Source organism: Vicia villosa, linkage group LG3 (genome assembly GCF_029867415.1).
Source record: "Vicia villosa cultivar HV-30 ecotype Madison, WI linkage group LG3, Vvil1.0, whole genome shotgun sequence".
Taxonomy (NCBI): domain Eukaryota; kingdom Viridiplantae; phylum Streptophyta; class Magnoliopsida; order Fabales; family Fabaceae; genus Vicia; species Vicia villosa.
This window is the reverse complement of record NC_081182.1, coordinates 66,867,470-66,932,524: the sequence shown is the minus strand read 5'-3', so window position 1 is coordinate 66,932,524 and position 65,055 is coordinate 66,867,470. Positions and strand designations below refer to the sequence as shown.

At 32.9% G+C, this 65,055-nt stretch overlaps 2 protein-coding genes and 2 long non-coding RNA genes across 4 annotated transcripts; 2 read left to right on the top strand and 2 right to left on the bottom strand.

The window, feature by feature from the left end:
• Positions 1–19,374: 19,374 nt before the first annotated feature.
• Positions 19,375–21,397, bottom strand: LOC131656018 (uncharacterized). Its single transcript, XR_009299946.1, has 3 exons — positions 21,225–21,397; positions 20,759–20,821; positions 19,375–19,658 (listed from the first exon to the last, which is right to left on the bottom strand). It is a non-coding gene; the product is annotated as an uncharacterized LOC131656018 (long non-coding RNA).
• Positions 21,398–24,724: 3,327 nt separating this feature from the next.
• On the top strand, positions 24,725–25,435 carry LOC131656017 (uncharacterized). Its single transcript, XR_009299945.1, has 4 exons — positions 24,725–24,750; positions 24,913–24,968; positions 25,036–25,105; positions 25,332–25,435. It is a non-coding gene; the product is annotated as an uncharacterized LOC131656017 (long non-coding RNA).
• Positions 25,436–31,792: 6,357 nt separating this feature from the next.
• On the bottom strand, positions 31,793–34,588 carry LOC131656016 (spermidine synthase 1-like). The gene is made up of 9 exons (XM_058925800.1): positions 34,429–34,588; positions 33,670–33,746; positions 33,257–33,379; positions 33,068–33,172; positions 32,899–32,971; positions 32,724–32,795; positions 32,436–32,631; positions 32,236–32,362; positions 31,793–32,143 (listed from the first exon to the last, which is right to left on the bottom strand). Exons 1-9 carry the CDS (start codon positions 34,568–34,570, stop codon positions 32,078–32,080), a joined length of 981 nt encoding a protein of 326 aa, XP_058781783.1. The 5' UTR covers positions 34,571–34,588; the 3' UTR covers positions 31,793–32,077.
• A 16,722-nt stretch (positions 34,589–51,310) lies between these two features.
• Positions 51,311–51,865, top strand: LOC131658248 (secreted RxLR effector protein 161-like). The gene has a single exon (XM_058927562.1). It carries the CDS (start codon positions 51,311–51,313, stop codon positions 51,863–51,865), a length of 555 nt encoding a protein of 184 aa, XP_058783545.1.
• The last annotated feature ends 13,190 nt before the right edge of the window (positions 51,866–65,055 follow it).

Genomic DNA, 65,055 nt, shown 5'->3' with positions numbered 1-65,055 from the left:
TCATAGGCATGTTTTCATAAGCAAAATCTCTGAGTTTGTAAACCTCCAGCATAATAACTTTCCCAATATCAGGCCTATCTTTTCTTATCATTTCAGCACACTGAAGAGCAAGCTTGGCAAAATGAATAACATGTTCAATTGGCTAATATTTAACAACAGGGTCAAGCAAAATGCATAGCATGTTCAATGGGCTAATCTTGCCCACATAGTTCCGATCGAGCACAATATTTCTGAGCTTCCATTACTCATGTGCTCAAATAGTAAACAACCGAACTCCGGACACGCTCCAAGGAGAAGAACCAGGTTTGGATGCCTTATGCTACTCAGAACTTCAATCTGCATGAACCAAATGTCAAATAATAATTAATTGAAGGGAAGCTTTCTGAGTGCCAGGTTCTATTTTTACTTTGTTTAGATATTTCAAATGGAACTTTTAACACTTTCACCTGATCCTTCTTCTTGATTGATGATGCTTGACATCTACATATTTCTTGTTCAGTGTCATCATCAAAAAATTTATAAGACATTAACCTGCGGAACACATAGAACCCCAAACTTGAAGCAAGATGCAAACTCATGAAATAAATTTTAACCAAAAATAAAAGGTATAATGAGGAAGAACCAATTCAACTTGAAGCCACTTGCAGTTATATCATTCAAAGAACTCTTCCCCCAAAAGCTAAATATCCAGAGTAATTTAATTTACTTGTTATCTTTGGAAGCACATATGTAGGGAGAACACTCATACCTCTATCAATAATTAAAAGGGTTGGTGATATATAGATAAAGAAGACAATAATGTTACTCTAATCAGTTAACAAGTCCATAATACATCCATCTATAAGAGTTAGAGTTGTATTGGTAAGATTTGACAAATTTATATTTCCAATAGACTTTATTTTCATGGATATAGAAAAAGATGATGAATTTCCTCTAATCTTAGGAAACCTCCTTATATAAACTGCAAGAATGATGATAAACATTGATAAAGTAATGTGAGATATTGGATCGAACTCTAGTATTGTCGAAGGGTAGCTTCTTGGTTCGACAGTTCGACAGAGTTAAGCATGAAGTCGAAGGATTGTTCACATGCTGGTGTCGAAGTGTGCATGCTGTAGTCGAAGATGGGTCTAGCATGCAGATGTCGAAGATGCTAGGGTTGTTAGCATGTTAAATTAGGTTTTAGTGTTTAAACCCTAATTTGTTAAGTTAGCTTGTTTATTAAGTTGGCTTGTGTAATGGGCCTTGCTGAAAAAGCCCATTAGTTAGTATGTTAAGTTTTATTATAAATAGCATACTAGTCTCTCATCATTGCTAAGCTGCAAATCCTAATTTAGGGTGAGAGAGGTTATTTGTTATTCTTGTAAACTTGTAATCTTGTTTTAAGAGAAAGTGAAAGAATAGCAGTTATAACCAATTCTTGTGTTCTTCTTCTCCTCCCTAATTCCCTATTATACTTTGTTCTTGGTATTCAATTCACAACAAATTGGTGCGGTGAGCGTGGAGAAGATGCCTTCAACAAAGTATGAGATTGAAAAGTTCACCGGAGTGAATGATTTCGGTCTGTGGCGCTTGAAGATGAAAGCCCTACTGGTTCAGCAGGGTTGTTTGGAAGCGTTGAAGGGAGAGGCAGCCATGAATGCTGCATTAACGGCAGCGGAGAAGACAACTATGATCGAGAAAGCACACAGCGCAATTCTGTTGAGCCTTGGTGATAAGGTTCTCCGGCAGGTATCAAAGGAGACGACGGCATCAGGGTTATGGGTGAAACTTGAAAGTTTGTATATGACCAAATCGCTGGTAAATCGACTCTACCTGAAGCAAGCTTTGTATTCATTCAAGATGATTGAAGACAAAGTATTGGCTGAGCAGTTGGATATGTTCAACAAGCTGATTCTTGATCTTGAAAATATTGATGTGAAGATCGATGATGAAGATCAAGCGCTGTTACTATTGTGTTCTTTGCCTCGATCACATGCTCACTTCAAAGAAACTCTCTTGTATGGAAGGGAGTCCCTGACGTTTGAAGAAGTTCAATCAGCCTTGTACTCTAAGGACTTGAATGAACGAAAGGAGCATAAACCTTCGACTGTTGGCGAAGGTTTGGCCATTAAAGGAAAACTCTTACGAAAGGATGGTAAGTTCGACAAGAAGAAAGGCAAAAGCCAGTCGAAGTCTTATAGTGGCGAAGCATCTGGCATTCGATGCTACCATTGTAAGAAGGAGGGTCACACAAGAAAGGTGTGCCCTGAACGCCTGAAATATCATGGAGGTAAGGATAATGGCAACGCTGCCATTGTTCAAGATGATTTCGAATCATCTGATGTTCTTGTGGTTTCAAGCAGTGACTCTAAGAAGGAGTGGATTATGGATTCAGGTTGCACTTGGCACATGACTCCAAACAAAGACTTGTTCGAGGAATTATGTGATCAAGATGGTGGATCAGTATTGCTGGGAAACAACAAGGCTTGCAAGATTGCAGGTGTTGGATCTGTGAGATTCAAGCTCCATGATGAGTCAATAAGGTTGTTGACTGAAGTCAGGTATGTTCCTGATTTGAAGAGAAATCTGCTTTCTCTTGGTGAATTCGACAAGAAAGGATATGTTTTCCAAGGAGAGAAAAGTATCCTAAGAGTCATGAAGGGTTCGAAGGAAGTCTTGAGAGGCGTGAAGAAACAAGGCTTATATACCCTTGAGGCTGAAGTTGTAAGTGGTTCGACAAATGTTGTATCCACGAAACCTTTGTCAAAGACAGAAATCTGGCACATGAGATTGGGCCATGTCAGTGAAAGGGGTCTGGTCGAATTAGGGAAACAAAATCTGCTTGGTGGAGACAAAGTCGAAAAGCTGAAGTTTTGTGAACCATGTGTACTTGGAAAATCTTGCAGAGTGAAGTTCAACAAAGGCAAACAAAGAACACATGGATCCCTTGATTACATCCATGCTGATCTTTGGGGGCCTGCAAGGTGTGCATCACATTCAGGAGCAAGGTATTTTCTATCCATAGTAGATGATTATTCCAGAAAATTATGGGTATTCATCCAGAAGACTAAGGATGAAACTTTTGAGAATTTCAAAAGTTGGAAGACTCTGGCTGAAAATCAGACTGGCAGGAAGGTCAAGAGGTTGAGAACCGACAATGGCCTTGAATTTTGCAATGAGGCATTCGACAGTTTTTGTGCTGCCTTTGGTATTGCAAGGCACAGAACTACTGCAGGTACTCCACAACAAAATGGTTTGGCTGAAAGATTTAATCGAACTATTTTGGAGAGAGTCAGATGCATGTTGACTAGTGCGGGGTTAAAGAAGGTGTTCTGGGCTGAGGCTGTTTCGACAGCAACATATCTGATAAATAGATGTCCTTCGACAGCGTTAGATATGAAGACACCTGAAGAAGTTTGGTCGGGACATCCACCAGATCTCGACAAACTGAGAGTATTTGGCTGCGTAGCCTATGCTCACATTAGGCAAGACAAGGTCGAACCTAGAGCTCTGAAATGCATGTTCATGGGATACCCAGAAGGAGTCAAAGCTTATAGGCTATGGTGCCTAGAGCCAGGTCACAGGAGGTGTATCACCAGTCGAGATGTTGTTTTCAATGAAGCTGAAATGGCTTTTAAGAAAACTGATGATGTTGGTCGAAGTACAGAAACATCTGACGAAGAGCTGGAACAGGTAGAGATTCCTGTTGAGGTGGAGCATGTTGATGCTGAATTGCATATCCCAGATGAAGTCGAAGAAGAAGCAGAAGATGCTGAAGTTGAGGAAACTGACGATGACTACCTATTGTCGAGAGATAGGTCGAGAAGAGTCATCAAGCCACCTCAAAGACTTGGATATGCAGATCTTATAGCTTATGCCTTAATCTCTGCAAGTGAGGTTCTAGACGAAGAACCTAGAGATTATAAGGGAGTTATGAGGAGTCAAAATAAGACTGAATGGCTGAAGGCCATGGATGATGCGATGAAATCTCTTCATGATAATCACACTTGGGAACTGATCAAGAAACCTGCTGGGGCAAGGTTAGTCAACTGTAAATGGATTTTCAAAGTTAAGGAAGGAATCGAAGGAGTGACGTCGAAAAGATACAAGGCAAGGCTGGTCGCAAGGGGTTTCACTCAGAAAGAAGGTATCGACTTCAATGATGTGTTCTCTCCTGTTGTGAAGCATAGGTCCATTCGAATGTTGCTTGCCATGGTGGCACAGTTCAATCTTGAACTGGAACAGATGGATGTGAAGACTGCGTTCTTGTATGGTGATCTAGATGAAACGATCCTGATGAGGCAACCTGAAGGGTATGTCGAAAAGGGGAAGGAAGATTATGTGTGCAAGTTAAAGAGATCTTTGTATGGGCTGAAACAATCTCCTCGACAGTGGAATAGGAGATTCGATAAGTTCATGGCACGCATAAGTTTCATTAGAAGTCAGTTCGACCACTGCGTTTACTTCAGATTTCGACCTGGTAATTCATTTGTTATTTTGTTGCTTTATGTGGATGATATTCTCATAGCAAGCAACAGTGTCGAAGATGTGATGAGGGTGAAGGCTGAACTCAATAAGGAGTTCGATATGAAGGATCTGGGAGCTGCTTCCAGGATTCTTGGAATTGACATTCGAAGAGATAGAAAGAAGTCGAAGTTATGCCTATCTCAAGAGGCATATCTACGGAAGATTCTTGAAAAGTTTGGTATGTCGAATTCGAAGCCAGTTGTGACTCCAACAAACCCTCAATTCAAGCTGAGTATTGATCAGTGTCCCAGTACTGATGTCGAAAGAGCCTATATGAATAGCATCCCATATGCTAATATAGTTGGTTCTTTGATGTATGCTATGGTCTGTACTAGACCCGACATAGCTTACGCAGTCAGTCTTGTAAGCAGGTACATGGCGAATCCTGGAAAGGCTCACTGGCAAGCATTGAAGTGGATTTTAAGGTACATAAATGGGTCTCTGAATAGAGTCCTAATTTATGGTGGAGCCTTGGGTGAAGATAGTAAAGCAGTAATAGAAGGATATGTCGACTCTGATTATGCAGGTTGTATGGATTCCAGAAAATCTATTTCTGGATATGTTTTCACTATGTTTGGCACTGCAATTAGTTGGAAAGCAACACTTCAGAAGGTTGTTGCTCTATCAACCACTGAAGCGGAGTATATTGCCCTAACTGAAGCTGTGAAAGAAGCATTGTGGCTTGAAGGTTTTGCAAAGGAGCTAAAACTTCAAGGTCGAGGTATCACTGTTAAATGTGATAGTCAAAGTGCAATACACCTGTCGAAGAATTCAGCCTATCATGAGCGAACTAAGCACATTGATGTGAGGCTACATTTCGTCAGAGGAGTAATCGAGCGTGGAGAAGTCCAAGTGCTGAAGGTTTCGACTGAAGACAATGCTGCTGATATGATCACCAAGACATTGCCGAGTTGCAAGTTTTTCCACTGTATGCAGTTGATAAAGCTGCATGAAGAAAGCTAGTTTGTTCCTTGACGTTGTAGAGTTAGGTCCAAGGTGGAGATTTGTGAGATATTGGATCGAACTCTAGTATTGTCGAAGGGTAGCTTCTTGGTTCGACAGTTCGACAGAGTTAAGCATGAAGTCGAAGGATTGTTCACATGCTGGTGTCGAAGTGTGCATGCTGTAGTCGAAGATGGGTCTAGCATGCAGATGTCGAAGATGCTAGGGTTGTTAGCATGTTAAATTAGGTTTTAGTGTTTAAACCCTAATTTGTTAAGTTAGCTTGTTTATTAAGTTGGCTTGTGTAATGGGCCTTGCTGAAAAAGCCCATTAGTTAGTATGTTAAGTTTTATTATAAATAGCATACTAGTCTCTCATCATTGCTAAGCTGCAAATCCTAATTTAGGGTGAGAGAGGTTATTTGTTATTCTTGTAAACTTGTAATCTTGTTTTAAGAGAAAGTGAAAGAATAGCAGTTATAACCAATTCTTGTGTTCTTCTTCTCCTCCCTAATTCCCTATTATACTTTGTTCTTGGTATTCAATTCACAACAAGTAAAAAAGAAGGTTAGAGTGATGGATAAGGAAGTGGTACTATAGGTGTGTCACTACTTTATGATTCTTGAGTTTCCATCTAGTGATTCATTTGGAAATAAAGTAATTTTCCAATAGTACTCTAGTTTGAGCGAAACATTTTTCCCTAGGAAGAATTGTAGAAGTAATACCCTATTATTTGTTTAGGATACCCCACAAAAAAGTATTAACATATTTGGGCTCAAGCTTAGTTGAAATTTTTTGTTTCACATAAACTTTGCAACCCCAAATATCCATGTAAGACATATGTGGTATCTTACCACTCCATATCTCATATGGTGTCTTCTCAACCTTTTTGGATGGAACATAATTAAATGTGTAAGCTATTGTCATTAGAGCATGTTCCTAAAAGGAGTCTGGAAGATCGACATGACTCATCATGGATCAAACCATGTCTAATAAGGTCCATTTTCTTCTTTCAGATACACCATTCCATTATGGTGTTCCAGGAGGAGTACTTTGAGATATAATATCACACTTTTTAATATGGTCATCAAATTCTAGGCTTAAACATTCACCACCTCTATTTGATTGAAGGATTTATTATTCTTGCCTAGTTGGTTTCGTACTTCATTTTTTAATTTCTTGAACTTTTCAAAGAATTTAAATTTGTGTTTCATTGAATACACATAGCCATATCTACCATAATCATCAGTCAATATGATGAAATTTAGAAAACCTCCTTTGGATGGTGCGTTTAGTGTTCCACATACATCAATATGTAGGAGGGGTCAAAAGATCAATAACCCTTTCACATTTCTTGTGAATGGGGACTTTGTTATCTTTCCAAATAAATAAGATCTACATGTCTCATATGATTCTTAATCAAAATAGTCCAAAAGTCCATGTTTATGGAGTTTGGAAATGCATTTCTCATTTATGTGGCCTAAGCGACAACACCAAAGGTAAGTCAGATTTAACCTGTTAGCTTTCATCTGGAATTTCAAGATCAAGGACATACAATCTATTAATCATTTTTGTTGTAGCATAGAATATATCATTTAAAAAAATATAGCAACATTTCTCTTTATCAAAAATGAAAAATCAAACTTGTCTAAAAAAGAAACAAAAATAACATTCCTGCTAATTGCAGCTACATAATAGCAATTTTTTCTAACTGAATTAATATACCACTAGGTAACTTCAATACATAAATTTCTATGGCCAAATCAATAATATTATCTCCATTGGCAACTCGTAGATTGTAACACCCCACTTTCCCATATCGAAAATAAACGAATTATAAATACATAAATAATCAGAGTAATACGAGTAGAATGTCACATCTTCTAAACAATTCACAATAACATCACTTTATTTAATATTCATTAAAATAGAATATCATATACTGCAGCGGAATTCAAAAACAACTTATTAATTCTCATGGCACCACGGCCCCAACAAATAAATCATATCCACTAAACAGGTGGTCCAACAATAATGTCAAAATCAAGATACGTAACAATTTAACATTTAACTGAAAGGAAAACAAAACACAGCGTATCCCAACATCCCCGTGTTACGTATCAGAGCGGCTCCTAAGACTCGATCAGGTAACACTCGAGAAATCCAAGCACTACTTTGGTACCTGGTTATCTGTACTCCCGAAGAAGCACAGACACAACAACAAAAAAGGGGTGAGAATTACATTCAATAAATATACGGTGAAATATCACATGGTTAAGGAGTAGTATCTACACCACACACAAACACAATCATAAACAGATTCTCACACCATCAATCACACCACAACATCATTACATGACATTTACAAACAGTCAGATGAATGAAAATGTAACTATCGACTCTACATGCATGTGGTACCAACAGAGCATAAGCCCTCAACAGATGCCATTATATTAGAGGCAATAACAAGGCATAAGCCTTCAACAATGCCAATACAGGCCAACAACAGAGCATAAGCCCTCAACGACATATGTATGCAATATGGATGTCTCATCAACACAATTAAACAACACAAGGCTTCAGCCTTCAACTCATCGCCATTTAGGCTATCAACCAGCTCAACAACATGCAACTATAATTTTATTATTTTGTAGTTACATTCACAACAGTCAACACAAACTTATCACAATATTTATGTCCAAAGCATAACTCTTACAGCCTCTCTATGTTTACCTAAGTCCTACAGTTTAAGTAACTCAGAAAGGTATTTATGTCACTCAAGGATCAGGAGAAAATCACAAAAATGGAAAATTCTGCACACTAGCGTAACCATACGCGTACAGCTACCCCATATGCGTACGCCTCTTCGCCCATACGCGTCCCATACGCGTATAACTAGGACCAGTTTTACACTACAAATTCTCCCATACGCGTATCACTTTTCCATACGCGTATGGCCTCCCTTCCATACGCGTACCATACGCGTTCCACCAGAAGTTGCATTATGTTGGGACAGGACTGCGTATCATACGCGTATAGCCCCCTGGGTTTGTCCCTCATACGCGTATGGCCTCAACCCATACGCGTATCATACGCAAACTGACAGGAAAAATTGTCTTTCCAAGTCTGCATTCGCACCAGTCCGTTCTCACTCGTTTTCATCACTTCCCGTCTGCGATTTCAGGTCTAAAACATCATAACTTCACCTATTAACTCACACCTTTCATCTAGATTTATTAACCTATTATGCTACATCAATTTTAACATGATAACAACCCAATTCCTACTCATCAAATTGGACAGTTTTACACACAGATTCAGTTCTTTTATGAACACAGCAACAACTCAACCAACATCCAAAACCACACCAAAATTTATCAATCCAAAACAGAATTTCGTCCACAATCATACAATGCTCATTAATCATGAAGAACAACATACAATTCAAATCAATTCACACATCAAAGAAGGAATCAACATGTCAATTATGAAACCTAAAGAGGGAAAGGAACCCTCACTACCCTCTCATGTTGTAATCACCATTTAGAGAACCCATTCTCCCCCCTTACCTTAGAATTGAGCTTTAATCCTTCAACAATGGTGGAATTCTTCTACCTCTTGCCCTAGCCTTTTTCTCTGTTTTCACGTTCCTCTCAATTTTGCCAAAAGAAACTATTCCTTCTAATTTTTCTTTATTTTTATTAATCTCTCATTAATCCTTAATTTGCTAATGGGCTTACTACACACCCTCCCAATTACTAATCACTACTTGGCCCAAATAACTAATTAATCATTTTACTACTTACTAAATAATTATTAAATTAATATAATAAAAATTAAATATCAGTTTAAGACACCAAATACACCCAACAATTATCGAAAATTGGGGCGTTACATAGATCAACTTCACAATTTTCTAATTCTCTACTGCTTTTTAGTCTCTGCACATTAGTACAAATATGAGAACCACATTCAATATCAAATACCCATGATGCAGAAGTAGATAAATTTATTTCTATAACAAAAATACTTGAACTTGAAGTCTCCACTCCATTATTTTTATCTTTAAGGTGTTTTGGGTGGTTTCTCTTTCAATGTCCGATCTTACCGTAGTAGAAGCAAATGTCCTTCTTAGTTATACCTTCATTAGGCTTCAAAGCACGAGCAATAGGTTTGGGTCTGGCAGTCTGGCACCTTCATTGCCTTCCCCTTTACCATCATGCTTTTTAGGCTTTTTGTTCTACTTCTTTCTATTATTAACCATGATAATATCTTCCCTTTTGATTTCAAATTCTTCTCAGTAGTTCTTAATATCCCTAGCACCATGGTAATATCTCTCATGCATAGCCTACTATTGATAGAGCATATTTAGGTGTTTGATCATATCGAATGCTGCCATGCTCTCATGTTATTTATGTAATTTAAAGTTCATGGTAGTTATCACGAGGTAGGTAGTTTCTAAAGCATCTTTAACATGCTTCTTATAAGCATTTATTTCAGCCTTAGGAGTAGAACTTGGAGGATCCCTTTTCTCATGTTTCAAGACAATCATCAAGTTTTTGTAGAAAATCTGTCCCATATAATTTTTCCTTGTCACGAATTGATTGCAAAATTTTGTTTGATGTTTTTGTCAATATGGTAATCTACATTTCAAAAATAATGAAGATATAAGCATAATTAAAAACATATTGAATTAAGCCTTTAATTAAATATGATTTCACAGTTTTACTTAAACCAAATGACCTTTAATATTTGATTAAAAAAATCTCGTTGGAAGATTTCTAGTGGATCAAGATCCATATTTTACTTTGTTTTAAGTTAGTGGTGAGCTAATTACACAAAGCTCAGTTATTCACGTAGGAACTCATTTCAATTGTATTTAATATAATTCTCAAATATTGTCAGTTGGACGAATAACTCCTTATTCTAATCCATCATATAGATAGTTCCCAACTGTTGCTTCTAAACACATAATATTATTATAATTAGTTTAGTTAAGTTAAACTCAAAGTTTTATAAATTGGATATTACATTTATCTCATTGCATCTTACTAATATAGAACATGCACCTTGCGGTGTGCGAAGCCTACAATATTTGACAATAGTCTTGAAGAATGTTATATTAGTATAATTATATTGGGCCCTATACGAGGGTATGTTTACAAAACCTAGAAGAATAAGCCCCAGAGGAAACAATACAAAACTCACTGAGGGTGGGTGAATATCACTAGCCATCCAAAGTTTAGGTTCTAGTCGCCCATTGATCACAACATGCGCCCATGGGCTGTAACACTCACCCATTGGTTGCATTACTCGCACTTTGTTGGGCTTGGGATTAAATTACCATCACCCATTTATGAAGTATGGGGATTGACGTGTTCTTATACACTAATGGTATGGATGATTAATCAAAGGGCCAACAGTGTTTCCCATAAGAATAGGGGTAGTTATAGTTTCCATGCTCATATTAGAAGGGAATAACAACTCCATGGTCCAAGAATCTAGACCAAATAAACCTTTTTAAATACCTAAACAAATGGGTTGGGAGGTAGATTGAAATCACCCAAGGTTCAAAGATACAAAGCTTCTCACCGCTCAATGTGAGTTTTCTCTAACACCATTTTCAACCCCAAAATACCATATACAGTCCTCCAAATACATGTTTTTCCTTATTGTACGTTTTTAAGTATAATTAGTGCCATATAACCCTCTAACTGTCAGGATTTTTTTTTCCGATTTTAATAATTGTTGTAGTGTGGCGTGAACAATGCTTTCCTAGATAGGACACTTAAAGTTGCCCAACCACTTTTGGTACCAATCTTGGTTCTGTAAAAGGAAAAGAACATATCCCTATGATGGGACTGAATTCCAGCCGTTAACATATAATTTCAAATGCCCTAGTTAACTCCAATCGTTGGGAAAAATCTAGGAGGGATCAATGTTGGTAGTCGCTATAACCTCTGCTTCAAACAGGTGAAGGGGATTACCCCTAAATCTTGAATAACGGGAAGATGCATGTAGAATTAAGGACATGTCGAGTTAGATAGGGAGACCATGTTAACCCTTTTTCCCTCAGCACGTGCCTCTAGAATAATATCTTCCTCGTGGCTAGTGCTGGAAATATCGATTTTTCGCCGAAAGGTAACAAACCTCTCCTCATTGGTGTATAGGGTCCCAAAATCTTCAATGCTTGTATATTTAATATATGTAGCCACCACCATTTGCCGAAAGATTCCTAGTAAATAACAGGAAGAAAGATAGTCATTATCACTCTTAGAACTACCAATGTTATTGTAACTCCCAAATACATCTACTTCTAAGAGCCTATAGTCAATTGAAACATCTGTCTGTTCGTCATTCCTCGTGCAAAGCAAATACATTTCAAACCATTTTTTAATATTCGAAGGTTCTATCACCCTACCACTCTTGTCTAAATCCATAATGATCACCATTGAGGAAGAGTAAAGATATGTACTAGAAAATAAGGGATTTAGAGTTCGACTTGGTGAAACTGGAAGGAAAGTACACTTTAAGCTTGATGAAGTTTAGATGAAATTCTTGAAGGAAGTAGTGTCAAAAAAGGTGAATAGTGCAGGCTAAACCCCCTTTTTTAGGGATTTGAGAGTTAGTCCTAAAGATAATCAATTACCTCTCACTAGGTACATCAACGGTTGCAAAAATATTCCCCATGTCTCAAACACGTGTAAGGAACCTAGGCCGATTCAGTGTATGTAACAACGTCATAAGTTCACTGGCTATTTATGTCATTTTACAATCCAAATTAGAGTTCAGTTTTGATTTTTTATCTTTCATTTTCCGTTGCTTTAATCTCAATCAGACTTACAAAACTTCATGTATAGTCAAAATACTGCTCAATGATAAAAAAAATTGAATTGCACGAATGCGCTACATCTTGTTCTCAATGTGTCATGTTTGCTTGTTTTTGATTTGTGGTCTCCTTATGGTTTATGTAATACAATATGTTTTTTCCAGTAAATTTCCATGCAGGGTTTTAAAAACCACTCAGCGACCGCGAAAAACGGCCGCGACAAAACGGTTTTGGCAGATGTCGATACTGATATCATCGTTTTTTATATTAAAGAAAAAATTATGGATAATTCACACCGCGACGACCACAATCAGCGTCACAACACCTGTACCGACCGAAATTGCAAAAACCTATACGCGACCGCGACGCGGCTGTTACCTTTTTTAAAACCTTGTTCACATGTTTATTTCTTCATAAAATGTATTGCACTTTGTAACCTACACCCTACCAAAAGCTTTTCCATTTATTTTGATCTTTTCTCCAATTTTGTAGTGTACCAGAGTCACTCCACTTATCATCATAACCTCCAACGTTTAAACATAGTAAAATTTAGGCTTAAATAGTCTTTAGGTCCCTGTAAGTTGGCGTGTTTTTGATTTTCGTCCCTGTATCTTATTTTTCTTGGAAATAGTCCCTGAATGTTAAAATCCTTTTAATTTTCGTCCTTAAAATTGAAATCCGCAAGAAAATTCGAAAGAAAATCCGCAGGAAACCTGCAGATTTTTCTGCGAATTTTCACTTTAGGGACTAAAATCAAATAAAATTTAACATTTGAGGACTTTATCCCCAAAAATAAAAATACAGGGATGGAAAACAAAAACACGCCAATTTACAGGGATTAAAAGACTATTTAAACCTAAAATTTATTTGTGATTGAAGTAATTTTGACTCGAATCGATTTTTTTTCTTCAATACTTTAAATCATGGTATATTTTTGTTTTGTGTCATGCAATATTAACTAAATATATAATTAAAATACTAATAAAAATACCAAGAAAAACATAGTACATGCAAGAGAGTTTCATTATATCAATTGTTTTGTATTAGATTAACTTTCATTTGACAACAAGAAACTAAATTAAATTAAAATTTTAATTCGACTTTTTTTGTCATTTTTAACTAGTAATATAATTATTTTTAAATATACACCATTACTTTTGACTAAATTTAGTTTCTGTCATCCCAAAATCAAACACATTTAAAGATTGTTTAATGAAAGTGGAGAAAAAATAGGTTTATTGAACAAATGACTAGTAGTAAGCAAGCAACACAATATATGTCTTCCAACATGACCCGTATCTTATGCATGAATCATCATCTCATCCTAGTTTATTAACATTATCTTCTGTCTATTGAAGTAGACATTACATATTTACATATACATGTCACACCCCTTTATTCATTTTCAGTCACATCAAACCCTATATTTGATTTGCTTATGTTACAATCATGCGGGACACTCTAGAGGCATAACCACAGCCTTAACCTGCAAGTAACTATGAAAACTACAAATACCTTTCTCCCTTCCTACACCACTTCTTCTGTTACTTGTACCTACCAAACATAATTGTAGCATAAAACACTTCAAAACAATTAGTCCACATTATGTCAAAATTAGATTAGATTAGTCTCAATGATTTAATTTGTCTTTTTGGGATCAAACTAACTTGTTAATTAATACTCTTACACAATGTGAAAAGGGGAGATGTATTATGATAATTCTTGGAAATATACTTCAATTTGAATATGATTTGAACAAGGCGGAAGATCTCATCCATATCATTAGAAATATAAGATTAGAGTCTCATATGCTATCAATTTTTTTGTTCAAATTATAAAATTCGATCAATTTAATGAATGAAATTTTCAAATAACAATTTATTTCCTTAAAACTTAAACGAAGAAAGAGTCTTTAGAATTATGAACAAAGCTAAAAATTTGGTTGGCTATATTTTGGAGCATTTGGTTAGTTAGAAATTGTATTATTTTTCGGAAAGATTCTTGGAGCGTTCTTAATATGGTTTGGAACATTAAGGAATTTGTTTGGAGATGATCTTTCATGGGGGAGCTTACTCATGTCAATTGCAACTTCTACGATTTTAATTTGTAAAAAACTGGAGTTTTTTTCCTCGTAGAATCAATTGGTTTGTAATTTCTTTTTGTCAAGTTTATCTCGTTTTCTAGTGTAACAGATTTTGAGAACCCTTAGTTCTCCATATAATATATCTTACTTACACAAAAAAAATCCTTATCATTCTTGCAAGGAGAAGTATACACTTATACACGACACTAAATTGTTAATATCTAATACATATTTATTACAAATAAATACAATATTAATATTATTCATAAAAAAAGATATAAGATAAAAATTAAAATATGTTGACATAATCTATCTCATTATTCTTTTATTATAATAATATTGTAAATTTAAAAAGATTTCATCACACCAAAATATTATTGTTGTAAAAACATCTAACAAAAATATTAGTCACACGAAGAATAAAAATATGTGGGACAAATAATAATGTCAACTAAAATAAATGGGTTCAAGTAAATATTAATTTTCTAAACAATGTAAGTAAATTTAGAATAAGCAAGAGAGAGATAAAAGACGAGTATATAAAAAATTTGTTTATCCAATTCGATCAAACTGATCTCCTATAATGGAGAGAACAACTCTCTAATTTACTATACTACCAAAGATTATTCCAAGAGATAACAAATGAATTAAAGAAAAATAGTTTCTCAAGTTCACACAAATAAATTATATTTTCTACCCAAATATATTTCAATCTGTATATATGAATCGCACATATCCAAGGTGTTTGAAAGGTTTCCTAATCCCCCTATATACAAACAAAGATCTGTCAAATTCTAAGAACTCTAAAGAATTTCTACACTTGCCTCTTAACTAGGATACCAGTCTTTCTCTTTGTCTACTTCTCTCGTCTTACTAATAAAATTGATATAGAACCATATTTATAATATTCTGAAACCCTATTGGACCATATATCAAAGCCCCATATGCAAACCAACTCAAGTTACCCATGGGTCAACCGAACCGTTGACTAGCCAAATCAATAACGATTGACCTAGTTAACCATTGATCACTGACTAAATCAATTTGTTGACTATTGAACAATCACTTCGTTGACCATTGACCATTCAAAGTCGTTGACCGTTGATCGAACATTGACTTTTTGACCAAAGTTAATCGCATGGAAAAAAGTTCTCCTCCTCATCCCTTGATTTTTTAAGCTATACTTTCACAAATCTCCACCTTGACTGAAAATCAACGGGGGTACTCATCAAATGTCATGGAACTTGTATCAATGAAAAATATTAAATTAATTGGCTTAAAATCTCATGATTGTCATGTCTTGATGCAACAACTTCTACTAGTGGCTATTCGTGTTATCTTGCCAAAAAATGTAAGAGAAACTATAAGTAGATTGTGCTTATTCTTCAAGACTATATGTAATAAATCCATTGATCCAGAAAATTTAGACGAGTTGGAACATGAGACTACAATTATCGTGTGTCAATTCAAGATATATTTTCCTCCATCATTTTTTGGCAATATGGTTCACTTAATTGTTCATATAGTTAGGGATATTAGATTTTGTAGCCAAATTTATTTAAGGTGGATGTATGTAGTAGAGCAATATATGAACATCTTTAAAGGGTATTCAAAGAATCATCACTACGAGAAGTTTCAATAGTTGAAAGGTACATCACATAAGAAGCTATTGAGTTTTGTACAAACTATTTGTAAGAAGTCGACTCTATAGGAATTTCTAAGTCTCGTCATGATGATAGATATGAAGGTAGAGGTGCTCAAAATTTAAATGTTAATTCAATGACATGAGATGTAGTTCTGCAAGCACATCTGTATATATTGAACAATGTTGATGAAGTTCAACCTTACTTATCCGCTCAAAAAAATACTTATCAAGGAAAATTTTTCTCGGATGAATGAAAAATGATTGTTGATAGAGCATAACAAGAACTTCATAGATTATTTTAATGAAAGGATTTATAATGATGGGAGGACATCTGAGAAAATTAAATGGATGTATATGCCTAAATTTAATGTAATAACTTGGAGTGATACAACATTAGTAAATTTTTCTTCTATGCAAAATTAAAGGATAATCATAGTACCATGCAAAATAGTGAGATTATGATTAAGGCTGAATCCACATATTCATCTAGTTCCAAGGATAAGAATCTTGTAATGGAATCTAGATCATAATTTGAGGTTTTAATGTGTGTCATTTTAGTTTTGATGTAAATATGTATAGTTTTCGTTTGGACCTTGTAGTTATTAAATATATGGTACAAATTATGTCATTTAGATTCTATTTTCCAAAAATACAAATTATAACCAAATACAAGTAAAATATGTAAAATTCTATTTTAAAAATACAAAGGATTTCACATCGGTTAACAATTCTAACCGATGTAAAAATTGGTCATCTAACCTCTGTTCTCATGGTTAACAGTCCTATCTGAAGGAAAAGTGAGAAATTTCATCTCAGTTCACAGTCCTCTTGATGTAAAAAAGAAGGGACTACCCCTCGATTAACTTCCCAACTGAGCGGGAAAATGACAGACTTTCCATTTTTCACACTGGTCATTGATGGGGGGCCAAAAAGTGACACACTTTTCATAATATCTTTTGTTACCTTGAACCCCCAATCGAGGTAACGACCCTTTCTCGAACGAGATACAATTTCATTTTCGTAGTAATGTATTTACGAAACTCCTACCTTTTTTAAAAAAATATTTATAAATATCAATAGCCTGTTTACATTAATATATAACTATAAAAAATATTGTTGGTCGATGTAAAATCATATATCAACACTTTACAACAATTTAACTTAACTAACGCATATTAGTTGAATTACTCCCCCCACTCATTTTCCATTTGGTCTTTATTATAAGAAAAAATTTTGTTTCGTTATATGCATTGAATAATCAATGTATACAGCCAAAATATAGTCCAAATACATTGATTATTTAATTTTTTAAGAATAATTTTTCCTTATATATAATTAAATATCAAAGTATATATATATATATATATGGAGTTTGCTAACGTAGACCCACTTGATTTTATGAAGGTCTATTTTAGCAACATGCACCTTATGGTGCATTTAACTATTTTTTAGTTAAAGCTTGCTAAAACACACCTTCATAAAATTAAGTGGGTGTATTTTAGCGAACCTCCGTGGGGTTTGCTAAAATACACCCACTTATTTTTATGAAGGTGTGTTTTAGCAACATGCATCTTAAGGTGCATTTAACTATTTTGTAGTTAATGCTTGCTAAAATAGACCTTCATAAAAATAAGTGGGTCTAAGTTAGCAAATCCATATATATATATATATATATATATATATATATATATATATATATATATATATATATATATATATATATATATATATATATATATATATAATTGTGAAAAACGATACCGTAAACAAAGTATAAGCAGTTTCTTCTTGACGACAAGAAACTCACAAGGGTTAGAAAATATGGTAAAATAAGAAGAACACAACAATTGGTTATAACTGATATTCTTTCTTTTCTCTTTAAAACAAGATTACAAGTTACAAGAATAACAAGTAAACCTCTCGCCCTAAATTAGGGTTTGCAGTTTGCAATGATGAGAGATTAGTATGCTATTTATAATAAAACCTAACATACTAACTAATGGGCTTTTTCAAAAATACCCATTACAAGCCAACTTAGGGTACAAGTTAACTTAAACAATTGGACATAACAAACAGACCCAATTCAAAATACTAACAACTCTAGCATTTCACCACCCACATAATAGAACACACTTCGACTACAGTATGTAGGTCTTCGACACAATCTCTGTCGAACCAGAAGCTACCCTTCGACATACTCGAGTTCGATCCAATTCTCACAAATCTCCACCTTGGAACAAACTCTATAATATCAAAGAACAAACTAGCTTTCTTCATGCAGCTTTACCAACTGCATACAGTGGAAAAACTTGCAACTCGGAAATATCTTGCTGATCATATCAGCAGCATTGTCATTAGTCGAAATCTTCAGCACTTGGACTTCTCCATGCTCGATTACTCCTCTGACAAAATGCAACCTCACATCGATGTGCTTAGTTCGCTCATGATATGCTGAGTTCTTCGACAAGTGTATTGTACTTTGACTATCACATTTAACAGTGATACCTCGACCTTGTAGTTTCAGCTCCTTCACAAAATCTTCAAGCCACAATGCTTCTTTCACAGCTTCAGTTAGGGCAATGTACTTCGCTTAAGTGGTTGATAGAGAAACAACCTTCTAAAGTGTTGCTTTCCAACTAGTGAAAACATATCCAGAAATACACTTTCTAGAATCCATACAACCTGCATAGTCAGAGTTGACATATCCTTCAATTACTGCTTTACTATCTTCACCCAAGGCTCCGCCATAAATTAGGACCATATTCAGAGACCCATTGATGTACCTTAAAATCCACTTCAATACTTGCCAGTGAGCCTTTCTAGGATTCGCCTTACAAGACTTACTGCATATGCTATGTCGGGTCTAGTACAGACCATAGCATACATCAAATAACCAACTATATTAGCATATGGGATGCTATTCATATAGGCTCTATTGATATCAATACTGAGACACTGATCTATACTCATCTTGAATTAAGGGTTTGTCGGAGTCACAACTGACTTCGAATTCGACATACCAAACTTTCCGAGAATCTTTCGTAAATATGCCTCTTGAGATAAGCATAACTTCAATTTCTTTCTATCATTTCGAATGTCAATTTACTACAAAAAACGCGCATGTATTGCGGGGGTTTTTATCCTATTTACGGGGGTTTTCAACCTCCGCAAAATGTTTTGCGGGAGTTATAAAAACCGCCGTTTATACGATTCCCACAAATTATTTGCGGGGGTTTTAAGTGACCACTGGTATCCTTATTAATGAATTAGGGCGGTTTTGTTGTGGAGGTTTAAAACCCCCGAAAATTGTATAAATATGTCAAAAAAAAAAATGAATCAAAATCTACAAACTTCTCAAACTTTAATTGAAGTTAGTTTCTTCCAAAATGCATGGAAATATTAATAAAATATATTCAAACATCAGAAATGCTCATGATAGAATGAACAAATATTAGAAGTTTGAAAATATGCAAAATTCTTACACTAACACAATAAAGATAAATGACTCCACTTCTAAATATGCATCTAATAACTCTTGAAGATTTCAAGTTTGGCTAGAAAAAAGATGCCTCTCCAATTCTTTTAAGCACCCGCTTCATATTTCCAATTTGTTACTTCTTCAAAACACATCAACAACTTAGAAGTATTGGTCTGCATAAAGGAGTAGTGTCAACATGATATAATTATCACAATTTTCAAACAAGAAGCAACCATAGTGGTAAGCTAAAGCTACTTATTTAATGACAAGAATCCTTTTAAAAATACTTGCATAAAATAATTGTAAGGAAAACTCATACTGATGAATTGTGAATTATATTTCTACAAAGCTACATACCATAATGTGTTTAGGACTTTTCAACATTAATTGTTGGAGAAAATACAGCACAAATATATGATAAACCATACATGGTATGGATATAGTCAAGTGGAGTCGTTTCCATATAATTTACTAACAGGATAGAAACTTTACAAGAAATGAAAACTAAAGAAAACAGAGAAAATGTAAAACATAATCCTTATAATGTGTTCGATTCAAAAACCAGTGAAAGTATAATTTTGGTTTGGACACTCGAATACTAAATTAAACACTTTAAAATTAACACTTTAACCAAAGAAATTCAGCATTAGAAAAGGCTTCAAGGGTATTCCATCTATCTTAGCCACTTCACAAAAATTACTAAACAAAAATTGGATTTTGTGAATGGCTGATTTTGCAACCAAGAATCATTTGACTCAAATATGTAAACTTGCAAGTAAACCTACTGCAGAAAAAGTTCCGACAGACTCAAACACAAGCCTTTTCCAATACTTAATAAGTAGCACCTCATGGCAACAAAAATATTATATAGAAGACCTAAAAAAACTTAAGATTGTATAGAAGATATAAATGACTTGATATTAATTGTTGCACACGAACATGTAATGACCTGATATTATCTATAACTAACTACTCATCTAACATATATTTTTTTTTTGACAGAACTCATCTAACATATTAATCAACATACAAACATTCACACTTTTTCCATACATGAATCTTACTAGAAGCCTCTCAATTTAGTGCAAGATGCCTTTGTATTTGCATTTTTAACCATATCTGAATTTTTTCCAGCCATACAAAGACATAATAAAAAAAATGTGCTAACAACATGAATATTTCCAACCATACAAAGACATAAAAAAAGTGTGCTTACAACAACAACCTTCAAATTTTGCAAATACTGTTAATGACATAAGATCATGAATATTACCTTGTCAATTGGTCTATTGGATTCTTGATATGTTCCTAGAGTACCTTGAGAAGCATCTTCTGACTAAACATTACATAACATCAATGCAATTTGGTTAGTAAACAAATTAAACATTCTCAGTTTCCAAATTGTCATGATATAAAAAACAAGTTTTTAAACATTTAAGTGAATACTGTGGAGCTTCAAGTCCTCCTCTTGAAAGAGTCTTATTTTCAACCAAATAATAACTAGTAATCATGGTTTCTATTTTCAGATTCGCGCAAAACATATATTTTCTAACATAAAATTTCTAATAATCAGATTGATCGCGAAATTGGCATGGGTCCTGCATACCCACCATTTACAAAAGAATAAACCCTATGTTTTATGCTACTTGAATGAGAAAAAATGTCAGAAAAGAGAAACCCTAATTTCAATTAGGGAAGACAAAGATGTAGAGAAAGGGCTTACTTTTCTATTGACTTACTTTTCAATTGAATGAGAAGTTTACGAATGGAGATTTTACCGGCAGCCATGAACGGCGGCTGGTGGAGGATGGAGAGAGAGGCTGTTGAAGTGAGAGACACGAGAGGGGAGGGAGGAAACGAGTTGAGTAGTGATAAAACTGTTTATCAATTTTTTTGAAAGTATTTTATCCAAGGTTCATTTATCTTCTAATTAATAAAAGGAAAAAGAAAAAAAATTATAAAGAAGCGATCAAGACCACGCGGCAGCGGAATAATTGAGGCATACAGCGAACCGCCCTAAACTAAAGAAATAATTACTTGTACAAGGTAAGAAAAACTAATTTTTAATTTAATTTAAGAGGTTTTTAAAAACCTCCTCAATATAATTGCCGCAGTAAAGCGTATTTTTTGTAGTGATTCCAAGAATCCTAGAAGTAGCTCCCAGATCCTTCATATCGAACTCCTTATTGAGTTCAGCCTACACCCTCTTTACATCTTCAACATTGTTGCTTGCTATGAGAATATCATCCACATAAAGCAACTAAATAACAAATGAATTACCAGATAGAAATCTGAAGTAAACGCAATGGTCGAACTGACTTCTAATGAAACTTATGCGTGCCATGAACTTGTCGAATCTCCTATTCCACTATTGAGGAGATTGTTTCAGTCCATATAAAGATCTATTTAACTTGCACACATAATCTTCCTTCCCCATTTCGACATACCCTCTAGGTTGCCTCATCAGGATCGTTTCATCTAAATCACCATACAAGAACGTAGTCTTCACATCCATCTATTCCAGTTCAAGATCAAACTGTGCCACCGTGGCAACCAACATTCGAATGGACCTATGCTTCACAACAGGAGAAAACACATAATTGAAGTAGACACCTTCTTTATGAGTGAAACCCCTTGCGACCAACCTTGCCTTGTATCTTTTCGACACCACTCCTTTGATTCCTTCTTAACTTTGAAAATCCATTTACAACTGACTAACCTTGCTCCAGCAGGTTTCTTGATCAGTTCCCAAGTATAATTATCATGAAAAGATTTCATCTCATAATTCATGGCCTTCAGCCATTCAGTCTTATTTTAACTCCTCATAACTTCCTTATAGTCTCTAGGTTCTTCGTCTAAAACCTCACTTGCAGAGATTAAGGCATAAGCTATAAGATCTACATAACCAAGTCTCTGAGGTGGCTTGATGACTCTTATCAACCTATATCTTGACAATAGATAATCATCGATAGTTTCCTCAACTTCCTCAGCATCTTGTGCTTCTTCTTCGACTTCATCAGGGGTATGCAATTCAGCATCAACATGCTCCACCTTAACAGGAATCTCTTCATGTTCCAGCTCTTCTGCATTTCGACCATCATCACCATTAGTTTTCTTGAAAGCCATCCCAGCTTCATTGAAAACTACATCTCGTTTGGTGATACACCTCCCGTGACCTGGCTCTAGGCACCATAATCTATAAGCTTTGACTCTTTCTGGATATCCTATGAACATGTATTTCAGAGCTCTAGGTTCGACCTTATCTTGCCTAATGTGAGCATAGACTACGCAAAAAAATACTCTAAGTCTGTCGAGATCTGGTGGATGTCCCGACCAAACTTCTTCAGGTGTCTTCATATTTAACACTGTCGAAGGACATCTGTTTATCACATATGTTGCTGTCGAAACAGCCTCAGCCTAAAACACTTTCTTTAATCCAGCACTAGTCAACATGCATCTGACTCTCTCCAAAATAGTTCTATGCCTTGCAATACCAGAGGCAAGACAAAAACTGTCGAACGCCTCATTGCAAAATTCAAGGCCATTGTCGGTTCTCAGCCTCTTGACCTTTCTGCCAGTCTGATTTTCGACCAGAGTCTTCCAACCTTTGAAATTCTCAAACGTTTCATCCTTAGTTTTCTGGATGAATACCCATAACTTCCTGGAATAGTCATCAACTATGGATAGAAAATACCTTGCTCCTGAATGTGATGGACACCTTGCAGATCCCCAGAGATCAGCATGGATGTAATCAAGGGATCCATGTGTTCTTTGTTTGCCTTTGTCGAATTCACCAAGAGAAAGTAAATTTCTTTTCAAATCAGGGACATACCTGACTTCAGTCAATAACCTTATTGACTCATCATGGAGCTTGAATCTCACAGATCCAACACCTGTAATCTTGCAAGCTTTGTTGTTTCCCAGCAATACCGATCCACCATCTTGATCACATAATTCCTTAAACAAGTCTTTGTTTGGAGTCATGTGCGAAGGGCAACCTGAATCCATAATCCACTCCTTACTAGAGTCACTGCTCGAAACCACAAGAACATCAGATGATTCAAAATCATCTTGGTTGCATTGCCATTATCCTTACCTCCATAATCTTTCAGGCGTTCATGGCACACCTTTCTTGTGTGACCCTCCTTCTTACAATAATAGCATCGAATACCAGATGCTTCTCCACTATAATACTTCAATTGACTTTTGCCCTTCTTCTTGTCGAACTTACCATCCTTTCGCAAGAATTTTCCCTTAACGGCCAAACCTTCACCAACAGTCGAAGTTTTATGATCCTTTCGTTCTTTCAAGTCCTTAGAGTACATGACTGGTTGAACTTCTTCAAAGGTCAGGGACTCCCTTCCATATAGGAGAGTTTCTTTGAAGTGATCATGTGATTGAGGCAAAGCGCACAATAGTAACAACGCTTGATCTTCATCATCGATCTTCACATCAATATTTTCAAGATCAGGAATCAACTTGTTGAACATATCCAACTGCTCAAACCACATTTTATATTCAATTATCTTGAATGAATATAAAGCTTGCTTCAGGTAGAGTCGATTTACCAACGATATGATCACGTACAAACTTTCAAGTTTCACCCATAATCCTGATATCGTCGTCTCCTTTGATACCTTCCGGAGAACCTTATCACCAAGGCTCAACAAAATTGCGTTGTGTGCTTTCTCGATCATAGTCGTCTTCTCCGCTGCTGTTAATGCAGCATTTATGGCTGCCTCTCCCTTCAACGCTTCCAAGCAACTCTGCTGAACCAGTAGGGCTTTCATCTTTAAGCACCACAGACCGAAATCATTCACTCCGGTGAACTTTTCAATCTCATACTTTGTTGAAGGCATCTTCTCCACGCTCACCGCACCAATTTATTGTTAAAAACGATACCGTAAACAAAATATAAACAATTTCTTCTTGACGACAAGAAACTCACAAGGGTTAGAAAATGTGGTAAAATAAGAAGAACACAATAATTGGTTATAACTGCTATTCTTTCATTTCTCTTTAAAACAAGATTACAAGTCTATAAAATAAGAAAACAAATGTACCTGGAAAAGACGCATGTGCCCTTGCTGCTTTTGTCAACACCTATTAAATTTTGCTTATTTGTTGTCTTTTCTCAATTTTTTGTCACATTTTATTATTATTATATTAGAGTGATTATTTTATATAAGGCCTAAACTGATTTTTTTACACATTTGTAACTTTTTCTCTCTCTTTTTTCCTCAGTCCCTCTAAAAAAAATTTCCTGTGAGTTTTCTTTCTCTCTTTGCTTGCTACATCTCTCACACTCTCTGTTACTTTCTTCTTCCTTTTTATTTAAACTGGATTTAATACTTCATTTTCACTCCTCTTTTTATCTTCATCAATGTTTTGTGATTTCTTTTTCATTTTAATTTTTTGTTTTTTCAGGTTGCAGATCTATACGAAGATGAAAACTGATTTTGAAGTTTTTTGTTTTACAAAGTGTAAGTAACAACATATAAGTTTTCTCTGTTCCATAATTTTCACTTTTTTTATTTTTACATGTTGTAGATCTATCAAAACAAAGACGAATCTGGGTACTAAAACAACAACGACAATATGTGTGACAATATAAATTATGGTTAGTAATTTATAGATATTTTTTTCAGATATGTTATTTTTACACCAGATCTATTATTTTTATACATGTTATTTTCAGATGTGTTATTTTTATATCATATATATAACAATTTGTGTATTCTTTGGATAGTATAGATCTTCTATTTCTATTTTTGAGAACAGTGACAAACCCCAATTTTTAAAAATCTTTTTAACATCTTTTCCATTTGTTTTTATTTTATTTTCAGGTTCTACATCTTCTTATAGGAAAACAAAAAGTTAAACATATGGACAATTTCTTAACATTTTTTTTTTCACTTCTTTTGATTTTTATTAATTTTTCTCTCTTTTTTTTAGAATTTGTCATATATTTTTAAAATTTTATAATTATGAAGTAGTGTATCTATTTTTGTAATGTTTCTAAACATTGAAATTGAAAAAAAAAAACTATTATTTATTTTAATTTAATATTTTTTATCATCATTATTATAATTATTGTTGATATTATTGGCATCATCATTAGAAAAAATCAAAATAATAATTTTATTTTTCTCAAAGAGATTGAAGTTAGATAAAAAAATTTATATAAGAAGAAGAAAAGAAAATTTATGGAAAGAGGATATATTCAAAGTGGTTTCATTGAGAAATGAAAGGAATAGAAATTTCAAACAGATGGTACTGTTATCATATCAGTTAGATATCATATCAATTGGATAGATTCATAGTGTTGTCATAATAGTATTTTTGAAAGTTTAGATAAATTATTTTAATCTATTTTAATTTGTAAATTGTGTCATTAACTATCAATGGATGAAATTGAAGACTATCAACCTATTATTGTTTTTTTTTAAATATGAGCTTTTCCAATTAAAAAATTACTACCATAAACATTTTAGAGTTTATTTGTTAATTTAGAATTAATGGAAAAAAAATATTTGTTGATAAATGTTCTGGGAAAGAATGAGATTTTGGTGAGATAGAGAGAAAGATGGGGAGAGAGAAAGAATGAAAGGAAAAGAAAAATTTGAGAGAAAGACTGATAGTTGACAACTGAGAATTTGTGGCAGGAGGTTTGGCAGAAGAAAGAGAATATGAGAGAGAGAAAATTAATTGCAGTTTAATACCATATCACCCATTCATTGCATATAGAAAAATGTGATATTAATATTATTAAAAATTTAATACTATGAGTTATAACTGTAATGATAACTTGAATCACCCTACATTAGTGGAATAGAAAAGACCAATAAAAACTAATTAATATTTATTTTTAATAATAGTTTAAAATAATAAATATGTCATATATATTTGATATCATTATCAAAACTAAATAATTTAAAATGAAAGTTATGATAATATGAAGGAAAAAAATTATATGAAAAATTTTTATATCAAAATTTATGATAATATGAATATATTTGATAAATATTATAAATATTTGATAATATGATAAATATCATGACAAAAAATTTGATATTTGATAAATTATTTATAGAAAAATTTATAATAATATACAAATTTTGGATATCATGATACTAAGTAACAAGCATCACTATTAGACTAAAACTCTGTCATGAATTGATTTTATTTTATATTTCTCTTTGCTCAGACATGCCATTTCTTAATCATTTAATAAACCCATCTTCAACTTGATTTTGAAAACATAAATGAGACTAAAAGCTGCAACGCTATTAGACTAAAATTCAAGTTACAATTGTTTATATTTTATATTTCTCTATGATTAGACATTTGCTTTTGCCTATTATGTTGCTTAAGACAATTGTGTTTACAAACAACCCTTTCATGTGTCACATCCATCGATATTGGATACATTTAAGTGTCATTGATTTGTCATTTTCTTTTAATACTAATATAATTTTGATGATGAATATATAGTCAAAGCCACCCAAAAAACCAGAGAAAGAAAGTGAAGAAGTAGTGGAAATATTTAAATATTGATTATGTATTTAAAAGAAGAGATATATACATACACTAAAATCAAATATTAATAATAATGAAAAAGAAAACATAAAGGAGAAGTTGTTTGGGTGATGGTGATGATGAGTGGAAAAAAATGAATGAAAGAGAAAATTATGAAACAGAGAATGGTGGTGGCGTCTCAATAAGAAGAAGAAGAAAAACATTTTCAGTTATCATTTTGGTCTAAACAAATAATTCCATTTTTTTAAGTTTAATTAATATAATAGTTATCTATTTTTTTAAAGTTTAAAAAATTAAATGATTGTAAGAATGAAACAAACTGATTTGATATATGATATATGTGTTGTCATAAAAAGCACATTTTTCTATAATTTACTGACAAGTCACGTTCTTCCCTTAGTAATACTACTAATAATATTAAAAAAACACCCCTATCCCACATCCTATTCCACATAATCAATTAAGAAAAAAACACATATTTTGAGGAGTATGGGGAAGAAATAGTCTACTGCCGTGTGAAATAGTGTACTGATGAAATAGTCTACTGATGTATCTCACACAACCAATAAAGTTTTTTGTACTGGTAGTGGTAGTAACATATCTATCCAATTACAATCAAATCAAAATAATCATTTTTCTTTACATTAGAAACACAACTTCAAAGTTTCTAATTGATAATAACTATGATACCTGTTTGGAGACTATACACAAATAGCATTTTTTTTTAATATTTAAAATCAATGTGGGACATGTCTCCAAAATTTCTTCTATTTGCATGATAAATTTATAGTATTATCTTCTATAAATATTAATTTAGGGTAAGAGAAAAAATATAGTAACTCCTTTATTTTCTGTTAAACATTATTTAAGGTAATTTAAAATAATTTATTATTGAATTTTAAATAAATAAATTTATTTATTTATAAACACTGTAACACTTTATAATAAACGGAACAAATTTACTATTAATTTAAATATTTTTATAAATAATATAAAAAAATAAAAATAATGACAAAACAAAAATAAAATTTATGTATGGAAAATATATATTCTTGATCCAAATATAACATTTTAGTATGTACATAATATATTTTTATTAATATCACATTTGACTTTTTCTTATATGACCTTTTTTTTTAATACATATCACATTTAGGTTTTTTTTATATGATTTAACGTAACTTTATTATATTTTTTTAATAATTTTTTAAATTATTTATATTAACTTTTTCATTGTAATATATAAGGTTCTGTTTGGCAAACCCTTTTTATATACGAGAAAATTTTTACTATTAATTCAAAAAATTAAAATTTATATACGGGAATAAATTTACTATAGATTCCAATAATTTTATAAAGAATGTCAAAAAAAAAATTTATATACGAGAAATAAATACCGGAAAAAATATTTTCATATATAGAAAAATAATATTTATTGTTCAAATAAAAAAAAATCTTTTTAAATTTTTTAGGAATTATTCAAGGTGGCCGACAGAAACCTAAATATTACTGTAGTGGTTTATAACAAATTCCTATATTATATTGGAACAAATTTAGTATTTTAAATTTGAACTTATATATTAATCTTAGACTTCTTTTTTTTATCTTTTTTTATAATTTATTTTATTTTTTCTATTATTTATGAATTTCATATTCTAATTGGTAACATAAAACCGGTCCACACCAGAACCCGTGCGGATGCACGAGTTTCACACTAGTTACAAGAATAACAAATATCCCTCTCACCCTAAATTAGGATTTGCAGTATGCAATGATGAGAGACTAGTATGCTATTTATAATAAAACCTAACATACTAACTAATGGGTTTTTTCACAAATACCCATTACAAGCCAACTTAAGTTACAAGTTAACTTAAACAATTGGACATAACAAACATGCCCAATTCAAAATACTAACAACCCTAGCATTTCAACACCGACATACTAGAACACACTTCGACTACAGTATGTAGGTCTTCGACACAATCTCTGTCGAACCAGAAGCTACTCTTCGACATAGTAGAGTTCGATCCAATTCTCTCTCTCTCACACACACACGCAATTGTTTTTTTTGTCAAATTTTTTATTTTTTTATTAACTTAGACGTTGGAGTGCTAATCTTACAAATCAATATTTTCTCCACCACATTAAATACTCAAATTCATCTTACCAAGCACTACTTCATCATTCACCAAATAAAATAAAATGTATTTAGTTCTAAATTTAAACACAAAATATTTGCCTTTTTAAATTTATTTTCATTATATTTTATCATGAAAAAGAGTACTTTCTAGAACACATGTATAATAGTTGTTTTATTTAAATCAAGATATTTGGCTTTTTAAATTTATTTTGCCTATATTTTAGGATTAAATATATTTTTTGTCCGTATAAAAAAATATATGTTTTTGTCTCCACAAAATTATTATGCACGTAGTTTTTAGTCTCTACTGTTAAACCGATGTGTATTTTTAAATGATTATTTTAAAGACATGTTCTTTGAAAAAAAAAGAACTCAAAATTTGATTTCTAAATCGAGATTTACATTACTTTTATTATTATCTTTTAAAATTTAAAAAATTCATATTTAATTCTTCTCATTTTAAAAAAAAATTCTATAGTTTAGTAAAGAAATATTTTATAGTATTCTAAACACGTATGCAAAAAATTATTCAAAAATTTAAAACTTTAAGGATAATTAAATAGTTTTTAAAATTTTAAAAAATAGCCGGGACTAAAACTGTTTGCATAAAAAATTCATAGGGATTAAAATATGTCATTTTTTTAATAATGACTAAAAAATAAAATTTGAGATATTTATAGGATAAAAAACATACTTAACCTATATTTTATTTTGAAAAAAGTACTTTCTTGAACAAATGTATAATAGTTGTTTTATTCAAATCAAATAAATTAAAATCCAACTTTTAAAAAACATTTAACTTTATATAGAAAAAACTTTTAGACTATGTAAATATCAATATGGGCCGTGAGATAGAATCAAAACAACAATTTTTCTTTGATTTGATTACAAATAAATTGAAATATATAATATTCATTTTTTTATTAAAATCTAAACTACCTTTCAAATAAACTGATATGGTCCATTTTTATTAAATACTATACAATTAATTCATGAAAAATATTCAACATTTCATAGAGATAATTCCTAAATTTCAAATTTATTCCTCTTTAATCTAATCCTAGATACTAGTTCATATTAACACAAATCACATTATGGATGAATGCAACATTCAACAAAAGTATAACAGGCTGCCATTCAAAGCTTATAACAAATAATTCATAATTTGGTAAAGTATATTGGTATGGCTATAGATCGTTCGATAAATTCCAACGGCTTTTTGCCATGATCCAAAATAAAAACTCTATAATAGTGGCAATGTCATACCAATGCTCTCTCCTCGATCTCGATATATGATATATATATATATATATATATATATATATATATATATATATATATATATATATATATATATACCAATTCACTTAACCAAATTACGAATTTGTGATTGTCTCTTATGTTTGAATGACAGCCTATTATGCTTTGGCAGAATGTTGCATGCATAATGTACAAAAACTTGATACACACTGACGCTGGCGTAACTCTCCTTTTATTGAGTTTAGATCTGATTTTCTAGTGTAAGAATGACTAAAGAAATCTGATTTTTCTGGTGTAAGGAGTATGACTAAAGAAAACGCTGGTGGTGGAGTATTCGGTTTCTGAAGGGAGTCTTTAGCTATATCTAACACTTGGTTCATTTTACTACTCCCTTGCCTCCGCGTGATATAGTCAGCGTAGTGACAGATTCAAACATGATATTGGTGTGGTTAAACATTAAAAAAGTACGACGAGCTAAACTATATTAAAAAAAAAATTGTTTAATAAAGTACATATACAATAAAAATCGTCTACTATCAAAAAAATAATAATTTTTTTAAGATCATTTCTTTCTATAAAAGCTGCACGACGATGTTTAACCATTTATCACTCATTAGAAAATCAGTGGGTTAATTGTTTTTTCTTTAGATAAAAACGATTTCATTTTGATATTCTTTTCAAAAATATTAAAATTAAAATTAAAATATATTTTATTCAAATTTTATATGGAACAATTTTTCCTCAAAATTAAATTTATTAGACAAATTATTTTGTTATTCATTTATGTTGCAATTAGACTTTTGTTCAAAATTTATTTAGATTTATATTTTGTACTATTTTATCGTGTGCAATGACAATATTTAGAACTTAAGTTTAAGAAATGAACTTTAAAATTTTGGAATTTTGTAGGTGTTGTGATATTTTTTAGAGACAAATTCATACGGTTGACTAGTTTAATAACTATAAATAGTTGTGTTATAGAGATCAGTTTATTCAACCGGATTATTCAATTTAATCTGATTTAATTTTGCGGTTCGATCAACGATTCAATAGTTCCACCAATGAACTACTGACTCAATATCTCCACCTATCTAATGACCGATTCGATTTTTAAAACAATGAGTAAGAGGAAGAATTGTCTTGAGAGAGTAAAAACATTCTTTTTAATAATTATCCAAATATTTTTTTTATTAATTTATATTTGTATAATATAGATTAGTTCATGTTTAGCCACACGAATATATCATCCGAATATATCATCCGCCTCCTGCATATAGGTCCCCCCATGCTCTAGCGGGACCAAATTCATATCATCCGCACTACAAACTACTACATTCAAGTGTGATAATTTAAATCCACCTCAGTAATTTTATTGATTATTTCAGCTACTCCATTAATACTACAATTGCACCCAACATGCAATGATTTAATTTTGAATTAATACAGGCAACACATTTCTGAAACATGCATATATAATTTATTGGAAAGCATGACATAATAGAAAATTTCCAGTATACCAAAGTACAAGCTTTTCTCAAAATCTTGACATAATAATGCTATCTAGAAATGATTATTGTTCCCTAAAAAATGATTAGAAACATGCTGAAATGTTGGTATTATTCTTATAATTATTCTATGTCTTGTCCCCTTTCATGCAGTGCTCTTAGCTTTGGTCCTTTTGGCAAAAGATGGCAAGCAAAATGAAGCTGAATGATACTGAAACAAAGAGAATATATGGTGTCAAATCATGCATTAAGAAACAGATATAAACAAATATTAATACTTAATTATTGCTTAATTATTAGTACCTCAGAGTTGTAATACTTCATAGGATACTTTGATACACCATAATTTTCTGGACCAATAGGGTTTATTGGATTTCTGAAGTCCACATGTGGACCTTCAGTTGAACAAAGCAAGAAACCAATCACTCCACTGAATCAATCAAAACAAATACTAATTAGTTGATTATTATATTGGATTTCTGAGTTAGTTCAATGTTACTTGCCTTGGATATGTTGGAACATTTGTCCATGCATAATCACTAGAGCCTTTGAAAATTTTGCGGCTTTTGATTAAAAGCTCTTCAATATCCAATGACTTATACCAAAAGCTCTCTGCTTGGATACACAAAACTCCTCCAGGACGAAGAGCTTTTGAAATCAATTCAAAGAACTCAGTTTCGAATAGTTCATGATCAGACCCTGAATCATATATATTATAGATACATAAATATTACTATACAAGATGTGTAAAAATAATTCTTAAGCAAGTAGAAGAGAAGTTAAAGATGTACTTATTGGGTCGAATGCATCCACTATTATTGCATCATAAGTGCCTTTTGGGACAGATTTCAGAAAAAGTGTTCCTGTCACAGTTTCAAATAATTAAAAATCATAAATAACTACAATCATAAAAATGATATAATGAACTATATTTTGATATATACATTATATGTAGTAGTTATATACCATCTGTAACATGAAGCTGAACTCTAGGGTCCTTGTATCCAATAGCTATATCTGGGAAATATTTTTTATAAACCTGAAAATAGAAAAATCTTAGACTTTATCATCAAGAATAGGGTCATGTAATAATATATATAATAATTCACATAAGGTCAAACATTATTTTACTCACATCAATGAGCATAGTGTCAATTTCACATATGTCAATGTGTTCAACAGAAGAGTGACGTGAAATTTCCCTAAGGATGCCACCATCTCCTCCACCAAAAAGCAGCACCTGTAAATGTTTCAAAAATAATGGTTTAATATACTTATAATATAGTACTATACTATAGAATATGTAACACTATTTGATATGAACCTTTTTAGGGTTTGGGATTGAGCAAAGAGGAAGGTGAGTCATCATTTCTTGATAAGAACATTCATCTTTCTCGGTGAGTTGGAGTGCATCATCCAAAACAAACACCTTTCCATATGTTGATGTCTGCATTTCAACTCCGTCGTCAATAACAATCAAAATTAGAGACTGAAAAAAATATCAGACATTTTAATTTTTTGTGTACAGATGAATAATAACTACTAGAAACTCACACACAATTGTGAGTATTAGGGTTCAAACTCTGATCATAACATCCAACCTAACAACGATTTCTGTCAGTTGAGTTAGGATTTGCGGAGAGACATTGATTTCAACTTTTAATTGTATAATTTAATTCAAGTCATGTAATTAAGATAACTTTTTTTTTTTTTGATATGGTTATATATCATCATTACCTGAAAAACTAGCATATCTTGAAATTGAGATTTCCCTTGGAAACAAATATTATCAACCTTCAAGAAGTGTGCTTCTCCTGCAATATTTCAACAATCAATTTAATTAGCTGTAAGCACTAGAAATCAACACAATCATTTCTAGTCATTCATCAGATTTCCAACTCCTCTTATAACAAAGAAACTAGAAATAGGAAAATAGATGATTAATAAAAATTATGAGGTCTATGATATATGCTATAATTTACTTTACCTATTGAGCAATGTCCATGTGACAACATATTTAATTACTTTAGATTGTTTTTTAAGGAAGGTGTGGGGGTTGAGAGAGATTAAAATATGAACTATTCATTAACCTGACATGCATGTATTTTACACAACATAATAACAAAATTATAATTACATTTAATTACACTTGCACTTCAAGCATGGACAGATATATACCCCCAACAAATATCTTGTATTTGAAAAAATTAATTGATTTTTTTTAAAATTTAAAATTCTAAACAATTTAAATAATTCAATTGCATTTTTTTATTTATAAATTCTTTTGTTTCGATAGAGAAATAAAAAAAAATTAAAATTTTTGGAATTTTTTTAATAAATTTTAAAAATATTGAGGTCAAATTTAAAAAAGTAGAGATAATTTTCATTTACATGAGCAAATATTAAAATTTTGTTAAAATTAAGAATAGAAGAATATAAACAAATGCATCCAAATTAAGAACAGAAGGATATTAAACTTCATTCAGGTTAACCAACCTGGCCATATTGGACAATGTTCAGCAAACCATCCAGGAATTTGTGGATGATCATCACTTCCAGCTTCTCCATCATTCCCTTTTGCATCAGTGATTTTTGGAGGACTGTCAATTACACCTGAAAGAGGGACTTCAGAACCCATGATGTTATTGCTTCAACAAGTAATGTAAGAAATTGAGGTTACTTTTGTTTTAAAATGTTAAAACATGTTGGTTATGTTCACTTATTTATACCAGAGAATGAGGCAATGTAAAATAATAAATTAAGTGAAAGAAATTATAACTTAAAGTATCAAAGGAAAAAAATGAAGAAATATAGTTGATTACTCTCAGTGAATATTTTTATTTTACCATGTTGACCATATGAGATTTTATTTTAATAAAAGTTTTGATAAATTATTTTTGAGATATTGTAAAAAAAAAAAAAAGTATAGTTGAACTTTTAGAATTTTATTGAGTATGGTTTTTAAAACTTTTTAAAAATGTATGGACAGGATCAAATGACACCAATGTGTCAAACTTAGTAATATGACGCCTCCGTTAACTCTTCACCACATGTCCGTATAGTAAAATTCACCGTTGAATTAAAAGCTAATATCATATAGATCATGCATGTAAAATTTCACATCAATAAAAAATCATTTGATATGTTAAAGAGAATGATCAAAATTAACGGTTTTCCTGAAATTTTATAAGACGTTAGTAGTTTTTATGCATCTCGTTGACATGTCAGATGATTTTTTATTGATGTTAAATTTTATACACATGATTTATATGATAATAGCTATCAATTCAACGGTGAATTTTAGTATACTGACATGGAATGGAGAATTATCGAAAGTGTCATATTACTAAGTTTGACACCTTGTGTCATTTGATCATGTCATATATATATATATATATATATATATATATATATATATATATATATATATATATATATATATATATATATATATATATATATATATATATATATCATTATGTGTTAAAAGTAATAGAACTTATGCCTCAACGTAATTATTACTCTATTATTCAGACCGTCCGCAAGATCTAGAAGACAAAGGCCTAGTTACAATGCAAGAAATTTCCACACGAGGAACATGTAAACCCTTTTCTCCCCGTATTGCACAATATTCTTCACAAAACAGTTGATCGTATTCCACGTTGTTCCACGCATGTAAAATTACCAGCAATTCTCTTTATATAAAGAGGAAAGCACCCCACTTCACTTTACAAATATTCAAATCATTTCACATTCAAAATATATTTTCTCTCTCTTACTAACTTGAGCGTAGAAGTGAAAACTTTGCAAGTCATCCTCATCTCTAGTGCATCGAAAATTGCAAACTACAGTAACAAACTTTGAATCCACTCTTTTCCGACCAACTATAATTCCACTATAAAATATAATATTTAAATAAATTTTACATTTTATAAATAAATTAAAATATTGAAAAAATTAAAATAATAATAAAAAGTTTGAATAAATTTTATAAAAATTCATGACACTGTTAAATAACTCATTTTATTTTAGAAAAAAATCATAAATAAATAAGTGATTCAATTATATATGTTAGATATACTATATAAAAATAATATATATCTATAATAATATATAAAGGTAAAATATTATTTTAGTGTAGCCTATTTTAATTATAAATATATCTTTTTAATTTTTGTTTTAAATTTAATTTTTTTCATTAATCATTTTATAACAGTTTATATGTCTTTTCCATTCTATTATCTTCTACGATTTACCTTTTTTTGTCATACAACTAATTTAAGTAAAATTAAAATTAAGAAAAAAATATTGTTTATATTTTTATGCATGTATATATAAAAAGGTGGACAAACAAACACGAGAGTGTCTGTCTAAATGCTAGTTATATGCAGATGAAAAAATTATCATTGTAAAATATTATATGTAATTTCAAAAAAATTCATATTTTTATTTTTATTTTTAAATATTTTAATTTTAATAAAATAGTTATTAATCAAACATTTTTATATGATATTTAAATATTTTATTTATTTTTTTCTTTTTTAATAATTTAAATTATATTTTATAAAAATAAATAGATATTTTAGTTTTTATTATTTTTTGGTTTATAATTCAATTCAAATTCAGAATAAAAATTTATACTAAAGAGATAAGATATGATAAGTGTAACGCCCCAAACTGCTTTCGGGATGATCGGCTGACCCCACAAACCAACACGGGTCTTTTCAGCATGCTTTGACCTCACTCGCATGCTTTCTGGGAAACTTCCCAGAAGGTCACCCATCCCAATACTACTCCAAGTCAAGCACGCTTAACTATGGAGTTCTTATGGAATGAGCTCCCGAAAAGAAGATGCATCTTGTTGGTATAGGTAGTACCCATCAATCCTTATAAGCTTTCCTTCAACCATGCAGTCCCATACCTGCACAGCCTTAGAAGCCCTCTCATTCCGATGTGGCGACCACCCTTACCCTCAGAGGCCTCAGGTGTTACATGCGGTGCAACCACCCCTCGCCTTCTTCGGCCTCGGGTGTTACATGCCCACCAGCTTCCGCATGGTTCGTCCTCGAACCACATCGTACTGGGAGAGAACCAGGCTCTGATACCATTTGTAACGCCCCAAACTGCTTTCGGGATGATCGACTGACCCCACAAACCAACACGGGTCTTTTCAGCATGCTTTGACCTCACTCGCATGCTTTCTGGGAAACTTCCCAGAAGGTCACCCATCCCAATACTACTCCAAGTCAAGCACGCTTAACTATGGAGTTCTTATGGAATGAGCTCCCGAAAACAAGATGCATCTTCTTTTCGGGAGCCTGTTCCGTAAGAACTCCACAGTTAAGCGTGCTTGACTTGGAGTAATATTAGGATGGGTGACCTTCTGGGAAGTTTCTCAGAAAGCGTGTGAGTGAGGTCAAAGCATGCTGAAAAGACCCGTGTTGGTTTGTGGGGTCAGTCGATCATCCCTAAAGCAGTCTGGGGCGTTACATGTAACACCCCATTTCTACCCGAAAAATATATATAAATCAGAGTTTTCAAAATTTCTCAATAAACAAATGAGGCGTCACATAATAAAACAAAACAAATCAACTCGTCGCATAAAGCGGATACATAGCACCTTTGAAACAGAATAACTTATTTTATTAAAACACAACGGAATCACTTAAACAAGTATTCAATAAAATATCTTCAGTTAACTTATCATTTTGTTCAACCAAGATAACACAATTAAACAACAACATCATGAATGACATAAATCGTTCCCCCCAGAGTGCTACGTATCAGAGCGACAACCGACTCGAGTAACGGCAACTAAATCCTCATACTTGAATACCTGCACGTTACCAATATAAAGGCAACGGCGAAACAAGAGAAAAGGGTGAGATATCAAATCATATAAGTGGGCATATGATAAATTGCATGCTAGGATTCAGACATATAAAATCAACACATCACAAGTATCAATAGCTACTATACACATCATACTTCTACAGTTCATTAATCTCACATACTTTTCATCACACAGCAAGTCATAATCATGTAAATAGTATCATCTAATAAATTTCACATATTCAAGTAAGCACAAAATTCAATAGTATAATACTCAAAAGATTCAATACTATTATCCCAAATATATACACAATCCATCATTATCACATATTCACACGTTTAACCAATTATATATCAAAACATCACCAATTTCAACTATCACATCTCATGTACACATGACAATCACATAAATGCATATATTCAAACATCACTTAACCTCAATGTGACTCAATGCAAGACATGTGACTCTATGCATGTGGTACCCAATGTGGACCCAAAGTTCCACCGCTTCCGATTCATATAGAATCTAGCCACGCTTCAGATCCGGACAAGATCAAAGCCACCAAATGTAAACATATAGTTTACCGCTTTCCGAATTCACTCTAGAATCCAAGCCCCGCTTTTGTTTCAAAGCAAACCACCTTTGTTTCAAGGCACACCATGACATGAATGCATGTACAATGTTGACAAACATATGCAATTAAGATCATCTCTACCATCTTAATATTTAGCATATCACAATAATTCAACTCGATGAATTATCCACCAATTGTACACAACATTCACAACACATACATATCATTCACATATAAAAGGTCAATTAATCAATTACGATTCACAAAATCCAATTAACACTAGTAACCATACTATCTCATGTTAATTCTCATTTTGCCAATTATATATGAACATACACATTTAAAATCAAGCAATTAATCATTAAAATTAATGCTATCCAACTACCCACAGAGAATCAATATCAAGACAACATCATTGACATAATAATATATATTTCTCAACATACATATTCAAGTCTAAACACAATTACGGATAAATTCTCAAAATATCGTAATTTACCGACAAACCAAATAGTTAATCTAATTCCAAATTATATTCTAATCAATTAAACACATTGAAATTAATTTAACTATTAATTTAATCAACCAATTAATAATCACACTATATTAATTTAATTCACTTCTATTTCTACTCCATTTCCAATTTCTAGCATTCTATTGCTCAAAACCATTTTTATTGAAAAGAATATCACGCTAGCTTTCTAACGCCTCGAACGGAGACTCAAACGGAGTTACGGTTCAAAAGATATGAATTGTTAAAGTTCCAATAAAAAAACAAACACCGACGTTATACACTGACAACTCTAAACATGTCAGAATTACTCAAAACAAATAAAAATATGACTCTTAATAATTCAAAACAACTCTGACAACTTATTGTCGACTCTAACAACTCTATTGACAATTCTATTAAATTATTATAATTTATTTATAAAGAATATTTAAACCAGACCCAATTTTAGTCCATTCGTAAAATATCACAATTTCAACAAAATAACATCACCACATTAATCTACTAATTAAGTTTAGCTACCACGTCAATTTTCATCAAATTCCGGTCAACTAATTATACCGCTTAATTAGGCTATTTCGAGCAAACGAGTTTGTTTACATTTCATTAGTCTTGTAGCTATTACTGTTTCTAATTATATTCCAAATCTATGACATTCATTTCCATTATATACATATATTATCATATGCAACTAACTTAAAAAAAATACATAAGAAAATTAAATAACGTGATACAGTAATTAGCATAAGGAAAATGGAACATAGGAAATGAATATAGCATGACGTCTTGTCGTTCATCACAGTAGTGGCCATACCGCCATCATGGCATTCCCAGCCGGTAGTTTTCCTTGCGTTTTATTCATTCCCAGTACGCATAGTATTTATTATTCACAAATTTCAATTCTAATTTACAGAATCGGATGACAAATTCAAACAACACCATCAGTATTTCATAGACTCCTAATTTCTAGCAACAATTTAACACAGCAAATGCAATAACATAAATCCCTAATCCCCAACATACAATTACTCATAAGTCTCATTATAGGAAAAGAACCCCACCCTTACCTTATAAATGGAAGCAACTCAATGGGTCTCCAATTGCATCTTCAATTTGACACCATGAGTAGAAATCTCCAAGCTTCTTCTTCTCCTCCAAGACTTGCCTCTTTCTCTTCTAACTTTGTTTTCTCCAAATGACAACACTACACTTCATTACTCTAAAACCCTAATTTTATCATTCTAATTGGGCTTAGTCTTTCACTTTTTTTTTCACAAACTAATTTAGGCCCAATAAGAATAATAACTCAAAATAACAATATATCACTTTAAATAATATTCCACCGATATAATAATTCCGACTTATAAATAATATTGTTCTTAATATTATTTTCCGACTTCAATTTAATAATTCCAAATGTGTCCTTAAATAACATCGACAATCCAAATTCGACTAAATCGAATATTTCCGGTCTAATCTTAATTACTCAGAAAATTCCCAAAACTTCAAATATTCTTCCAATAATATTTCTAATACTGAAAATATCAAAATTCTTGATTAAATATCAATCCGCTATCCCGAACTAATACCGACTAAATTGTCTCAAAATACGAAAAACTTCACTAAACACTCTGAACATCTAGATTAAGCGGATAATCGAATTTTCGGGTGTTACAATAAGTGTTGGGTGCTAAAGTTCCACATTGACTATGAATGGAGAAAATGTTAGATTTATAAGAGAGATGACTCATACCCTCATTGCCTTAAGGTTTTGTTTGGACATGTGGTATTAGATCTTTTTGATCCCTAATGTTTAGTCCATTGATACTTTCAGCCCCCACTCTCCGGATTCTCCAAGAAGTGGTATTAAAACCTCGTTGGGCTTCAAGTGTGAAGTGTTAAAATCTCACATCAACTAGGAATCACTAATATAAAATACATCAAACATAATAACTCTTATTTAGGCGCTTGCATTTTTATTTCTTTTATTAAATGGGTGTGTCACTTATAATCTTATATTTACACCTGACGCACAAACATTTTTCATTTTTTTGGTTACAAAATAGGTGTGTCACTTATAATCTTAATATTTATATTAAAATTAAAATACCTTTCACCACGGTCTAGAGTAAAAACCATTATGAAATGTACTTACATTTAATCATGATCGTTGTTATCAACCGTGGTGAAAAGGATAATTTATATTTAAGCAAAATTTCGCTCTTTCAGGACAAAACAATTGTATCTCTCTTAACAAAACTTCAACACTCTCTCACACCTTACTCAATGAACGATTGCATATCGAGGAAAGGTGTTACACAAAACATATTTTGTTCACTTCCTCTTCACATTTCAGGTACGTAGATGTTTCCACCTTTCACCTCCTCTTTATTGATGGTAAAAGTTCTTTGTTGTTTAGGGTATGTTGTTGATGATAAAAGTTGTATGTTGATGATTTTGTTTTTGTTGAGCTATGTTGTATGTTTTTTATGGTATGCTGTTGTTGATGATTTGATTTTTGTTGATAAAAGTTCTATGTTGTTGATGATTTAGTTTTTGTCGATAAAAGTTATATATTGTTTAATGTATATTGTTGTTGATAAAAGTTGTATGTTGTTGATGATTTTGTTTTTGTTGAGCTATATTGTATGTTGTTGTTGATAAAAGTTATACGTTGGTGTACATTGTAGCTTTCATTACGTTCAGTCAACATGTCATAGAAGATGAATTTATTATAGCGTATCTGGTTTGAGTATTTTTCCAACCTTTTACTGAATATATATAACCGTTAAATTGAACTATAAACTTATAATATGAGTTGTTAAGTTATATTAAAAAACAACTTATACTTATCAACGTTTACGAGTTTTTTGCAGTCTATTATTCGTATCTTGCTCTTTAATGGTTAAAACTTGATTCGATGTTTCTAGTTCTACATCTATCACTTCCTTCACCTCTAATTTTTTCTATAAAGTAAATAATATTTTCCAAAACAAACTAGAGGTAAAAGAAGTGTTAGCAAAAGAATTAGAAGCATTGAAACAAGTTATAATCGCTAAAGAGCAAAATGTAGATAATGAGTTGTAAAAAAACTTGTACAACATTGTTTAGTGCAACTTGTTCTTCTAGTATCTAACTTAATTTTTCATATTACTGATTTCTAATTCATATTGAAAGGTTATATGTTTAGTGAGCAGTTGGTGAAATAAGCTTCGTAGTGAAATATTGTGTGCTAAGTCTTTCACCACTGTTGGGATATAGAACTGTGGTTAAATGTATTGAAATATGCAAAAATCTTGGCGCTGGTATCAAACCCATGACCTCAACCTTTTTATACGGTTGTTTAATACAGCAGTAGTGGTATGTATTGCACTATTGTATATTTATCATGATTAGTAGCCTGTGGCGGTAAAGAGGACACATACATCCACACCTTGAAGGTGAAAAAACACAAGAAGGGGGTTGAGTTGTGTTAGATTTTTCTTCTTTTGTGAAACTCTCTTGTCATATTGTGTTAGATTTTAGAGAATAATCATTAGAGACATTGGAAAGCTTTCTCACATGGTTAATGCCGTTGAAATAACATTTGAAATTCCTTTTCTTCAAGAAGAATTAGTTGTTGCATTCCTTCTGTATTCTACAGAATTTTACTGAGTCTTTTTGTGACAAGAAGAAGACAAAATGTCCTCTGAGTCTGATAGTGACCAATAAGAGTTTCTTGATACTAGCGCTTTGACTGACTTCTGAGTTCTAAGTCTTCAGAAGTTGACCTCTTTAAAGTTTGAGCCTTCAGAGTCTAGATCTTCTGAGGTTGACTTTCTTCAGACTCTGGTATTCAGAAGTTGACCTATTCAGATTCTGATATCTTAAAGTTCTAATCCTTCAAAGGCTGGCTTTTTTTTCAGAAGTTTACCTCCTTCAGAATCTAATTCTTCATAGTCTGATCTTCAAAATCTGCATCTTTTAAGCTTCTCTTTAGAAGTTCAATACAGTATCATAACTGACTTTGTATTATAATTTTTAATCTATGTCCTTGCATGCTTAAACAAATGTTGGTATACCCAATTGCTCTTTAAATACTTTGTTATCATAAAAACCTCAGGGATATGGTATAAGCCAATTTTGTTCCAACAATCTCCCACTTTTTGATGATGACAAACACAAGTATTTAAGAACAATGGTTGTTGATTTAATTAACAATTTGACTCTAGGGTATGAGGTTTATAAGTTCTCCTTGAGTCTGATAGTCCTAAGGGTAAGGTTTGTAAGCTCCCCCTAAGTTCTATTCAGGTTAATTAAATTGAACTTTAAAGCATAATATAACTAATTCTTCAGAATTAAAGCAAAAATATAATTATCAGATTCAGAAGCTTAAATACTTATTATCTTACTTCCCTTTTTGTCATCAACAAAAATATGAATAAGGAAGTAAGAAAAGAGACTGGAGATCAATAAATATGAACTCAAAAGATAATTTTCAGAAGCTCAATAGTCTTATAAACAGATCCACAAATTTAAATGTTTGGGAACCTTGTTTTGTAGGTAATATACGTTTTACAGGTAATATACCTTTAACCAATGCATCGTCTTTTGATAATGACAAATATGATAACAACTATAAATTTACCTATAAGGTCAATCATAAAAGTCAACCATAAAGACAACTAGATAAGTCAAGCATAAGCGGGATAATCAGTTAGAGATACAAACTCAAGTAAATTGGTTTGAGGAACTTTCTCTCACTAGATGTCATAGCCAAATCCTTTTGTGAGAAAAGTCCTTTTTGAGTGAGGATATTGTTGTATTTCTAGAAGGGTATAATTGTAAAGTTTGCCAAGTCAATGTCTTGTGAACATCTTGGTTGAATACTCTCCAAATAGCGATTATATTTGTGTTTAGAAGCTAAACTTGATAAAAGTTTTGGTTGGGGATTATGTGATCGGTTCCTTTTTAGGTTGAAGACTAGCCGAGATTAAAATCTTCCTAGGTTTGATATTATCCCGGTTAAAATCTCAGAGGTTATGGTTTATCCTTTTAAAACCAAGTTTGGTTGAAGATTAGCCGATATTAAAAATCTTCCTTGGTTTGGGATTAACTTGGTTAAAATCTCAAACGTTATTTGGTTATCCTGTTAAACCAAAATTGAGCTCATATATTTGGAATTTGAAGACTAACATCTATAAGGTCTATGTTCTTGGAAAGAAGACTAATCGCTTCAATCCGCAGTTGGGAAGGAAGAATGGTCACTTCACTCTCTGCAATTTATTGGAGAAAAGATGCAACGCCCATATCTATCGTCTTGTAATATTTGGTTGAAGGTCAAGCTTCATTTCCTTGTATAAGAGGGTTCGTGAGCCTTTCATACTAAAATTTCTCAAGTATTATTGGAAACTCTCAAGACCAAGTCTTGGGGAGAGGAGTATGTCCTTTAGTTTTGACCGAACCTCTATAATTCTTTGTGTACTTCTTCTTCCCTTACCTTTTACTTTCTGCTTTTCGCTGATTATTATTTGAAAGTGATTTTAAGCTCTGATTTAATTTGCCAAAAATTTTCAAAACCATGTTTTTCCAAACCACACAATTCACCCCCTCTTATGTGTGAAATCTCAAGTCCAACACCATAGTAACATGTACCTAGAGTGAAAGGATTATAATCTCAGCACCAATTTTCCATTTATCGTGATAAAATGGGCTTGACCTTGTATATCACAGGGATTCTTTTAATCAACAGTGGTGTAAATTGAAACCATTTCATAACGATTCATATTATCAATCATGGTGAAATGTGTTACATATTTATATATAAGCAAAATTATTCCTCGCTTCAGTACATAACAATCGTATATCTCAAAAGAAAACTCTAACATATCTTTCACTCGTCTCTCTCAAAACAAAACTCTAACATCTATATTACTCATCTATCTTATATGGAAACCCCAAACTTATGCAGCGAACCCGTCTTCTTCGAAGAGTTACCTTTGTTGCATCAAATATTAGGAAATGACTACCTTATAGGTCTGTCTTCACAATAGTTTATGTTTCAAAATATTTTAAAGTATTATTGTTTATGTTTTAATAACTTGTTTCATAATGTTTGAACTTTTTGCTTGTTTTGACTTGTAAGTAGGGATGGTGATTGAAAAAAATTAATGAGGATGAAGCTAAAGTGAGCGCTGCAAACTTGTGTGGAAGACCATAATGACATATATTCAAAACTTGTTAAAGAATCGTCCCTTTAAAGTTAGAAATTTTAATTTTTAGTCCCTTTTGCAACTTAGTGGCCGTTGTTATAACTTATCGATTGAATTAGGGACGGTTTTTATAACTTAACGACTGAATTAGCGACAGTTTTAGCACGAGGGACCATAAGTTAATATTCCTAACTTTAGAGGGGCGATTCTTTAACAAAATATTTTGAAGGGACTGAAAGTGAAAATATCTAACTTTAAAGAGACTTTAATCATAATTAAACTAAAAAATGTTAGATAGTTTTTTTTAAATTAAATAAAAATATGTATTTCACTGTGTTGACAATCAAGGAAAAATTTCATTAAAACAATATGAAAATATGTATTTAAATGTGTTGAGAATCGAGGAAAAGTTTCATTGACATCTTTATATTGTTCAAAAATCTCTTTTTATAAGTATTCATTTAAATTTAAACATTAATTGATTTGTTTTGTTAGCGCTAAGACAAGTGTTAAGATAATCTTTTTGTATGAATATTTAAGTCTATATTTGTCTGTCAAATTTTTATGATACAATCACATATAGGCAACACATCAACAATAAGATCTGACCTAGTCTGTTCGACCTCTTCTATTTTCTAATGAGCTGGCCTAGGTGGGTCTCCTAGAACATCTAGTATCATATAAGGATGTGACACCTTGAAATACTACTGGATGTAGTCATGTACAACACTCAAGTCGCTACGAGCTATGATACTCCGTGCCTCATTCGGTATCCATATCTCTACGTGTCATAGCAGGAAGAGCATACTCTGAAGGGTCTTTGAGAATAAACTTAAGGGTAGAAAATGGGCAATGCATGCCCCACAAAAAATGGGGTGGACATACTTTAGAGTGTAGGCCTGAAACCTTGGTCTATCCCACACTAAAAGTGAGGCAGGGAAGGCCTGCAGGAAATGCTTCTTATAGGCCTAAAAATACAAAAACTCATGTAAACGCATGTGCCCGCAAAAGCTCGCAAAAAATGGGGCGGGGCAGGACAAACACATTAGAGGGTGTGTGCCTAAAGCCTTGGTCTTCCAAGTACTAAAGTGCTGGCAAAATGAGCATGCTCAATGTACCAAACCCATTTTTACTCCCCAAAATAAATTGCATGTAACCAACTACCGTATGACGCGCTCAGGCATATGAGGATACATCATACGTGAATCGTGACCCAACAATCTAGAGTAGAAGGTTATGTCGACGTACGTATGAAAATGTATATCCCCGGATGCCAAGCGGTCAATATACACTCTAAGGCCCCGTTGCCTGATTCGATTTGAACGGGCTGAATGAAGAAGCATGTGGTATATCCTCAGTGAAGGTCAAGATGCATGACCATCCAGATATGCGTGAGAAGTGTTATAACACCCGAGGCCGACGAGGACAGTGAGTGGTTGTCGGTGCACAAGGCATGACAATGAACAGATTTTCGAAACTTCTAGGCAAAACTGAATTCAGATCAGAATGAGAGGGATCTTGAGGCTGTGTAGGTATGAGACTGCATGGTTGAAGGAAGACTTATAAGGATTTATTAGTACTACATATACCAACAAGATCTATCTTCTTTTCGGTAGCCTAACAAATATGAACTCCATAGTTAAACGTGCTTAACAGGGAGTAGTTTTTGGATGGGTGACCTTTTAGGATGTTTCCCAAAAAGTTTGTGAGTGGGGACAAAACATGCCGAAAAGACCCGTGTTGGTTTGTGGGCCAGTCGATAATCCTGAAATCAGTCTGGGGCATTACAAATGGTATGAGAGGAGACCTCTCCCAGTACGATGTGGTTCAAGGATGAATCATGTGGAAGCTGGTGGGCATGTAGCACTCGAGGCCGACGAGGGCGGTGAGTGGTCGTCGGTGCCCAAGGCATGACAATGAGTGGCTCCTGGAAGCTTCTAGGCAAAAAAAAATCACATTGGAATGAGAGGGATATTGAGGATGTGTAGATATGAGACGGTACCACTATTCCATTGTGGAACCATAATTGATCGGTGAATCAATGGTTATGATGGATGTTAGTTCCATGGTTTTTGTAATTGGCATAATTATGCTGAAACATGGTTCTTAACTGATGTTGAGCTAAATGTTGAAATATCTTGTCCTACTGTCATAACATGTTCATATGTTGTGTGTTTTGACAATTGCTCTGCCAGATGTTGTGACATCCTACACAAGAACATCCTGACAGTTCAGATTGTTTTTTATCCTTGAAATATTTGAATGAAAAATATGAGTTGAATATTCAGATACTCATTACAATGCAGGAAATCAAGGAATGTTTAGGACAAACACAGATTGGTCTCAGTTTTTAGAAAAAGAACATTGAGAATTCTTTTAGAAAACTATGATTTGATTTGATTTGACTTATTCCTATTTTGTAAAAAGATATTGCAGTTGTTTTCAGAAAGGAGAAGATTGGATTTGTTTTAAAGTCCAAGCCCATACTTCAAGAGTATATAAAAAGGAACTTAGGAAACCTAGATTTGCAAGCAATCAAATAAGGGAAACCGTGGGTGCATAAGGGTTGTTGTTTAAGGAGTCTCTCAAGTTCTTCGTATGCTCTTTCTTTTGTGTCACTCATGTATCTTCTGATACATTATTATGGACGTGTGTTCTCACTCTTAAAGCTTTTAAGTAAAATAGTTGAGTATTGTTCTTGATCAAAGCTTTTAAGCAATATCAAGTATTGTTCTTAGTTAAGGTGCTTGACTAAGTATTTTTATTGGGAAGTGAAATCTTTCTATTTGGGTTCCCTTGGTGACGGGGTGTGTGACTGTCATTTATCACTATGGTGATTGGAGGTGAGATATCGATTTCTCATATCTAGTTGTTAATTTCTAGGTAGAAGTTGCACTGGGTAGGGATTAGGAGAGAAGTTGTAAACTGTGACTGTTTAGGCTTTGAACTAGTACTGCTAATACTGGATTTTCTTCCTGGTTTGGTAGCCCTTAGATTAGGTGTTGTTGCAATGAACGGGGTTAACAATCACTATATTATTTATCATTCTGCATTTAGTGTTCAATTTGATAATGTGCTGTAAGTCAGCAGATGTTATAATATTCGTCTTGACATTGTGTGTTGTTAGGACATCTGTCTTGACATATGTTTTGTGAGTACCATAATTTCAATTGGTACCAGAGCAGACACCCTGATCTGTATATTGGGTGAGCTCCAGGGAGAATAATTTCTGGTACTTGTTAAACACTGTTGTATTTTTTGGAAGTCAATTTAAAAGCATGTTGCAAAGACTAGAAAGAAAGGAAAGTGCAAAAGTCAGAGACGTCTCATCTAACACCAACAATCTACAAGATAAAGGGATTTAGTGCAATGAATGTAAAGAACATGGGAACATTGGAACAAAATGTCCTACATATCGCAAACCCAATGGATTGACTACTTCGTGGTCAGATGATGAATCTGCTGAAGAAGAAGCTGTTAAGACTATGATTGCCTTAACAGGAAGATATGATTCTAGGGAAGACTCCAGTAGTGAAGAAATTTCCCAGGATGATCTTATTATTCTTTTCAAAGAGTTGTGCAATAAAAGTGAGGAATTTTACCATATAGGAGTAAAGCAAAGAAAGATCATAGCTAAGCTCAAGGAAGAGAAAGAAGAATGTCTGGCTGACAACTATGAACTCCAAAGTAAAGTAACCTTATTAACATCTCAACTTGACAATGTAATCAAGGGTGTTAGGATGTTGAATAATGGATTTAACATGTTGGATGACATTATTCAACATGTAAGAGAAGGAATAACACATACTGGAATTGGGTTTAGCCATCAACTCTCGAAAATTAAAGAGAAAAACCTTGAGATAAAGTTTGTTCCTGGTACAATACAGGATGAAGACAATATGTCTGATTCAATGTCACAACATCTTGACAGATCACCAAAAACTCAGACCAGAGTCAAATTTCAACCCTTGAAATGTCAGTTATGTGGAAGAAATGGTTACTCAAAGCAAGTTTGTCACAAGCTTCATGGATATCTGAAATATGCATCTCAATCCAGTACAAATTATTTACAGATTAAGACCAAGAAGATCTGGAGAGCAAGAAATCTTATTGCTCATACCTGTCTTAAAGTATCATCAAATAAAGACTAATATTTTGATAGTGGATGCTCCAAGCACATGACAGGAGTATTAAAATTATTGGAAGATATCAAACCTCATACAACTAGCCATGTTACCTTTGGAGATGGTGCATAAGGATTAATCAAAGGTGTTGGAAGACTAATTTGTGAAGGATCTCTTAAGCTTGATAGAGTCCTATTTGTAGAAGGTCTTGTTGTCGGCCTAATAAGCATTAGTCAACTATGTGATCAAGGTCTGAAGGTAAACTTTACTAATTCTGAATGTCTGGTCACCAATAAAGACAATGAAGTACTAATGAAAGGAGACACATCTAAGGATAATTGCTATTTATGGACACCTCATGGATTTAATGATGCATCTACCTGTATGATGACCAAACAAGATGAAGTCAACCTATGGCATCAAAAACTTGGCCATTTACACTTGAAAGGTATGAAGAAAATTATGTCTAAAAAAGATATTTGAGGCACGCCTAAACTCACAATTGAAGAAGGAAGAATCTATGGAGAATGTCAGATAGGAAAGAAAACCAAGATGTCACACCAGAAGCTTCAACATCAGACCACTACAAAAGTCCTGGAACTTCTTCATATGGATATGATGGGACCTATGTAAGTGGAAAGTCTTGGTGGAAAAAGGTATGCATATGTTGTTGTTAATGATTTTTCTTCATTCACTTGGGTATATTTCATTAAAGAAAAATCAAAATTCTTTGAAGTCTTCAAAGAGTTGTGCCAAAAACTTCAAAGAGAGAAAGAAAGCAACATTGTCAGGATCAGAAGTGACCATGGTGGGGAGTTTGAAAACAACAAGTTTGCCGAATTTTGTGCCTCTGAAAGTATCAATCATGAATTTTCATCTCCTATTACTCCTCAAAATAATGGAGTTATGGAAAGAAAAAACAGAACTCTACAAGAATCAACAAGAGTCGTGCTTCATGCAAAGAAGTTACCATATTATTATTTAGTAGAAGTTACCATGTTTTTGGAGTTAAGTTCTACATCTTAGCTGATCGTGAACAAAGAAGAAAAATGGATCCCAAAAGTGACTAAGGAATATTTTTTAGGCTACTCTACAAACAGTAGAGCCTACAAAGTTTTCAACACTAGAACCCAAGTCACGATGGAATCAATAAATGTGGTGATTGATGACTCAAGCATAGACAGTGATCTTAATGTTAACGATAATGTTGGAACATCCTTCCAAATGGATGATGATATAGAGAATATGGAAGAAGACAACACCAATGCAGAAGCAACTGATGCTGAACCTGAAGATATTCAAGTTGATAAAGGGCCCTCAATTATAATTTAGAAAGATCATCCTAAAGAACTAATTATAGGAAATCTTAACCAAGGGATTACAACAAGATTAAGGGGAGTAGTTTCTAACTCTTGCTTTGTTTCTAAGATTGAATCCAAGAATGTAAAGGAAGCCTTAGTAGATGAATTTTGGATCAATGCCATGCAACAAGAACTTGGTCAGTTTAAAAAGAATGAAGTTTGGGACTTAGTTCCTAGGTCTGATGGAACAAATGTCATTGGTACAAGGTGGGTTTTCAAGAATAAAACTGGTGAAAATGGAGTTGTTACCGAAAATAAGGCCAGACTTGTGGCTCGAGGCTACACCCAAATTGAAGGAGTAGACTTTGATGAGACCTTTGCTCCAGTTTCCATACTTGAGTCAATCAGACTTCTACTAGGAATGACTTGCTTGTTGAAATTTAAGTTGTTTCAAATGGATATGAAAAGTGCCTTTCTAAGTGGGTACTTACATGAAGAAGTATATGTAGAGCAACTAAAGGGATTCATATATCCTACTTATCCAAATCGTATGTTTAAGCTAAAGAAAGCTCTTTCTGGTTTGAAGCAAACTCCCTGAGTTTGGTATGAAAGGTTAACAAAATTTCTTGTTAACAACTGGTTACAATAAAGGAGGAATAGACAAGACCTTGTTTGTCAAGGAGAATGATGGCAAACTTATGACCACTCAAAGTTATGTTGATGATATTATGTTTGGAGGAATGTCAGACCAAATGGTGGAACACTTTGTCAAAAAAATGCAATCAAAATTTGAGATGAGTCTTGTTGGTGAATTAACATATTTTCTTGGACATCAATAAAACAGATGGATGACTCCATTTTCATCTATCAAAGCAAGTATGCCAAGAAGATAGTGAAGAAGTTTTGGATGGAGAATGCAAGGCATAAGAGGACACATGCTCCTACTCATATGAATTTATCAAAGGATAAATATGGTGTCGTTGTTGATCAAAGTTTATACAGAAGTATGATTGGAAGCTTGTTATATCTTACATCTAGCCGACCTGATATCACATTTGCTGTAAATGTATGTGCAAGGTATCAAGCTGATCCAAAAACCAGTCACATCAATCAAGTGAAAATAATTTTTAAGTACATCAATGGTACAAGTGACTACATAATGTTATACTCTCATGGTTCAGGTTCTATGCTTGTAGGGTATTGTGATGCAGATTGGGCTGGTAGTGCGGATGATAGAAAAAGCACGTTTGGTGGATGTTTCTTTTTGGGAAACAATATCATTTCTTGGTTTAGTAAGAAGCAAAAATGTGTCTCGCTGTCTACTGCTGAAGTTGAGCATATTATAGTTGAAAGTAGCTGTTCACAACTCATGTGGATGAAACAAATGTTGAAGGAATAAAATATCGAGCAAGATGTCATGACATTATATTGTGACAATCTGAGTGCTATCAATATTTCAAAAAATCCTATACAACACAGCAGGACCAAACATATTGAAATCTGTCATCATTTTATCAGAGAGCTGGTTGAAGATAAAGTGATCACTCTAGAGTATATACCCACTAAGAAACAATTGACTGATTTTTCACCAAAGCTTCGGTGCTAATTAGTTTGAAAATCTTAGAGGTTAGCTGGGAATCTGCTTTATGGAATAGTTATAGCAATTACAGACATGGAGGAGTGCAACTGTTACTGCATCTTTCCTCTAATTTCTGAGGCTTGAGAAGCCTACTCAAATTTCTATGTACAAGGGATGGAACAGAAGGTCTCTGCAAGACAGCCACAAGAAATGCATAAGGATTTTTTACAAGGGCAGGAGGTGGAAGACCATCTAAAAGTGATACAGATTTGTGTGTTTCCACCAAATATGTGTGCTTCCATTTGTGTGTGTTGCTTGATTGTAATATTTGTGTGCTTCCGTATGTTTACATTTACTTTTTTCTCTTTCAATTTTTGGCTAACAAGGGGAGTAAAGTGTTAGTGTGTTTTTTTATTGTCCTGATGTTACAAAACATGTTATTGTGGTTGCCTGCTGGAACTATTTAGGGGGGCATGATAGTGTGTCATGCTGATTGATTGTGTTGCTGCAGGTACTAAAGACTGAAGACTGGAGATTGAATAATATGTGCAAGATGTTCTGACATCCTACTGAATGTGAGGCTTTTTAATTATCTTCTGTTGCATATGCCTCTGATGTGTGAACTTAAGTAGTTCATGTTCTGGTATCCCTTTGAGGATAGTACGGGTTCTATATGACATGGGGAGCAATGGACTTGTCTGTTTATACAAGCTCCAAAGAGCTTTAAAAAAACAAGACCTTTATGTGTAACTATTTTGCATATCTGATATATATTTGCAATTTGTTTTAGATTTATATGCTATCATGTAAATGTGATTTATCTCCAGGACTTAATTGTGCTTTGGTTATTTTAGCCAAAATTTGTCAAATGGGGAGATTCTTAGTTCCATGGTTTTTGTAATTGGTATAATTTTGCTAAAATATGGTTCTTAACTGATGTTGAGAAAGATGTTGAAACATCTTGTCCTACTGTCATAACAGGTTCATCTGTTATGTGTTTTGACAAATGTTATGTCAGATGTTGTGACATCTTACACTAGAACATCCTGAAAGTTCAATCTGCTTTTTATCCTTGAAAGATTTGATTCAAAAGTATGAGAATCTGGAATATTTAGATGCTTATTATAGGCGTATGCAATCAATTACTGTTTAGGACAAATGCAGATTGGTCTCGATTTTTAGAAAAAGAAGTTTTGAGAATTCTTTAAGAAAACTAAGATTTGATTTGATTTGTTCCTATTTTGTGAAAAGATGTTTTCGTTGTTTTAAGAAAGAAGAAGATTGGATTTATTTTTAATTCCAAGCTCATACTGCAAGAGTTTATAAAAAGGAACTTGGGAAACCTAATTTTGCAAGCAATCAAATAAGGGAAACTGTGGGTTCATAAGGGTTCTTGTTTTGGGAGTCTCTCAAGTTTTTCGTGTGTTCTTTCTTTTGTTTCACTCATGTATCTTCTGATACATTGAGGTGGACGTGTGTTCTCACTCTTAAAGCTTTTAAGCAAGAGAGTTGAGTATTGTTCTTGATCAAAGCTTTTAAGCAAGATCATTTATTGTTCTTAGTTAAGGTGTTTGACTAAGTATTTTTATTGGGAAGTATAATCTTTCTATTTGGGTTCCATTGGTCACGGGGTGTGCGACTATCATTTATCACTGCGGAGATTGGAGATGAGATGTCGATTTCTCATATCTAGATGTTGATTTCTAGGTAGAAGTTGCACTGGGTTGGGATTAGGAGAGAAGTTGTAAACTGGGATTATTTAGGCTTCGAACTAGTACTGCTAATACTGGATTTCCTTCCTGGCTTGATAGCCCCCATATTGGGTAATGTTGCACTGAACTCTGTTAACAATTATTGTGTTATTTATCGTTCTGTATTTTGTGTGTTGTTAGGATATCTGTCTTGACATCTGTTGTGTGAGTGCCATAATTTCCATGAATAATAGGGGATTTGAGCTTCCAATGTGATGGGGGAGGGGCTGACTTGTAAAGTTAACACTCCAACGCTCAAGTCAATATGTGAAGGAGAACAATGAATGAAAACAATGAATGAAAACTGGGTTTAAAATTATGTACTTGAATTCTCCCCACCTATCTTTTATATAATGAGAGGGTTTTTAAGTTATAACAATCTGCTATTTACTAAGTGTGTGATCGAAGATCCGTTTGGTATATTTTGAATTTGGATTGCATGTACTCTTTTATAGGATAGTTCCCCTATGTTGCAAGTACTTCAGACGAACTAGAATTCCTTCAAAATAGTCGGTCGATAACCATTCTGATCTGCTTTCTCTCTCTCTCTCTCTCTCTCTCTCTCTCTCTCTCTCTATATATATATATATATATATATATATATGTCTGTGTTTGTGTGTTTGTGTGTATGTGTGTGTGTAAGAGAGTAATAAGATAATGAATCCATACGCAAATTATTTATCGTAGAACTGATATTTTAATTTTCTTTGTTAGTAATATTACTTTGGTGTATTCTTTCGAGTACAATATTCTATATGACTACTATGATTTATGAGTTATATATAGGGAAATGTTATTGTTACACCTATATTGACACCTAGACCGTATCATTATACGGTTTTGCTTTTTTTTTTTTTAATTATTTAATAATTATTTTTTCTTTCAGAAAAACAACACAAAGGTATGCAGTATTTTCTTTGGTGTAGGCAATTGATGTTATTTTATAGTGTCAAAATATCAATCCTCTTATATATAACTTACCAATTTTGCTATTTTGACATTAGTTTCATACACTACACCGTATAAGTTCAGTTTATTAGTACTAAATTAATTAATTAAATATTGATATCACCTTTTTCTATCTCTTTGTAACCATATGTGGGCGATATCAATTTTTTCCCTCTTTTTAAAACCGTTACATATCATGCTTCCATTGTATTCACACATTTTTCTTCTTCTTTCTGCACCATTTTCTCATATATTCTCCCACCATTCTTCTCTTTTCATCTCCAACCATACTCAACCAAATACATAAACAATTACTATATCAAGAAAAAAATTATTTGGCATCATTATGAAATGAAGATGAAGATCTAGCTCAGTAAGCTTCTAGATATCGTTATAGTTTCATCTAATGATATTAATCTTCTTCTTTTGGATCGTATTTTCTATTGTTTATAATGAAAGATGAATAAAGAGTTATAAACATGTATGCATGTATAGGTGTTTGTTAACCAATTTATATACACAATTAACCAATTTATTACACATCATTGACCAACTTTCTATATTGTTTATTGATTTCATATATTTATTCATGATTGTTCATTAACTATGTTTTAAATTGTATTGACCAACTTTTTTCACAATGTTAACCAAGTTTATTTACTATTAATCGATTTCATATATTTATTCATGTTTGTTCACTAACCATTTTGTAATTTGTATTGATCAACTTGTTTCTCAATATAATAACCAACTCAAATATCATATAATATGTTTGGGGATGACTATCACATATCTATACTTGTTTGACAAATTTGACATGATGGTAAGGTGTTCAAACATTTTTTTTAATCTTGTTCAAACATTGCATACACTAATGATGGTTATTTTGGTGGTGCAAGTTATTCGGGTGGAATGTTGCAGCATTGTAAATTTACTTTTGTCATGTAAATGTTGCAATATTGTAAATTTATAAAAGTTGTACTAAACCTTATTGATGTATATAATATATAAAATAGTTAGTTAATATAACACAAAATATTGGTTAATAAAATTAGAAGTTTGTTTACTTCATATACAAACATAAAAAATTACAGGAAGTTGGTTAATGTAATACATGAAATTGGTTAATGTAACTTATAATCTGGGTAATACATGCTCAAACATCCAAACAATGGAAAATTGTTAAACCTAAGTTGGTTAATGCAGTGCATGAAGTTGGTTAATAGAAGTTTAACTTTGGTTAATGCAGGTCCAGACATCAAAACAAAGGAAAATTGTTAAACCAAAGTTGGTTAATGCAACGCAGAAAGTTTGTTAATGGAAATTTAACTTTAGTTAATGTAAGCCCAGACTTCAAAGTAGGGGAAATTGTTAAACAAAAGTTGGTTAATGCAACACAAGAAGTTGGTTAATGGAAGTCTAACTTTGGTTAATGCAGATTCAGACATCAAAACAGGGGAAAATTGTTAAACCAAAGTTGGTTAATGCAGTGCAGGAAGTTGGTTAATGGAAATTTAACTTTGGTTACAACATGCCCAGACTTCAAAACATGCCCACATCAAAATTTGGTTTCCTTGACAATATCACCATAAAACGAACTATAACATACTCAATACATTAACAACATAATAAACTATAACATAATCAACACATTGTTCACATAAATAAAACACGACCATAAATAGTCAACACATTATGCCGAATCTACACTACAGCGCATCAAATTCTACAACACAACACAATTTATCAAATTCTACACTACAACACTGATGATTTACAAATGCATTCTAGTCTTTTTCCACGCTTCTTGGTTTCTTCTTCATTCTTGTAGCCATGTTGGATGTAGACTTTGATTGGTTTTCGATGACATGGGCATCATCATTAAATGGAGTGTTATGTCCAACATCTCCAGCAGAAGTTTCTACTTCATCTTCATCTAGGGGTGCTCGCGGTGCGGTTTGGGCGGTTTTGACGAAAAAAATCATCCGAACCGCAAGAGAAAAAATAGTGCGGTTTGGTTTGGTTCGGTTGGCTTTTAAAAAAAATCCGAACCAAACCAAACCAAACTAATGCGGTTTGGTTCGGTTCGGTTGGTTCGGTTTTTTACAAATATTTTATTGAGCCATACATACACATATAGATGATAACATAATTTTGTATTTATACATTCATACACTATCAAATAACAACAAAACTCATCATATTTTGACAACAATTTTCCATTTAATATGTAAAAATTAAATTAGACAAAAGTGGAATATTAAACATAAAATAATAGCATAAAGCAATATAAAAATTATTATAACGAAACAAAAAAATAGAAGAGACGAAACATTAGTGAAAGTGAAAAAGAAAAAAAGTGTTGAGAGATTAGAGAAGAAGATATGCGATAAAAACGAAACTGAAATACGGAACATTTACATAAAAATGAGAAGGTGTAAAAGAAAGAATATAAGAGAGTAGAGATTATAGAAGAAAAGGGAAGATGTATGTGGCAAAGAATGTGCGATAATGTTATTAGAGATTTTAGAAGATCGGGACTGAAATTATATGTGTAAGGATGAGAAAATTGTTCGTAATCATAATGCTAATGTATAATAAGTTTAAGTTTGGGTTGGATGTGGGTTAGTAAAATTTAGGTTGTAACATAGTGCGGTTTGATTCGGTTTGGTTTGGTTTACAAAATACAAACCGCAAACCAAACCGAACCGTGCGGTTTTGTAAAAACTGACCCAAACTAATCCGAACCAAATGCGGTTTTTTGCGGTTTCGGTTTGGTTTGGTTTGGTTTGCGGTTTTTTGCGGTTTCGGTTTAGTTTGGTTTGGTTTACAAAAGCCCATTAAATTGATATTAAGCTTTCATTGATACTGCTCAAAGTAACCGGGATATAGCTATGCCTCATAGCTACCTTAAAGTTATGGAAAAAATTGATTAATTTCATTGATAAATAAGATGCAACAGTTCAACTAGAATAACAAAACAAATAAAAAAACTCAACCTATGCCTCTTACTTACTTCAGTTTCAGTTAAATTTCTAGATGATGTCATGTTTACTCAAGCTAATAACAAAAAGAAAACCAAAATGAAAACCAAAATCAGTACAAATATCATCATTCTTCCTTCAACAGTTACATTCCAAATATCTAAAGCTAAATTACATAAATCTTAAACAAGAAAAAAACATTCAGTGATCTACATAAATCATTCATATAATAATCCACCAAAAATAATATTGAAAACATAACTGTCATACCCCAAAATTTGCCCATACTATTTCTCCTATTCAAATTCAAATCAAGGTATAAAGCTCAAAGACACCCTCTCCTAAACAAGGCTCAAAGAATTAGGGTTTTGTTGCTCTAAAGGAAAATCAAAGAACCAAAGGCTCCAAGGCATCCCATATGGTCTATGATACCTCACACTACCTCCATGACAAGTTTCAGGTCTTAATTCAAAAGATTGATCACTCAATTGCTCAGAAAGTCAACAGTCGACTGAGTTGACCTAAAAGTCAACTGTGGTCAAAGTACAGTCAAAACTCCTGATTTGTTTATCAACATCCTTATTATGAAGTATCATTCACCATTTGATCAAGAATTGATCATGGTTCATCAAGGAAAGATCAGAAATCAACAAATCCAAAAGTTTCTAAATTAGGGTTTTCTTAGGAGAAAGTCAACTGAACTTTGACCAGCCATAACTCCTACATGGAACATCATAAATTTTCCATCTAAAGCTCATTTTGAAGGAAATTGAATTCTCTACAAATTTGTCTCTCACATGCCAAGTCTAAAAATGCTTCATTTAAGAGATATGGATCAAAACATTATAGGTCCTTTTCAAAAGTCAACCAAAAGTCATCTTTTTCAAAAGAGCACACAAGGAGCATGGAACATTATTTTGACATGAGACCAAAGACATTGGTTAGAGGACTCTTTAATGTTTCTAAAAAGTCCAAGAACTTGGAAAAATATTGAAGTATGATGAAATGGCAAGGTGTACAAGTTCACTGATTTTTAAGGGTATGCATGAAGAAAAAAGGTTCAAAATCCCAAATATTTTCAAATGAGCCCACATTCTTTTCATCCAAACCTTATCCTAAGCCCATCCACGCCCCAAAAATATATTTGACATTTTTTATATTATTTTTATTAATTATTTTATGGTTTTTATACACTTAAATCATAATTTAATTATATAAAATAATAAATTAAATGAAAATAGGATCTTGCTTTGATTCCAAGCTAAAATATCAATCAAATTTCGTGCTAAGAGAGATTAGTGAGAAAAGATTGAGATTGAGACCAAAATAGAAGCTTGTGCTACAAATTTCAAATCAAATTTTCTCAAATTGCAAATCAAGGAATCACATAGATTCAAGCCAATTTTATTGACCTATTTGATTCTCCTATAAGTACCTAATTGAACTAAACCCTAAGGACACGGATTTTCTACAAAAAGGAACCCTAATCCGAGCCTTCAAAACTCAAGGAAAATCCAAATTCCAATTCCAAATTGCAGGTCGATTCAAGTGTTTTTGTTGATTGCAACATGTTCCAGGGATCTCAAGGAAGCTTTTCCAATCGAATTCAAGGCTTTGAACATCAAGGATCATCCTCCATAACTCACGGTTTGCACACTTTTAAAATCGTTCGATTAGCTTTACTCATGCATCATTAGTGCATTTAACTCATATATTCATGCTTATCATCGTGTGATTATCGATTCTGGAGATCTAATTGAGTTTCTGCGTTGTTATTAGCAAGATGCCATGTTAGGGTTTAAACCTTTCGAATTAGGGTTTTCTATTCCAGGTAAAATTAGGGCTAATCAAGGCCATAGTCAGCTTCGCAAGATCTGGACGGTTCGTTTTACATATTCGCGAAAAAAATTTGTGTTGGTTTGGGGCTATTCGCTATTTTGCAGGTGTGAAAGGTCCATGTTTTTATAGCGCTCCATGAAAAGAACGCTGTAAAAACCTATTTGCAGGATTTTGGTGAAGAAGACGACTACGTGTCGTCACTTGGTTGGCCCGATTTCAAAAAATTTGGCGCGTGCAGCTTTTGTGTTTGTTTAGGGATCCGGTGTGTCTCATCCTTGCTGGGCCACCATGCGTCCTTTCCTGACAGCCCTCAGATGTCATTAATATCAAATCCAAGGGCTTCAGACCTGCAAGTGCATCATAGACTCTCACGCGTGCGCAACACTGGATCCAAAGCTAAGTTTTCTAAATTTTTTTTCTTTTTAATTACATAATCTTATTTTATTTATTATATATATATATATATATATATATATATATATATATATATATATATATATGTATATAAATCTTTTTTTCTACAAAATTATCAAAAACCTTTTTTTTATCAAAAAAAAATTTTATTTTATCATCGATTATTCAATTTTATTTTATTTGTTTTAAAATAGTTTAAAAATTGTTTAAATTGTTTTAATTCATAAATTAATTTTGATTAATCAATTAAAAATATATCTTGACATTTTAAAAATCCATATTTTATTTTGATCGATTTAATTAATTAGGTTAAAAACCAATAGTTAATTAAATTTGATATTTTATTTACGCCCGAATCAGGTTTTGCGAGAATTAGCCATACACTGAAAAAATATTTCTTTGTGCATTTTTCAGGGCAATCATCAGATACCTTCCGACTCTGCACCACACCTATTACGAAGCTAAGTCCCGATTTAATCCTTATTTAAATATTTGTTATTTATTTAAAATTAGGGTTAGCCTTCAAATAGAATGAATTTTGCCTACACTCACTTCTTTTTCTGTTCTGCCTTTGCCTTTGTCAAATTCTTTCAGGGTTAACCTCGAGGCTACCCCCGACTACGAACCATATCAGATCAAAAGTTAAGTTCTATTTCATATTTATTTTTAATTTTCTTTTTGTCTTTTTTTTATCAAATTAGGGTTAGCTTTAATGAATTGATAACGCACTCACCCCTGTGTATTTGTTTTCCCTTTTCCCAATTTTCAGGGTTAGCCAACCGTCAAAGCTCAATAGTCGGTAACCCTAAAACCTAATCTCATTTATTTTTTGTCTTAATTATTATTTATGTCAAACCTATTGCATTGCTGGTCCGCTGGTTTCTTTTTCCCCTTCCCCATATTATTGTGTGGTTAGTAATCCTAGGGAGTGATGACCCTGAATTGAACTTAGAATAACTAATTATAAGATAATTGTTGAATGAATCACGTGATTGTTGCACCCACGCACCTTTTATGGTACCCCTCTTGTTGCCTGTTGCCTGTTGCCTTGTGTTTTTTGCAGAATAGCCTTGTCCCTCGAATACGAGGATACCTCAGCAATGTTGCCCTCAGTTCATTCTCAAGGTCATAAGTCCCTAATGATGCTGCCTTCGATTCGCCAATTATGACCTCGTCCCTCGAAGTTGCCTACGAAGTGCTGAGGTATCCTCTGGTTGCCTAACGAAGATGGCTATTCTGATCCTTCCCTTTGACTACCTGCCCCTCCATGGCATGGGACAGTCTTATGGCGAACGATAATTCGACGACCCTTCAACCTCCAAATCAAAGGACTTCCTTACCCTCCTATGGTATGGATAGCCCTGAAAGGCTAAAAGAACATTTTTCATCTAACCAGGTAATTTGCCCCTAATTGCTTTGCTCTGGTTTAAGTTTCTTTTTCTTCCTTTTTTCTAAAAAAGCTTCAATAAGGCTACGCTCATTTACGAGCTAAAGTCCTTGTTTCTCTTCTTCTACATTTCTAAATTTTTGGTTTCAAAGAGCAAAGCAATTAAGAGCCCATGGAAAACCATGGATGCAAAGGGTGCCTTACACCTTCCCTTTGCATAAATTACCCCCCGAACTCAGTTTTTTATTTAAAAGGTTTTTCCTGTTCTTTTAGCCTTTCTGATAATTTGGATAAAATAAAAGTCGGTGGCGACTCTTGCTATCCGCACATTTCGATAAAGTCAGTTCACCATATTACAATAACTTTAGAGCTCGAGTTTGATTTACTAGCTTTCATGATTGAGAAAGTGAAGAATGTAATGGGTGAGACGAACAACTACCACCCATGTCCCAAAAACATATAACAGAACACAGATAAATACATCCACACAAGTTCTAACCTTGTTAAAAGAAGAGAGTTATAGACATGTCGTCGTTTGTTGAAGAAGAAGGTGCCACACTGTCCGTTAAGCCGTCGTCGTTCGTTGACGAATAAGCTGTCATACCATCTGTTAAGTTATCGTCGTTCATTGGGGAAGAAGATGCCACTATGTCTGTTAAGCCGCCGTCCACCGTCTTTTGTTAAGAGAAATGGTCGCTGTCGAATTTAGATCATTGAAAGAGGAATGAGTTGTTTCTCGTGACAGGGAAAGAGAGCTTCAGTGAAAATGTTGTGTTTGGGGAAAGAATGTAGTGTTGAGTCAATGTAAATGGTTAACCTAACATTCAAAACAAAATTACCCAATTGCCCTTACATGTAAATTGAATTACTAAAAAAATTAGTATTTTAAAAATGTAACTACAATGTAAAGTGTACATGTGAGTTAATATATCATTTATGATAACTTAATCTAGATGCTTTAATTTAGGGCTAGACATCGGTCAGTTTGGGTCGGAATTCGGGCCCAAAATCTCAATCCGACCAAGCCCACGGTTGGAAACCATAGGTCCATTTCCGACTGAATTCTCTATCGGTTTAGTCGGTTTCGGTTCAATCGGTTTTAACAAATAATCGGGTGGTTTCAATTGGTTAACTCAAAAAGGGCCAATTTGAATCCAGCTCTGTAACATTTCAATTGATAAACAAATTCGTTGTTATTATAAAGTTAAACCAATACAAACTTGCACAACACAACCAACAAGTATTCAATATTCTTATACGAGTCAGAATATCATTATTTTTTGTCAAAAACAAACCTGATTTGTTGCGCAATCAAAATATAGTTGAATAATGCATGACCAGGTTGAGATGTAATGTGAGAGTTTTGAGCGCCACTGCTTATATTTGATCCAAGCAAAGCCACAGGAGAGTAAACCTTGTGCCAATAACTAGAGAAATCAAAATCAATGACATCAACATAGACAAAATCAAAGCACATGAAAATAATTATATATTTTGTGATTTATTTAGGAAAAAGTGAATTACAAATCAATAGCATCAATACATTACAACAAAGCAACTAGAGAAATCTAAATAACAAAATGGTTTACACATTCAACTAGTTGATTAACTCCACTCTCCAGGATAAATTGGTTCACACATTAATTAAATGTGAAAGATTTATATAACTCTTACATGACAAATCAATAACTAACTGAAAAACATGGATGGTAAATCCTCACCTTGATGATTTCAACCAACTGATCAACTCCACTCTATCCAGGAAACAAGGGTTGCAAATTTATGAAATATTAGGTCCTCGTCTCAAAGGTGGATTTGGAGAACTAGATAGTAGAATTGCCATGATTTTCAATCTTCCATAACCAAACACTCCTGCAACAAGGCACTAAAATGTGCTCAAGTATAGAAGCACACTTAACAAAACATAATCCAACCATTTTAAATTAGCAACCAGATTTATTAAATTAGCAACAAGTTTGGTACTTTGGTATATATTAAATATTAACAACTAGTTGAATAGATATTTGATACATATAGATGAAACAAAAATAATTCTTTTCTTGGTTACTGATAAATGGTTGCTAATCATTCAAATGGCCAAATCATTTTCACACAGGTTATCATAAAAACAGGGCCGGCCCTGTGCATGTGCAGGAAGTGCTACAGCACAGGGCCTCAAATTTTGAGAGGCCCCAAAATTTTAAGAAGTCCAATTTTTTTTATAAATATTAATCGAAATAAATAAAATGTTATAATAAAAATCTAATAAATCAAAAAAATGCTAAAATAAAAACTTAATACATACAAAAATAATTATTATAAATATAATTTTATGTGTCTTTTTTAATTATTATAATTATATTTATATTTTAAATTTGTGCCCATTTTTAAAATTAGAACAGGGTCTCCGTGTTGATTGGACCGGCGCTGCATAAAAATGGCCAAATCTTCTTTAAAATCTAATTTATTTAACAAGCTTTGTTGTTCAACCTCAACCATCTAGAACAAAGATTTTAGAATGTTAAAAAAACAAGATTAATTCTAGTTAATGAAACTAATTTATATTTTAAGTCCTTGTTTGCAAAATCGACTCTATTAACAGTTTTTCATCAAAAATTCAGACTTAAAACAACCAAAAATTCAGACTTAAAACAACCAAAAATTCATTTTACTTAAAAGAGAGAAAGATAGAAAAAGAGAAAGAGAGAGAAGGAGAAAGAGAGAGAACAGAGAAGTACTAACATTGGATGTGATTCGTGTCTTGTCGGTGCGGTGGTGCTTGACTAAACGGCGACGGCGGTTGAAAAATATGAAACCCTAGCAAAGAGAGATACTGATGGAGGAACTAATTTGGAAAGATGAAAAATATCTGCTTTTATGGGCCAAGTAAAATCGGTCGGGTATGGGTTATCCATGGGCCCAAAAACATAATCCTATACCGACAGACATAATCCATCTACACTAATTTTTTGGCAAACTGTTAAATCGATGACCCGCCTAACCTGACCCACCTGTCCACGGGTCTCTTGGGTAAGTGTTAGCTGAAGATTTCGTTTGGGAAGAATATCCTTCGAAGGCTTGAAATTCGAAGGAAGATGGTTACTGATGACCATCTTTGAGATCAAAATGGCTACTGATGGCCATGTTCGAGAATGATGGTTTAAGTTGGAACGAAGACAGTTAGCACTGAAGCTAAATTCGAAAAGAATCATCTTTGGGGACTTAAACGTTTTTACGAAATATGTAAAGTACTGAAGCTTAGCGTATTTTCGTGGCATTCTCGATTCTGATTACGTTGCCACGCATCGAAAAGAGGATTCAGGCGGGAGGATTTGAATTTCGAAGGAGTTTATATAACTGCACAAAGACAGATGGCATCCCAAGGATTCTCGTGAGTAACGTGGCATCAGATTAGTGTAGGACCGTTAGGGTCAAATTTAGTATAAATAAGGGTCTTAGTATTAGGATTCCGTGTGTTCATTTTGTACAAATCACTCACATATTGCTCAAGTATCAAGTGTTAAGAGAACGAGTTTCGCTGAGAAATGTACGTATGACACCAACACCATTTTAAATACATTTGTATCTGTCTTTATTCAAGTATCTTTTGATATTACTGCATTTCGTTTACTTTCTGTCATTTACGTTCCTGCACTCTTTACTTTCATTCTATTTAGTTTCGAAGCA

Bases quoted from the DNA above. Each gene is read 5' to 3' on its own strand.
- LOC131658248 (XM_058927562.1), top strand. From the start codon at position 51,311: ATGGATGACTCCATTTTCATCTATCAAAGCAAGTATGCCAAGAAGATA.
- LOC131656016 (XM_058925800.1), bottom strand. From the start codon at position 34,570: ATGGGTTCTGAAGTCCCTCTTTCAGGTGTAATTGACAGTCCTCCAAAA. The intron at 33,380-33,669 runs GTAATGATGATA...GTTGAAATGCAG, and splicing joins AAGATATGCTAGTTTTTCAG to ACATCAACATATGGAAAGGT. The intron at 33,173-33,256 runs GTTCATATCAAA...AAACATTTACAG, and splicing joins CAATCCCAAACCCTAAAAAG to GTGCTGCTTTTTGGTGGAGG.